General features: G+C 46.7%; 3 protein-coding genes across 3 annotated transcripts; 1 reads left to right on the forward strand and 2 right to left on the reverse strand.

Moving 5' to 3' along the window:
- Window positions 1–4,716: 4,716 nt before the first annotated feature.
- htr1aa (5-hydroxytryptamine (serotonin) receptor 1A a) lies at window positions 4,717–5,997 on the reverse strand. The gene has a single exon (XM_056291165.1). The coding sequence runs from the start codon at window positions 5,995–5,997 to the stop codon at window positions 4,717–4,719; it is 1,281 nt and encodes a 426-aa protein (XP_056147140.1).
- A 24,878-nt stretch (window positions 5,998–30,875) lies between these two features.
- On the forward strand, window positions 30,876–40,358 carry rgs7bpa (regulator of G protein signaling 7 binding protein a). Its single transcript, XM_056289099.1, has 6 exons — window positions 30,876–31,144; window positions 32,024–32,190; window positions 37,889–38,019; window positions 39,121–39,265; window positions 39,823–39,893; window positions 40,144–40,358. Exons 1-6 carry the CDS (start codon window positions 30,995–30,997, stop codon window positions 40,233–40,235), a joined length of 756 nt encoding a protein of 251 aa, XP_056145074.1. The 5' UTR covers window positions 30,876–30,994; the 3' UTR covers window positions 40,236–40,358.
- Window positions 40,359–44,262: 3,904 nt separating this feature from the next.
- Window positions 44,263–56,378, reverse strand: c7a (complement component 7a). The gene is made up of 18 exons (XM_056278399.1): window positions 56,373–56,378; window positions 56,139–56,209; window positions 55,954–56,032; window positions 55,530–55,671; window positions 55,061–55,217; window positions 54,778–54,916; window positions 52,299–52,442; window positions 51,793–52,036; window positions 50,845–50,964; window positions 50,525–50,691; window positions 50,127–50,355; window positions 48,530–48,701; window positions 48,227–48,314; window positions 47,594–47,726; window positions 47,319–47,507; window positions 45,790–45,889; window positions 45,377–45,555; window positions 44,263–44,674 (listed from the first exon to the last, which is right to left on the reverse strand). Exons 1-18 carry the CDS (start codon window positions 56,376–56,378, stop codon window positions 44,490–44,492), a joined length of 2,544 nt encoding a protein of 847 aa, XP_056134374.1. The 3' UTR covers window positions 44,263–44,489.
- Between the last annotated feature and the right edge of the window lie 15,711 nt (window positions 56,379–72,089).

Below are 72,089 nucleotides of genomic sequence, written 5' to 3' on the forward strand. Positions count from 1 at the left end.
ATTCAACGCTATACATACACACTATGACATCTATCCTTTTAAAAAGCAATCATTAAATCAAAGGAGAGATAGCATTCATGATTGTTTAAAGTAGGGATGCACTGATACTGATACTGATATTGACACTGATGTTGATACTGATACTGATATTGATACTGATGTTGATACTGATACTGATATTGATACTGATGTTGATATTGATACTGATACTGATGTTTATACTGATGTTGACATTGATAGTGATACTGATGTTGATACTGATGTTGATATTGATACTGATGTTTATATTGATGTTGATACTGATATTGATACTGATATTGATACTGATACTGATACTGATACCGGCCTTCGATATTGGGCTGATATGGTAAAATGGAGAAGCAGTATCTGAGATTTTACCCTACACTAAAGTCCAGTACCAAAAACCACGAGAAACATGTCATAGATAAAAGTAAAATTGACCGATTTGCTTCATTTTGGCACATGGAAGCCTATATTTCTTTAATGTTGGAAAAAAATGAATCTATCTCAGTTATTTTGCCCATTGACTGTAAACTAATGGTCTACGTCTGCACTGTTCAGCAAAAGTAATGGATCGGGTTGGCACTCGGGTTCGGCCGATACTCCCTAGTCTGAATCCCATACAAGTGGTATTCACTCATGTGCCGTGGAGAGCTGTGTGTATGTGGGTTGTCTTTCCAACACAACACAACACAGCACCATCTGATTTCAACTCTCAACACACATTCAGCCAGACAGCAGGACTAATCGGTGAAATCAGCTGGTGCGGCGCCAGGTTGGAGAGGAAACCCACATACGCAGGACTGTCACATGGTGGAGTAGCACTGCCATGCAGTGGGAGGCTGGAGGGCGGTGGAGCGGATGTGGTATCAGGTGTGTAATCCCTTCTACTAGTGCTCCTCATTTGCGTAATCCATCTGGGAACTTCCCTGCTCTTCTCTTTCCTCCTCTCTTCTCCTCCCCCGTCCTCTTGTCTTCTGGGTGCCTGTCGGTCCCCGGGGTGGAGAGGGATGCCCCTGCGTCATCGTACTGCACCTGCCAACGGTAGTTTTAAGTGTCCCTGAGTGAGTGGGATTAAAACACATCCCGAACCCCCGGTGTTATGGACTAGCTCAAGGCAGGGCAGCTGTTAGTAATCCCTGGGCCGAGGACTGACATGTGATGATTTTAATGGGCCTTACCGACTACATGAACAATCAAGTGATCTAGTGCTGGCCCTCTTTTTCTTTGGTTCCCCCCCGCCCCCCTTCCTCTCCCAAATTGTACCCATCCAATTACCCCCATTCTTCCAAGCCATGCCGGTCGCGTCGCCACCCCCTCTGGCAAGCCGGGGAGGACTGCAGACTACCACATGCCTCCTCCGATACATGTGTAGTCGCCAGCTGCTTCTTTTCACCTGACAGTGAGGAGTTTCACCAGGGGGGCATAGCGCTTGGGAGGATCACGCTATTCCCCCCAGTCCCCCCCCCCAAACAGGCACCCCGACTGACCAGAGGGGGCGCTAGTGCAGCGACCAGGACAAGTACCCACATCCGGCTTCCCACCCGCAGACACGGCCAGTTGTGTCTGTAGGGACGCCCGACCAAGCTGGAGGAAACACGGAGATTTGAACCGGCGAGCCCCGCGTTGGTAGGCAACGGAATGGACCGCTACGCTAACCGGACCCCCCCCCCCCCCCCCAAGCCCTCTGAGCCTGTATTGTACGTGGTGATGAAAGCACCGCCGCCCCACTGGCTACAGAGCAGAGCTGGTTTAGGGAAACCCATGTCGAGCAGAGCCTTGGGGTCAACAGGCCTGCGTTTCCTGAGTAGAGGCCGTCTTCTGAACAGGCACCTTCACCGGTTAGACAGACTCATCTGCACAACGGCTTTGATCGTGTCATGCTGTTGCTGTTTAAATGCGAAGAGTCACAGACCTTCGTTCATGCTTTTCACTTTCACCATCTCAACATCCCAAAATCAAGAAATAGATAAAACGTAGAGGCTACTGAGACCTAAATAAGAGTTTGGAGAGCAGTGTGGGGAAGATGATGCTATTTGGCCGCATGGCTTACGCTAAGTAAGGCGGGTTTGCAAGGCCGGCGAGCCTGTACTTTTGTGGTCTCGGACGTTGTTCTCTTCTGCTGACCGCTGTCTCGTAGGCTGTCTGGGTTAACCAAAAGGGGACGATGATAAGAGCTGCTTTATGAATTCAGATTCAGGATGCTCCTCTAGCCTGGCCAACACCCTATGTACTCTCTCGTTGCATTAAGACACTGTCCTGTATGCATGGTGGACATCAGGAAGATTTGACAGGATTCCCTGTCACCCCCCCCCCCTCTGCAAATATTCACCGTCAGCAGATTTTCCACGCGGCCAAGCGTCCTCACCGACTCGCTACGCTGTTCAACGTGTTGCTTTCCCACTTTGGGTCAACATCCTACATCGGTCTGTCATGTCTTCGGCTTGGTGAAGAAGAGCCAGGACGACGGGCCGAGCGTCCGCCCTGGAGGTCCCCGTGGTGTGCGAAGGTGGTCAAGGTGGGGTTCCTCTGTTCTTCCCTTCATTCATTTCTTTTCACTGTCACGGGGTCTTCTTTTTACTGGATTGGAGGACTTGTTTCTGAGATTTATTTACAGGACAAGGATATAGCTTTAAAGGTCTCTTGACTTACTTCCTCTCAAATATCAGTTATATACCCGCCGGGCTATTTATATGACCAACCTTTTGTCTTGTGTGTATGTATATGGTATAGATGCCATATGTATATAGGTATATGTATATGGTATGTAAACCATGTGTACTATATGTGTGCATCTACTGCATGTGACACTGAATCTCTTGGTTGCTAATAAACTTAACAAACCCCAGCAGTCCGGCTGGTCTGCTCGCTCTCTCTCTCTCTTTCTCTCTGTCTCTTTCATTCTCTCTTTTTTCTGTCTTTCAATATACAAACAGTAGAGGAACAATTTCACATAGACAGACAGATAGACAGACAGACAGACAGAACGATAGACAGACAGACAGACAGACAGACAGACAGACAGACAGACAGACAGACAGACAGACAGACAGATAGACAGATAGATAGATAGATAGATAGATAGATAGATAGATAGATAGATAGATAGATAGATAGATAGATAGATAGATAGATAGATAGATAGATAGATAGATAGATAGATAGATAGATAGATAGATAGATAGATAGATAGATAGATAGATAGATAGATAGATAGATAGATAGACAGACAGAACAATAGACAGACAGACAGACAGACAGATAGATAGATAGATAGATAGATAGATAGATAGATAGATAGATAGATAGATAGATAGATAGATAGATAGATAGATAGATAGATAGATAGATAGATAGATAGATAGATAGATAGATAGATAGATAGATAGATAGATAGATAGATAGATAGATAGATAGATAGATAGATAGATAGATAGATAGATAGATAGATAGATAGATAGATAGATAGATAGATAGATAGATAGATAGATAGATAGATAGATAGATAGACAGACACAACGATAGACAGACAGACAGACAGATATATAGATGGATAGATAGATAGACAGACAGACAGACAGACAGACAGACAGACAGACAGACAGACAGACAGACAGACAGATAGATAGATAGATAGATAGATAGATAGATAGATAGATAGATAGATAGATAGATAGATAGATAGATAGATAGATAGATAGATAGACAGACAGACAGACAGATAGACAGACAGACAGACAGACAGACAGACAGACAGACAGACAGACAGATAGAGATAGATTTTAGAAATTATCACAAATATAATGACAGCATTTTAGAAAGAAAAAAAAACGACAAATGATCCTCTCCTTTTACTCTCAGCCGGGGGTGGGGGTTGGGGGGTGGGGGTGTGATGGATGGACAGTGGTTCATTATCCATTTACCCTTTCACTGTGGAGCCCATACACACCGTGTCACCACATGGCTGTCATTACATCACGCGGCTCTGACGGGCCGCGTGATAAGTGGCTTCATTGCTTTGTTGAACAATACAGTAAATTACTCCGTCGTGATTGCTGATATAAAGATATAGAAGGCGGGCCTGCGGTACAGTACAGCCCCCCCCCCCACAAATCTAGATGGCTTTTTCAAATGATGGCACCCCAACCACACACACGCACACGTGCTTTTTTTTTTTGCTTCTCAGTAAAAAGTGAATGCAGGTAGGATTATTTGATGACAAAGTTTCGTTGCTTTTTTATTGTTTCAGTGCTACAAAGCTCACGGCGCGGGACGGAAACCCCGCGTGTCTCTTGAGTTGGGGGGAGGGGGGGAGGAGGAGGAGGGGGGGGAGTCGTATGAACTCAGCAAACAGTTGACACGTCTTGCATGATAACACAACGGTGGCTGCCGTCGCCTAATCGGCCGTAGCTACAACACAGAACAAACGGGCAGCTCGTACAATGAGAAGAGGGTCTCCTGTCGCGTGTCTCTCGTCGTGCCCGTCGGCACGTCCTTCAGCAGGGACGCGTGTCTGTCACGCGTCCACTGTAAAGAGTCCCTGAATGTGATTCTGTACACAGCATGTTTGGGTCCCGTACAGTCTATAAACGTTTCGCGCTGTCCCTTTAACCCCCCACCCCCCACCCCCCAGACCCCCCCTCGGTCCGAATAAAGTAAACACGACACGCGGATGGGCTCTGACGCGGGGTCCGGTCAAGGTCTGTGGAATTTGCATTTGATGATCTTCTTGAACGCGCTTTGGAAGTCCTTGTTGAAGTACGCGTATATGATGGGGTTCAGCAGGGAGTTGGAGTAGCCCAGCCAGTTTATGACGGCGCCCAGCCAGTCTGGCATGTAGCAGCTCGCCGTGCAGAAAGGCAGCACCAGCGCGACGCTGAAAAACGGCAGCCAGCAGAGGATGAACGTCCCCATGATGATGCCCAGAGTTTTCACCGTTTTGCGCTCCCGCGCCAGCGCGAGCTTCCTCTTCGCCTCGCACTTCCTCTCGCTCGCGCTCTCGCGCCCTTGTGAGGACCGCGGGGTGTTGGGCAGCGGGAGGTGCGTCTTGGAGTTGCACCTCGCAACTTCGACGATCTCCAGCGACTCGCCCCCCTCCCCGTGCTTCACGGCGCCGTTCGCGCAAGAGGAGCCGGACTTGGGGTCCACGCCGCGCCTCCAGCCCCCGTCGCCGGCCTCCCCGTTGGCTTTCTTGTGCAGAACCGCCGGCGACACGCTCGCGCACTTGTCCGACACTTTGGCGGTCTCGGTTTTCTTCACCGTCTTTCGGATACGGAAGCGCGCGGCCTTGAATATCCGCCCGTACAGGACCAACATGAGGATGAGGGGGATGTAGAAAGCCCCGAAGGTGGAGTAGATGGTGTAGCCCGGGTCCTGGCTGATGGTGCAGGCGTCGGGGTCTGCCCGGTCCTCGGCGCTTCTCCAGCCTAACATAGGCGGGATGGAGATGGAGAAGCCGATCAGCCAAGTCACACTTATCAGGAGCGCGGCTCGTCTCGGGGTCCTCTTATTTACATAGTCGATGGGGTCCGTTATGGCCCAGTACCGGTCCAACGCGATGGCGCACAAGTGTAGGATGGATGATGTGCAGCACAACACGTCCAGAGAAATGAAAATATCACAGATCTCCTGCCCCAGGGTCCATTTGTTCAAAACTTGGTAGAGAGCTGCCATGGGCAGCACCAGAACCGACACCATGAGATCTGTCACCGCCAGGGAGCCGATCAGGTAGTTGGCCACGTTCTGGAGGGACCTCTCCAGGGCAATGGCAGCCACGACGCACGCGTTGCCAAAGATGGAGCAAAGAATGAGCGCGCCCAGAAACAGAGAGGTGACCACCTGGTAACTCAGTTCGACGTCCGGCAGAGACGCAGAAGCCGTGCCGTTCTCGCCCTCCTCCAAGTCCACAACCAGATCCGCTCCGTTCGGGAGCCCGGAGGTCGCGTTGCTGTCGTTGGTATTCGTTTTAAAATCCATAACTCGCCCATTCAGAGCGCATGCACTGGCACCGGGCAGTGGGAGCAAGCAGACTAGGGATGGAAACATGGGGTTCGGTCAGTCCTTCACGCCGGTGCTGTTGCGCGCACTTCTGGGGTCCATCGCCGTGACCGAGTTGGTGCCGTCGCTCCTAGGGCGCATGACGCAGACCTGGTTGTGTGCGGGCGCGCGTGCGCGCGCGCGTATAGACCGTGTGCGTCGGAGCCTGTGAGAGTTGACGGCCAGGGTGCTCGCTGGTAGCCGCGAATCATCTGAGCCCTGTGACGCTGTGAAATCATTTATACCGGCAGCGACGGGTACGTCAGACTGCGAGGAGGCTGCCCTGGAGTTTTGCTCCTCCGCTCTCCTTCTCGCTCAGTCCTTCGATGCTGCAGACAGCCGACGCAGGGTACTACAGCTGTGCCCTTTCCTCTCTTTCCATTTCATGTTTGCGCCGTTGTTGTCACTTGTTTTGCGTCGTTCCGTCTGTTCCAGGTGTTTATTTCGTAGCCCTGTGAGAAGACACCGGGGGGGGGGGGGGTAACGCTGTTTGAAACGGCCAGCATGGTGAACACCGAAGGACTCGCGCAAACTTGAAGCGCGCCGCACGACGTCGCGGTGAAAATGACCTGAGTGAGAATTTTACGCGCTTTCTTCTTACTTTTTTTTTTTACATTTTAGTCAGTCACTTGGGCGAAGCTACTTTTATATGAAACAAGACAGAGAAACTTCATTTTCAACAGTAATTGAGCAAAGAGAGGGGGAGGGGGGGACAAGTGCAAACTGTTTAATCGTAGGGTGCAGCATCGCATCTGTCGATGCCGTGACGGGGGGGGAAAGGCAACGTGTTGCTTAGAGCGATTCAGGACCAGGGACAGTTCCGCGCGTCAGCCTAGCGCGGACGCCTGCTGCCATCTGCTGGTGACAACGGGTACTGTGGACAGTCCGTCACGTTCCTTCTTGCGCTCAAAGTGGACAGAGAGCGAGAGAGAGAGGGAGGGGGAGAGAGAGAGAGAACTAAGTGGACGTCCACAAACCATACGTTAGAGGTAAATCATAATGTTGTGGCTGCGCTGACTGCTCCACACTGGGAGCCTTACCTGCAAATCGTTATATTGACTAAACGACGTGTAACGAGTTCGAGGCTCAGAGGGGAAAAGAAGATTAGCAATCTTTCATATTTTCTGAAGGAACTAGATAAGAGCTCCCAAAACACACTCTGGGAAATGATGAAACGAAGACGAAACAAATATATACTACATCTCGTTGGTTAAATGGGGTGTAAAAGCTGCAGGTAAATGACGCCACAGCCCCTCCCTTCTAGCATAACTATAGTGCCTCTTCGCCATATGATCATTGCGATGTGACCAGGCCACTACTGCTGAAAATCATTCCCTATATTCAGTTTTATAGATATGCCACTTTACATAGTATTTTACATTTGCTGATTACATGCACCTTCGATTTTAAAATTCTAGTCTGTGGACGTGTGGGCCTTATGCTAGTCCTGGTTTGATAGGACATCAATTCTTTTATGTCCTATCAAACCTCCTATGTCCTCACTCATGTTTTTTACAGTCTTGGGATATTCAGTATCCCTGCCAAAGGCTTTTACTGTATCATAAAAGGAACCACACACACTTTGAAATCCCATGTAACACCCCCCCACCCCCTCCCATATGAGAGGCACATGCTAATGTAGCCTAATCTACCCCAACCCAACATAACCTGGCCAGAGCTAAGGTGTAACTTTCTTCTGTGGCGCTCAGTGTGCTGTGACAAAATCTACCCTCCTCTTCTTGCGATGCACCGTGAAGGAACCTTTTTCTAAAAATGGGTCGTGTAGATGTGGCATAACATTTCAATCAAAGGTGTTAATGCAATTCCTTGGGGATTTGAGGAGCCTGGGGAGCCGGCAATACACTTTGGGGCCTCTTAACAGTGGTGGCCATGAAATAGCAACCAAATATTTTGGATCACAGAAAAAGATACCAAAATATGGAATTGAGCTGAGATATTCATTACCCTCGAGACCCCTTTTATCTGTTTATTCAACTGATATTTCTCATTTTATCTTTGTTTTAATCTTTATTATGCATTGTTTTTCATTTGCTGTATCGTCTTCACAAATGTTGACTGACTGACTGACTGACTAACTGATTGATTGATTGGTTGATTGGTTGATTGACTGATTGATTGGTTGATTGGTTGGTTGATTGATTGATTATCAAACCTTCGTTTGATTATCTCTAAACTGAAACTTGGGCTTGCTACCTTTAATTTCCAAACCTGGTGCAAGAAACAGAATTGTGTATCCCGGTGTTACTAGTTGACAATACACCAAGATGGCAAGACTCGTAAACACCATTGCAAATGACTCATCAAACAACGAAGTGATTATTAAATAAAAAGCATCAATATTGAATGATGGAATGACCTTTTTGTGCACTGTTATCATGTTAAGAATATATACATATATTTTTTCCCTATTCTAATTTTTCTATATATATTCTAATCTTCACTTTAGAATGAGCAATAGTACTACAAACATTACAACAACGACAATAAATGTTCCTCAGGTAATGCGCACACATGCACATACACACACACACACACACACACACATCGGACCCCTGACCTGCTGATCAACCAGAAAGTAGAAAAAAGCTGACACTATGGTAACTGGGAGGGAGAAGGGTGCCTCTGGTTTTTTCACCATAATTTTGTGCATTCAGTGGCTGCATAGTGGTGTCTATTCTATAGGTCACGAGGGACAATGGCGGACTTTGGACAGTGCGTCTATTGTAGTGGGGCCCACTATAGGGGTGGCTTTAGCTTTGTCAATGGTGTGGAATGCCCCAGGCGGGTTCCAGGGGGCAGGACGGGGCAGGGTGGAGGTGTCGAACTGCCCACTTACATTGATGCCTGACTGGAAAAGTCCCCTCGGCTCTCAGAACAAGCTCTCCCAACTCTTACCGTCCAGAACTACCCCAGTCATAACAGGTTGGGGAGGGCGGGGGGTTATCAGGAGTGGGGAGGGGTGGGAGTGGGAGTGAGGAGTCCAGCGTTGAGGGTTTGAGGGTGAGTTGGAACGAGGCAGCTCAGAGAATGAAAAAAGGGAACGGCAACATTGGCTGAGCTGGAAGGAGGAAAAGCTAGCGATTTGGGGCCTGCTGAGGTGTGCTCTGGTATCGATGGGTGTAACAGCGCGGTCATGACCTCTCATGCTGGAGCCACTGGTGAACGTGGTCCAAAAGCGGCGGGGGTCTGGGGAGACGAGGAGGCCAGAGGGGTGAGCACCTACAGTGGACGGGAATGCGCGGCTGATGCCCTGCGTTTGGAGGCGAGCACCTGGCCGAGGAGCGCGGATCCAGAGAGAGAGGGGAGGTCGGTCCAGGTGGAAACGCTGGTGGTGAGGCCTGCCCCAACGGGGAGGAGGGCACACAGATACACCCACAGCATGGACAGCCGAGAGAGGGACAGGGATAATCTGAGGGAGAGAGACCAGGATGGGGAAGAGGAAAGAGAAAGTGTAGAAAGTGTTAGAGTCGGGGACAACGGCAGAGACAGAGAGAGACAACGCCAGAAAAAGACGGAGAGAAAGGACAGAGACAGACTGAGGGACAGAGAGGGGAGACGAGTGACACAGAGCCTGTTTACCAGCAGCTCTGCTATTCAACCAACGGCTGCTATGGAAGGTGGAGAGGGGTCCAACAGACTGCAGCGAGGGCGACCCTCGCCGAGACATCACGACACTGGATCTTCCCCAACCGCCAACACCAACACCAGTGCCAGCCCCTTTTCCTCTCGACCAACGATCGGCTCCATGTCCCCTGTTGTCCACCGGCCTCTTGTTCGAACCAGATCCACTCCTCTGTCCCCTCAGAGGGCGTTGCATAGGACAGCTGCCGGAGAACCTCGCCACCCTGCGCCTCAAACGTCAAGAGAGCCGGACCCTTTCTGGGTAGAGGTGAGGACGGGGGCAGGGTTTGGACGCCCGTCACAGACCCACCGGGCTCGGACGCGCCTTACCTCTCACGCCGGCTCAGAGCTCGGACAGGAAGAGGGCGAGGAAGAGGGCGGCACGGAAGGCGAAGAGGAAGAGGAGGAGCCGGACGAAGGTGGGGCCTCGGAGGGCAGGGGTGTGATGGAGGTAATGACTCAGACTCTGACCTCTGCGGCGGCACCGTCTTCCGCTTCAGTGGGGCAAAGGAGGATGAGCAAACGGGAGAAGAACCGGATGAAGTGTCTGAGGAGGAGGCAGAGGAGGAGGGAGCGGCTGAGGCAAAACCAGCTGCAGGAGAACAGACAGGTGAATAACGCACGTTAGGATTAGGAGTATAAAAAGTATTTCCACGCCTATATATATATATATATATATATATATATATTTTATATCCTGCCATTTCAAGAAGCCATTACTTTCTGGAGAGAGGTAGATTGCTGCTCTGTCGCCGGTACTCCCCAATGGTGAGACAATGCAAATTCAGTGCGTCTTGCAATTACATGAATATGTTTGTGTGGATTTATTCAAGTTTGTATAATCACATTTTAGAATATTAAGACGTGGCTTTCTCCACGTCTGATCTTACTTTATGTCCACTAGTGTTGTGTCTTATTAATGCAACGTTACACTTATTGCGTCATACTGCAGCAAAAGCATTCAAACAGAGGCCCGATGGAGGAAACGGGCTAAACCGTGTCCCGGCAGCACAGATACTGTTGTCTGATGACTCTCTTTTGGGGAGGGGGATGGACGACTTTGTGCCACCGTGGGGATACCGCGTTCAAGTGTCGAGAAAGGAAAACAGCGGGGTTATTGTGCTTACCCCGGAGGGCCCCAGATGATGCTGAAATCAAGATACCGCCTTACCTCGCAGGCCGCACCACTCACTCAGACTACCCTAGGATAGCCGTGACGTGGCTGAGGGTTGGAGGGTTGGAGTGCTTGAGTGCGGCTGCGTCATTGGGGTTACCCCGGCAGGCACCTTTCTCCCCCAATATTGGGTTTAGCTATAAGCCCACAACACCTTAAGGCAGTGTTTCTCAAGCCAGTCCTCAAGGAACCCCTATCCTGCATATTTTCTTTGCAACCCTGAATAGGTACCTGTTTGTAGTTATTCAACCAATCAGCAATGAATTTTGTCAGACGCTGCACACCTTGCATAATTAAGTGCTGCGAGATGATTGGTCGAGTAAGTACAAGCAGGGCTACCTGTGCAGGGTTACAATGAGAATCTGCAGGATAGGGGTTCCTTGAGGACTGGGTTGAGAAACACTGCCTTAAGGAGTCTCAACGTTGCACTTCGGTGCCCCAGACACCCCCCCACCCAAATCCTCCAGTTAGGTGAATCTTAGGCTGGCTGAGAAAAGAAAAGAGGGAGGAGGAGAGGGGAACTCGGTTAACTCTGAAAAGTGACATTTTGAGAATTTACGGACAAAGCTTTATGATGCTCGAGCGATCCAATTAAGACCGATTTCCATACTTCGATGTGAGCTGGACTCAAAGAAACGTTTGCATGAGCTCTTCTGTGTTTTGGTGTTTCTGTTGCTGGGGATTGTTAATTGTTGTTGTATGATTGCAAAACACACACACACACACTACACTCTTACTTGAGTGTACACAGGCAGATAAAACTGAAGTGTTGCCGTGTTGCTCTCCAGGGTGACAGTATCTATTTTTGTCCAGGTTCTGTGATCGTGTGCATGTTTGTATATATGTTCTCGTCTGCGTGCGTGTCCGTTTTCCCAGACACTTACTCTTGACGGGCTCCTCGGCAGCCGGCTCGTCTCAACAGCCATTGTCTGTGTGGTTTAAAGCGAGGTTACTTCTGAATGAGCGGCATGATGAGGCTTTGGCGGAGGGCCCTTCACAACGGCGTGGACCAGAAAAGACAGGTTTCATTTGGCGGACTGGCATCGTGCTGACTGCCTAATGTGGAACGTGAAATAGAAAAAGTTGCTTTGAAAAAAATATGTATAAGTATACTTTCACATTTTTTTTGCGTTTGCTGCTGATTAGTATATTGTTTTGAGATGAGATAGTCTCCTTTTTACGGTTATTAGTAATATTCTACCGTAATGCAGATGCATAATACATATGCGATCTGCTCCTAATTGTGTCCATAATTGCGTGACGGCTCAACTAAAGGGTCAGACCCGCCAGCCAGCGGCCAGCGTGTCTTCTTATCCATGCACGTTACCTTACCCCCCTTCTTCGGGAAGCGCGTCCCCGCGCTTAAGCATATCGGCTCCTTCACGCCTCAGGGCGCATGCGCTTCCGCTGGCCATCCCACTTCTGACACCAATGTAGCGAATTCGGGGGACAACGCGACCACAGGAAGTGCCGCGGCCGGGAAACGAACCCGTATCGCCCGCACCGCAGGAGACATCGCTAACCGCTAGACTAAAGGGTCAGACCCGCCAGCCAGTGGCCAGCGTGTTTACTTATCCATGCACGTTACAATATTGTATAAGAACGGGATGCACATTCACATGCACTGGTTCCCACTTTCAACAAATATAGTAAGCATGCAAAAAAAAAAGATAGGACGAGGTTTAAGTAGTCCCAGTAGAGCGTAATCGAGCACGTTTTTGTTGCAGGCTGCCATTTATTCCTTGGTAGCCTGGATTATGTGGCGAAAAAGCATATCCAAGATCTTTGTTTATTTCACTCACGTTTTTCCGTTCATTCATCCAGGGAAGTCGACTAAGCACGAATGCCATTTTCAAGCAATTCAGTCCTGCCCTCAACCACTAAAGTCCATTACTGCCGAACACGGAGCAGTGCCACTGCAGCTAAGCACCTTGTTCAGGGGCAGTTCAACAGCAGTTTCTGCAGGAGGGCAGAATTTCTCATTCACTTGTCAAACGTAGTATTATCCCCCCCCCCCCCCGGGTTAACAACAGTCGAGGCTCTCCCAACTTTAAACATAGGACGAATGTGGGGCGTTCACACTTTGCACCACCAAGCTGGAAGCTATTGTAAACTATTAATAAGACACGTTAGTCCCTAGCCAACGTGACTGACCCTTTAGCCGAGCGGTTAGTGATGTCGCCTTGTGGGGCAGTACGCCCCGTATCGAATCCCGCACCGGGCAAGAAAATAACCGGTTACATTGGTGGCAGCGGTGGGATCCGGAAGTGTGCAGATCCTCAGAAGTCTCTTCGGAGCGCGGGAATAACAAAGCGCGAGGGCGCGCTTCCGGGGAGGGTGACGACTGTAAACTACTAATAAGATACGTTAATCTCTAGTTAACGGGTCTGACCCTTTAGCCGAGCGGTTAGTGATGTCGCCTTGTGGGGCAGTACACCCCGTATCGAATCCCGCACCGGGCAAAAAAATAACCGGTTACACTATCCTCTCTCTCTCTGCAATGCACACCTGCCGCCTTCTTGGTTGGTGATGCCTCCTTCACACCGAAAGTCAGAGAAAGCGTTAGTGTCATTCAGCTCCCTGCAGGAAGTGGCGTCTTCCTGTGTGACCGAGAGACAGCGCGGCCCTGGGATGTGCAATTAGTTGCCTCCGTCAGCTCTGTGTGCAGCTGCAGCCTCTTTCTCGCTGCCGGTAGTGGTTTAGTTTGCCCATTAGTGGCAAACGTTATTACCATTGGAGAGGAACAGATTTTAACCCATTATCTTTTCTTTTTTGGTTGGTTGGTTGGTTGGTTGCTGCAGCCTCCGTGCTGCAGTGGTAGCTCCGGAGATTACAGGTGCACCGTGACCCCACCAGAGTATACCGTAACGTGCATGGATAAGAAGACACGCTGGCCGCTGGCTGGCGGGTCTGACCCTTTAGTCGAGCGGTTAGCGATGTCTCCTGCGGTGCGGGCGACACGGGTTCGCTTCCCGGCCGCGGCACTTCCTGCGGCTGCGTTGTCACCCCCGAATTCGCTACAATACTATAACACAACAGTATGAGGATTTTTCAGCTGAAGGAGATACCCCAGGCTCAGTCAGAGATGAATCTGCTGCCCTCTCCTCTGGCCGCTCCCCTCGGCTTACAGCAACGATGTGGGGTTTTTTTTTTGTTGTTTTTCTTCACGTGACAAAGGTAGCGCTGCCATTTTGCACCACTTGTTGCCAAGACAGAGCCCCGGTGTCCATGACTACAGCCGAGCTCAGCGGCCTGTGGTCCGCGATAATGACACACCTTGGGAGGCGATGTTGCTGTGACAGGGAGGTCCCCGGAGCTCCCCCTGGGTTGTAAAGTGGTAATTACGCCGGGAGCAGCCCCGGGCTCCTGCAGATTGGCGATTCGCGTATCAAACCTCAGCGGATGGTTCACAAACAGCTCCGAGGAGGAGGAGGAGCGGGAGAGGGGGAGTCTGGGGCCCCGGGAGCTGCTTTAAGAATAGTTTGTGATGGACGTGATGAAGAGGGAGCCAGTTGTCTGTGTACAGAAGGACTTGGGGTTCGTTGATGAGAGCGTGAGTTCACTAGGCTGGAGGTGGGGATGGGGTGGGGGGAGGGGTTATAGTGCACAGCATGAATGGAAAGGATACTGACTGTGACACACGGGCCCTCTGGAGCATTTAAAGAGAGGGAAACGTGGAGTTTTGTATTAAACAGCTCTGATTCTTGTTTTGCCTCATGAACACAACAGACACACACGGGACGACAGTTTAGAAAGCGATGAAAGTCACCATGTTTGGACAGAGCAGTGATGGCACAGTGATGTTGTGCTTCTCTGTGCAACAGCGTGTTCGTCTCTGAGCCAGCCACCTGTAGGTTTGCACTACATCCATGGGCGGATCTACAGGGTGGCAAGGGGTGGCAGCTGCCACCTCTGGGACACAGTCTTGCCACCCCATTTCTAAATCAGATAATATGTTTTTAAAGTATATTTTATGTACATGCATGGTGAAGGTCAATGAGACCCGCACCAAACTCATCTCAAACAGAAGTCGCCGATTTAGAATCCCCCCTCCCCCTCACAGGCGCGGATCTACAGGGTGGCAAGGGGTGGCAGCTGCCACCTCTGGGACACAGTCTTGCCACCCCTTTGCCACCCCAGGAAAAAATCTCTAGATCCACTACTGACTACATCAGATTGAATTAGATTAGAAAAAGGTGGGAGGAAAAAAAGTTTAGATTAGATTAAACAGGTTTAGATTAGGTTAGATTTTAACGAACCGGGCACCCGGGTGTTGCCTACCAGCACGGGGATCGCCGGTTCGAATCCCCGTGTTACCTGCGGCTTGGTGGGGCGTCCCTACAGACACAATTGACCGTGTCTGCGGGTGGGGGAGCCGGATGTGGGGATGTGTCCTGGTCGCTGCACTAGCGCCTCCTCTGGTCAGTCGGGGCGCCTGTTCGGTGGGGAGGGGGAACTGGAGGGAATAGCGTGATCCTCCCACGCGCTACATCCCCCCTGGTGAAACTCCTCACCGTCAGGTGAAAAGAAGCGGCTGGTGACTCCACATGGGAGGAGGCAAGTGGTAGTCTGCAGCCCTCCCCGGATCGGCAGAGGGGGGTGGAGCAGCGACAGGGTAATTGAGTGGGGTAATTGGCCGGATACAACTGGGGGAAAAAAGGGGACCCCCCCCAAAAAAAAGATTTTAATGAACCCCATGTGAAGTTGGATAACTATAGTAGCGAATAATAATAAAATAGCAGGCATTTGATGTAAAACTGCTGACAATTATAACACCCGCAGGTATCAAGGTGAACATGTTTTTAAAAAAGATCCTCATTATGTGGGGTTTTCAAAGTAACAGTAATCGTGCGACACAAAAGAATGAAAAATAAGAGAATATGCAAAATAAGATGCTATCTAACAAGTCAGCGTGCGGGACAGTATGGATTTCCAGCATTTACAGTTCATAAGATGCGTCAAAGATCAAAATGTGGCATATTCACTATACACAGAGGGCCACCCAAAATGATGCTCTGCCATTTAAAAAGAAAAAAGGATTTTACTGTAGACACAACGAATCTAATGTAAGCAATTTCACTGTGATGAGCTCACACCTCACCCCCTCACATCCTCACATTCTGCAGAATGCCTCTGCTGTGAAGGTGGATGTCACAGACTTTTACACCCATCAAACAGATTTCTTGCAAAATCAAGAGTCCACATTACCAAGCAGGGTCTCAAGAGGATGGAAATGATCACATTCTCACACACAGTATTTGTCGATCAACACAATGACCCCTGCCAAAAATAAGCTTTGTGCAAAGCCTTGTTTGTGAAGGGTTGGGGAGTTGGGTTTTTTTTTTATAGACTCTGGGGAAGTTTTTATTCATTCATTAATTTTCCTGATGCAATGCTAGATTGCACCTTTTAATGTCATTGTCTGAGAAATGCATTCCATGCGTCCATAACAACACTGTAATCTACCTGTCACTGTGCAATGGTGCTGTATAGGCTAAAACGGTGACGGGCAAAATGCAGAGTAACAAGGATACAAAACAAAGCTGATTGTAATCATATTTGCTTTTCATTATTTTGGATTAGTATGCAAATGCTCCTTTGCAATTTGAAACTCATCCAAAGATGAAAAAGAAGCAATGCGCGCACACACAAATACAAAAGTACAAGTTCATCCTTAATATGCTCATGTGTGCACATAAACACATACACATATAGACAGAAAAAACACTCTCACATGCACGTGCATGGGCAAATACAAATCTGAAGCTTAGCAAAGAGAACTAAGACCCTTGACTAAAAGCGTGCTTTATGAGAAGCTCTGGTTGGTGATAAAACAGCGTGTATTTCGTCCTTCAAGAGGCTACATGACTTCTTACGTATTCAGCGGCTGTTAATACTTGACCAGTGACTTGACCTTGCCCCGTCTTTGAAGAAGTTAACCTCTTTCTGTCCCCCCATCCCTTGATTCTCGTCTCCACGCAGAGTTCAACGGGGAACCCATCCAGCAGCAGCGGGGAGGATGATGATGACGGCGATGACGATAACGATGACGACGACGATGATGTAAATGCAGGGGACAAGGAGGGTTACATCTGTGCCGTGTGTTTAGACGTGTACTTCAGCCCTTATATGTGTCACCCTTGCAATCACATCTTCTGTGAACCCTGTCTGAGGACACTGGCCAAGAACAGCCCTACCAACACCCCCTGCCCCCTCTGCAGAACCATCATCACACATGTCTTCTTCCAGAAGGGTAAGCTGATGAGAGGAAATGAAGTACAAGAACACCCATTTAAAGGAACAATGCACATAATATGCAATGCTCCTCGTTTACTGTAGTTTACGAGTTCACTTCAAGTGATTGCTGAAAACCAAAAGATGGGCATACAATGATGAATTTAATTGTGAATCTAAATTGTGTAATTCTAACTTGTGCTACTATTCAATAGATCTCAGACGAAGTTCTCGACTTTTGTAGTGTGAATGCATGTAAAAAATATGTATTTGTAGTGTTGCATTCGCACTACAAAAGGGAATTTTTAGTGCGAATGCATGTTTCATCTGGGCATGAGCCTCCAAGCATTTACGTTGTTACGTTACATGTTTCATCCATTGATCCACAACAAATGATAAGAGTCCATAAAACAAAGACATTGAAACGCCATTGAGTGTTTACAATTCACTGCTCAATACTCATTGGGCCATTTTATAGTCACACTTGTCTTTTTTGCATATGGCTTGCTATTTTTATGCGCAGTAGACTGATTGGAAAATAACATAACATGTTATACAGCAGTCTGAGTCTAATTTGGATAAGTCTATGAATATATAATGAGGTTGCGTGATTCATGTTGGCCTACTTCTTGTTGTGTGGAGGAGAGAAGGGGACATTGCCGTGTTCATAAAAAGGCAAAGTGGCTGTGAGTATGAGGATCTCAGACACATTAAGGACTCTCATTGGTGATTAGGTGGCAGGGATTTTAGATAAGATTCTTGTGTTGATTACCAAAGCCAAGGTCATGAGGAGACAGCAAGAGGAAAAGAAGAGGGTCTGGTGGTGTTATGGATGCTGCCTTCGCTTAATTGCTGTGGATATTTTCACTGAAATCAGGCATAATCTAACCAGATTTCTGAGAGGAGAAGATGGAAATCGGGCAATTAGTTAAGACGACCTCATTTATTTGTCTTTCCGACAGAGCTGAATCAAACAGCGAGGACATTCTTCCCAAAGGAATATCTCTCCCGGAAACAGAATTTCCAGAAAGCAAGTTGTGCAAAGTGGCCTCTGCCGAGCTGCAGGAAACTTTTCCGTATTTTCGGAGGCAAGTTCGTCAATCAATACACTGTGATGGTCTCTGTGGTGTCTACTGTTTGACTTAATACCAAGCAGCTGAGAACATAGTAATTCGTATTTAGGAATCAATACAGTGAAATACTGAAATACTGGGTATTTGCATGTATGGGGAGCAACCTCATATCATTTCAGTATCATTCAGATATTAACATCGCTTTCCCCTGCCCTGCTTTCAGGGTCTTACAACTGATTATATAAAACAACCCCCTCAGTCATATTTTCTAGTTGCTGAGTTTTTACAGAATATGTAACAGTGATGTAATTCAAATAGGGGGCAAATCTTTGCAACCAAATCCTTTTTAGGTTCAGATTTCATGGCAATTACACAAGCAAAACGGCAATTTATGATATAATCGCAGAAATTTGAAGCAACCAATGTGTTAATCTGAAGTTTATCGACAAGCTAATGGCGCGATAACCAGATTCTCCATCTGTCATCCACTCAGGCTTCCAGAGGCAATCCAGCCCCAGTGCCAGACGCCAGTTCCCCCATGGAGGAAGCTATCGTCTGGATGCCATGGACTTTGAGAATGACAATCGCGGTTGGCACTTTGACATGGACATGGTTATCATTTACATCTACTCAGTGAACTGGGTCATCGGCTTCTTCATCTTCTGCTTCCTCTGCTACCTCTTCCTACCCTCTTTTTGACTGTGTTGGCAACAGCGATTCAGCGGTGGGGGACGGAAAGAAAAAGAAAGGGAGGGTTTAAGGGACCGATGAGGGGATGGAAGGGTTCCAGCAAGGGATCGATTCTAAAGCATAGACAAATAGACAACTTAGATGTAAAGGAGAGGAAAATAAAACTGCAGGCTTGCGTGAGGAGATGACGAATGAATGACAAGTAGGTGGAATAGCTAGCTAAGAGGGAAAACAGCAGTATGCCAGCTTGTTGCCTCTCATCTATAAATCATCGAAATGGGGAATTGGTGTAAGGGGACATTTGGGAATGCAGGGTTCTCTGTGTTACGTCTCTGCATGATGCACATGTAACATGGGTTACACAAAACAATGTGTTCTGACTCAGTCAAGATTGAAGTCATCATTAAACATCCATGGTTGCAGGGCGATACTTTTTATAATGTAGTCCCACACCTCAAAAGATGATTGATTTTGAGCTGCTTATAATGCAATCAGCAGCACAATCAGCCGTTTTATTCCTACTCAGTGAGGTAATCAGATAACCTTCTGTGGATTCCCTATTCTCAAAAGTGCGAACAATAAGAACTCCAGAGACAAATTCATCAACCTGAATGCTATTGCTTGAAAAGCATTACGACAGTCATCCAAAATCATCATTTTAAGACCTGTGAAATGATTATGGTTTACGTAATCCATGAACATATATATGATGATCAAACTGCCATTTTACTCTTCAAAGTTGTCTGAGTAAAATTTCAACCAATCAATTTTTGTGTGTATTTTTCCTGACACCTTCAATTGAGAAAGTGCAATTAGCAAACTCCAAAATATCTGCAATGGAATCAGAGTAGTAACACAACATTACATACATGATACACTGAGGAGCCAAAACATCATGACCAACTGCTTAATATGCTGTTGATTCTCCATGTGCCACCAAAACAGCGCCAACCCATCAAGGCATGGACTCCACAAGACCCCTGAAGGTGTCCTGTGGTATCTGGCACCCAAACATTAGCAGCAGATCCTTTGAGTCCTGTAAACTGCGAGGTGAAGCCACCGTGGATCTGACTTGTCAGTCCAGCACATCCCACAGAAGCTCAATCGGATTGAGATCTGGAGAATTTGGAGGCCAAGGCAACACCTTGAACACTTCATTATGTTCCTCAAACCATACCTGAACAAAGTGTGCAGTGTGGGAGGGTGCGTTATCCTACTGAAAGAGGCCACTGCCATCAGAAAATACCATTGCCATGAAGGTGTGTAACTGGTCTGCAATGATGTTTGGGTAGGTGGCACGTGTAAATTGAAATCCACATGAATGGCCAGACCCAAGATTTCCCAGCAGATCATTTTCAGGGCACCACATTCCCTTCACCAGCTTGTCGTCTTCCCACAGTACATCCAGGTACCATCACTTCCCCAGTTTAATGGCGCACGCACACATGGCCATCCACATGATCTAAACGAAAACGGGGCCAGGCGACCTTCTTCCACTGCTCCAAGATCCAGTTCTGACACTCGCGTGCCCATTGTAGGCACTTTCAACAGTGGACAGGAGCCAGCATGGGCACTCTGACTGGTCTGCCTCATACGCAGCAAGCTGCAATGCACTGTGTGTTGTGATACATTCCTCCCGTAACCATCATTAAAATTTTCTGTGACTTGTGCCACAGTAGACCTTCTGTTGGTTCGGACCAGACGGGACAGCCCTCGTTGCCCTTGTGCATCGATGAGCCTTGTATGCCCAACACATTGTCGCTGGTTTGTGGTTTGTCCCTCCTCGGACCACTGCCAGTAGGTACTCACCACTACTGACTGGGAGCGGCCTACAAGCCTTGCCATTTTAGAGATGCTCTGACCCAGTCGTCTGGTCATAACAATTTGGCCCTTGTCAAAGTTGCTCAGGTCATTACTCCTGCCCATTTCTCCTGCACCCAACAAGTTGACTACGAGAACTGATTGTTCACTTACCATCTAATCTACCCAGACCTTGAGATGTGAGTGGTCATAATGTTTTGGCTCATCGGTGTACATTGTTCATACTGTAAATAAAGATCAAATTGACAAACATACTGACTCTCAATATCAAAGGAATAACCTGATTTAATTCTGTTTTGGGTTTGGATTTTCCTTTGTAATGCTTTTGAGACAAACGGACATCAGATGTTTGTTGCTGATCAATTCCACTTTTGGTATGGATTGTGATTGTAAATTGAGTTAATGGTTTTGTGCTGTTTAATTATCCTCCTTGTGGTCCCACATCATACTGTACCCCTTAACATTTGCCATTAAAAATCTTCCTATTGGAAATATTTTAAATTCTACAGTATATCTTGATAGATTGTTGTACAATCATCTAAGTATACCTTATTTTGTTATATTGTTAAGGATAATTTTGTTCAAATAACCCCTGGAGGGAATATAGATCTTATTTTTTAGAGTAATTGTGCAAAACAAATGTGTTTTATAGCAAATAAAGTTTGCACAGCAACACTTGCAGGTGACTTTCAATGAAAATCTAAGTAGTAGGCTTTATATGAACTGCAGTTAAATTTCACTTACAAAAATTCTATCAAAGCTAATCAACAAATAGGCTAGTTTTAGGCTAGTTCCTTTAATAACTAATTTCTCTGAAACCGGGGAGTTTTTTTAACATGACTTAAACCCAAAGCAACTTCCAGATAACGTTCATTATAATGACATTTTAGTCTGCCTGGCACAAGTTTCAATCCAAGTAAGTAAACTTTTCTGAAAAAGTAAACCAATGTGTATGAAAACATATCGGATTTTATTTTCTTCTTTTTTCTATTCTATTTTATATTGATTTACAGAATGAAGTTGCAAAGACCTTATACACTCCCAATACAATCTGAATTGTAGACTTAGATAAATATCTAAGCATTGTGAAGGGTCGGATTATAATCCGACTCTCTACAATGCTTTAGAAAATTCATTTAACTTCTAGCTAACTGTGTAAATGGTAGATGGATAGACAGATAGATACAAACAGGGTTAATAAAAGAAAGAGAAAGAAAGAAAGAAAGAAAGAAAGAAAGAAAGAAAGAAAGAAAGAAAGAAAGAAAGAAAGAAAAAACACCAATGAATGAACAAACCAACAAATGAATGAATGAATGAATGAATGAATGAATGAATGAATGAATGAATGAATGAATGAGTGTCTCACTACTAACTTAAGGGCTGCCCGACCTCAATGAGGCCCATTCTTTGGCCAGACTTGCAAAGTGACTCAAAGTGATTGATGATGATGGTGCAGAGGATCTGGGCACTTTCTATGTCTATTTTCTGACTGCAGCCAGTGAACATGGCATGACCATCTTTCCAATGTGAAAAAATAGAAACATTTGAGTTCTCTGTTCCTATGCATACCTATGATAATATAACAAGTCAGCATGTGCTACAGGAGGCCAATGAGCTTTATTATACCTTTGTTAAGTATTATTTCATTACCACTGAGTATATTTTGTTCCATGTCCAGACTCTTGCCTTGCACCCTTACAGTCTGAACAACAAAATGTTGACCAGGTTTTTCATTTGGATCAAAGCCAAACTGTATTCTGGTAACCTGAAGAAATCCAAAATGCCAAGAACACCCAAGACGCTCACCCAGTCAAATAAAACTCTTCTTTCTCTATTTTCCTTTACAAACTCATGTGTTACCCACTGTATGCTATATTTACAATACCACATGAGTTAATACCTGCTGTCTAGTGCAGGGTAGTTCTTATTGACACTGTTCTCAAGCCCCTCATACAGTTGCTGACCCGTGGCCCCCACCACCAGCACTGGTCCCTAAAAGGAGATATATGCATTCAACCATCCATTGTCAGAGGACCGTTGGGTGAATGCAATCTGATCACAAGGTGCATGTTAGACAGTAGTTATTAGATAACACTCACAGTTCAATGAAGATAGGGAGGCTGTATGCACTAAGAAGAAGAAGAAAAAAGATACATTGCTTTTTAGCTTTGACTGTTCTGATTATAGTAGCAGGTTCAGAAAGCTGAACAAGAAAATAACTATCATGTTCTGGCTGAAAGTATGCAAAAACATTCAGTTTAGGCAAAGATATACTTTTGCCAAATGTGGACATTCAAAGTTAGTGTCTATGTTCATAAGACACAGGTGATGAAAAAAATGAATGTATTTTCTAGACAAACCCTTAGCATTTGGCAATTAAATAAAACACAAGAAGAGGGTGTTTAAACCTGAATTCAACAATACCACCTCAGCATGAGCTGCCTTCAACATGGCGGTGGTAAGATTACTCAGGATGCAGTCTCATCTTCTGACTGTTGCACAGCATCCAACTGAGTCTAATTCAGTGTGACAGGGGACTTGCCTTAACATGTACTGAAAAGGAGAGAGTATGCACTTGCTGATTGATTGATTGATTGATTGATTGATTGATTGATTGATTGATTGATTGATTGATAGAATAGATAGATAGACAGATAGATAGATAGACTTGACTTGTTCAAAGTCAACAAGAGGAACAAGTGGCAGTACATTTGTTCTTCTTATTCTTTTTTTTGCTAAAACCTAGAACTATCCTTGACAATACACACAATGTTTCTTTCGACTAGGAAAGCTGCCATCCCCTCTTCATCCCATAATGATTACTTGATTTCATGATCCACTCTTCACTATCACAATGTGTTATGATCTACTCGTTTCTTCGGGTAAAGGAAGCATCCTTTCTTGCCTTACAAACCCATATAGCGTCATATGTCTGTCCTGATTTGTTAATTCGAAGGCCTGGATAGGGTAACCTACAGATCCACAGAAAAACAGACAGAACTACACGTCTGACAAATATAGCCAAACAGGCATAATGAAAAGATGACATCAGTGCCTAAGTGGGTTGAGGCAAAGGTGTTAAATAAATCAATATCAAAGAAAAACGGTCTTGTCTATCAACATTTTTTTAAATGGATTAATTTTGGAGTAAAATATTTTACCCACTGGCCATATGCGTTGTTTAGAAACCAGGGGAGATAATCTCGTCCAAGAGGTCAACACCAAAATTAAACTCACGATTACCTGAAATTGGGGGATTGCAAAAAGGTATTGGACACGGGCCTGTTGAAATAAAAACTGAACCGTATTGTGTGTTCATCTGCAAGGTCCCGCTCCTCTGCTTATACATGTGTGCGTATGTGAATGCATGTATAGAGTATGTGTGTGCGTGCATTCTGATGTGTCAAAAAATGTGTACAAATGTGCAATTAAATAGTAATGCGGTGTGAAACAGCACTCACCGTACACTTCACATGGACTCCTGTTTTACTGAGAATATTTTCCATGTGCTTTTCCTTTGTGGCTGTACTTGGCAAGGACAGGCTCAGACAGTCACCGCTGAAAACCAACAAAGGATTCAGACACTGTGGTGAATCTAAAAGGAAATGGTAAGAATCTGGGTAACGCTGCAGAATGGTTGAAAGAGACTACAGGCCCACTGTTTACTGGGGGGGGGGGATTAACTGACGGTTTAGAAATGAAGTTACAAAGTGTGGAAAAGGAGTGTTAATCTGGCTTTTGTATTAGCCTAAACAGCAGGCTACTTTTACCTTGTTGGCCCACCAACCGGATCTTCTGCTGTTGCCTCCATTTTGTAAAGTAGTTGTACGACAAAAAAGAGGTACGTTTGTAGAGGAGCTCAAGCAGGAGTCGTGACAACTTTCTCTTTCGGGCTACACAACGTGCACCATTTACTCCTTCCACCATTACGACGACAACAAAAACCCGCGCAGCGGAAGTGTGCCGCTGTAAACCGGAACCGATAAAACAGCAGCTGTAAACAACCGTTCCTACCAGCTCAATAAGGGGAATTATGTGGGTTGCCCTATAACCACTACACGTTTTTTGTTTCCCAGATGGGTTAGCTTCGCTTTTACTCATTTCCCACTTGTTAACCGAACGACTACCCAAGTGTGTGCGTCACATCCGTGCTAAGCGCTCATCTTGACAGCAACGCCAAGCGTTAGCCTAATTTATTCAAGCTAGCCTTCGTCCAAGACTCAAACTGACGCCATTTTGTTCCGTTTATGTCGTACGAGTTTTCTTCCTCGCCCTGAAAACCGTTTCAGAAACGCGAACTCAAACGAGGGTCTCCTTAACCCGCCGCTCTTATTTTACCGATCGTCTTCCCCTGACCTATTTGGTAGCGGTTGTCTTGATTTTAAAGTTCTGTAAACGACTAATGAGACGCGTTAGCCCCTAGCTAACGGGTCTGACACTGTAATGTCCGTAGACGCCTTGTCTTACTGACATAAGAATAATTCAAGAACGAGCCGACTTCGTAGGTTCTTAACTGTGTAGCTTTTACTAGCGTTCATCCGACATACAACCTTCATAACATGCGCGTCTCCCTTCCTGTATACGTCACACGCACTGCACGTACATCCGTGAGTAGGTCAAGTTAAACACGTGACCTTTCATTCATTACATCTCCCCCTCTAAGATTATTTTCTAAACATTTCTCTGAACATTTACTGCCAACAATTTTAACCTGTATATCACCCCCCTTTTCACAAAAAATTAAAAATCTCCCACAGTACACAAGTCCATACGCCTCACAAATCCAGCCGGATTGCTGGCTTGCTCACCCTGCCAGAGCGAGTAACATATGGTGTGGAAGTTGGAATTTCTGCTGCTCGGGACTCATCCGTGTTTCCACTCTCCCCTGGAGTGACATGGTCAGGATCCCTGCTGACAAAGGTGAGTGTTTTGGGTGTGGCCAACAGGTGGCGCCTGTTCCTTCTGTAATGTTCACCTTGAGCTGTCTCCACTATGTAGGATCTGGGAGTGGAGCTCTGACTGTGAACAACTGCTGGCATTGTCCATGTTTTCTGTCCATCAGGTTTGGTGAGTACTGCGTCACCCGAGTTCAGTGGGCGCAGTGTCCGCACGCCGTTCCTGCGGTTGTAGTAGAAAGCCTGCCTCGATTTGGCTGCGGCGTCAGCGGTTTTGATCAGTTCCTCATTAGGCCAGGCCGGTTTCAGGTTATGCTGCAATGTGGGTAAGGTGGTTCTGAGTCTCCTACCCATGAGCAATTCCGCTGGACTGGCTCCAGTGGAAGAAGAGGGTGTAGCTCTGTATGTCAACAGGGCGAGGAGAGGGTCTTCCTGCCTTAATATGCTTTTGGCTATCTGAACAGCCCTCTCTGCCTGTCCATTACTCCGGGGGTAGTGTGGGCTTGAAGTCACATGGATGAAATCATAATCCTCACTGAACCTCCTCATCTCTTCTGAAACTAGCTGTGGCCCATTATCGCTAACTACAATTTCAGGGATACCAAAACGTGCAAATGTAGCCTTCAGCCTAGCTACAACCTGACTGCTAGTAGTTGTTGGTAGATTTAGGATCTCCAAAAACCTGGAATAATAGTCAGACACTATCAAGTAGTTTTGCTTTTTGTACTCACACAGGTCTATGCCAACTTTCTGCCATGGTCTGGATGGGAGCTCACTTGACATCAAAGGCTCTTTTCTCTGTGTGTTCTTGTGTTCTCTGCAGAATTGACATTGCTGTATCTTTGTTGTAATGTGCTCTGTCATTTTGGGCCACCACACTGACTGGCTAGCTCTCTCTCTGCACTTAACTATCCCCTGGTGCCCGTCGTGTATTCTGTCTAAGATCACCTCCCTCATCTCTGTGGGAATGACGATACGACTGCCTCTGATGACTAAACCATCTACCTCAGATAACTCCCCTCTCACCTGATAAAAGTCTCTGACTGTCTCCGGCACTTTATCGACATACTCAGGCCAGCCGTGTCTGATGAAGCCCAACACTGTCTGGAGCTGCAGATCCCCATCCGTGCTCTGTTTTATCTCCTGCATCCTTTGAGGTGTGGCAGGCACCTGGCACACGATGGCATCAATGTGCGCTGCAACATCATCATGAGAAGCACCATCTCCGTAGCACTGCTCTGGGCCTCTGGAGAGTGCATCAGCCACAGCTAAAGTTTTGCCTGGTGCGTATTCAGCCACTGCATTGAAACGCATCAGCCTCATTAACAGTCTCTGGCACCTAATGGGCACATTATCCAAGTCTTTGCTGTTCATGAGAGGCACTAGTGGTTTATGATCGGTGACAAGTCTGAAATTGCCAAGCCCAAACAAGTACTTCTCGAACCTTTCACATGCCCAGACGCTGGCTAAGCACTCTTTCTCGATCTGTGCGTACCTTGTCTCTGCGTCACTCAGCCGTCGGGAGCAGTAGGCCACGGGCTTCCAGTGTTCCCCGTGCTGCTGGAGCAGAACGCCTCCCAGCCCGTAGCTGCTGGCATCTGCTGACACCACCGTAGCCTTAGTGACGTCATAAAAGGTGAGTACCGGGGCGGTGGCGAGTGCTGCTTTAAGGTCTTGGAATGCTGTGTTCTGTGCAGGTCCCCACAGCCACTCTGTCGTTGCTTTAAGCAGTCCATAAAGCGGCTGACCTACAGTGGACAGCTCTGGGACGTATTTTGCCAAATAGTTCACCATCCCGAGGAACCTCTTGAGTTCCGTCACGTTCTGGGGCTGAGGAAAGTTCTCTATTCCGGCCACTTTGTCCGGGTCAGGTCTGATGCCTGCCTCGTTGATGATATGACCAAGGAAGCGGACTTGTTTCTGTTTGAACTTGCATTTCGCTTGGTTCAGTTTGAGACCTGCTGTTTCAATGACCCCCAGCGCTTCTGCTAGGCGCCGGTCATGGATTTCCTCAGTCTCTCCATGTATAAGGATGTCATCCATGTACACCTCTGTGCCCTCTAGCCCGGTCAGAGTTTCTGCCATCTTTCTCTGGAAAATCTCTGGAGCACTCGTTATACCAAATGGAAGGCGGCAGAAAGCATACCTCCCAAATGGGGTGATGAAAGTGGTGAGCCCCCTGCTGTCTTCATGCAAGGGGATCTGGTAAAACCCACTTGCTGCATCCAACGTTGTGAAGAACTTTGACCCTGCGAGCCTTGGCATTATTTCCTCCATAGTGGGCAGCACGTATTTCTCACGTTTCACCGCTCGATTCAGCCTCCTGAGGTCAGCGCAGCAGCGAACCTCTTTCTTGTTCGGTTTCAGCACCGGCACCATAGCGGCGCACCATTCTGTGGACTGAGTCACTTTTCAATAATGCCCTCATTTTCCATGCGCTGCAGTTCTTTCTTAACCAGTGGTACAAGTGGCAGCGGTATCCGTCTGGCTGTATGCACCGCGTATGGCTGGGCACCCTCCACCAGAGCTATTTTCACTGGGTCTGTTTTCAGCAGTCCACTTGAACCGAAAACTCCACTGACCTCATTCATCCGCTTCACTAGACCCATCTCCACTGCCTCTGGACGACTCAGCAGACAGCTGCCTCTCCCCTTGATCACATACACTGGAAAGGAGTATTGTTTCTCCTTGTAGTTGGTTGTGGCTTGAAACTGTCCTATGCAGCTGATGTTTCCACCTGGGCTTATGAAGCATGTGTCAGGAGGTCCCAGTTTTATGTTTGGCTTCAGCTTTTTAAATGTCCCTTGGTTGATAACAGTAGCGTCAGCCCCCGTGTCAATTTTAAAGGTTATTGGTACATCACTTATTGTTAAACTAACTGTCCAATCTTCCTGACTGCTCTCTTTGCCAACTTCTCCCAGAAAGTACAGCTGTTTAACCTCTTCAGTGACTTCTCTCACCGCTTTAGAGTGACATACACGCTCCCAATGTCCCTTTTTATGACACTTGTTGCACTTACTGTTCGTTGCAGGACACTTCCGCTCATCGGTGTGCTGCGTCTTGCCGCACCTCCCGCATTCGTCTACTTTGTTGGTTGCCGGACTGCCGCCACCATGACGCTGTCCGCCCTTTTTGTTTTGGCGTTCGTCCCGCCATCGGACAACATTGACGTTAGCCAGCAGGGCCTCTGGTTGGTTAGCTTGGAGGCTGAGCTGCTTTGTTATTGCCTCCGCCTGGCGCACTTGTTCAATGACTTTCACCAGAGTAAGGTCCGCTGTGAGCTGGAACTGACGGGAGAGCACCTTATCTTTTATGCCCACTACCAGACGATCTCTGATATGTTCATCCCTCTTGTCCCCAAACTCACAGTGTTCAGACAGCTCATACAATGTCCGGATGTACATCTCCGCTGTCTCTCCTGGCTGCTGGCTACGTTGATAGAAGCACGCCCTCTCATGTATGATGTTACGGCGGGGAATAAAGTAGTCATCGAACTTTTTCAGTACGATATCATAGTCCACTTTATCACCCTCCGCCGCGAAGTCAAACGAGCTGAATATCTTTTCAGCCTCGCTGCCCATTGCATAAATCAGCGAACTCACTTGAATCTCCCCGTCGTCTTTATCCAGCTTTGTCGCGAGCCTGAAGCGCGAAAACCGTTGTCTCCACTCCGGCCATTCAACGGGGCAGTCAAACTTGAATTCACTCGGCGGATTAAACTTCGGCATGACCACTCGTGTTCAGATACGCAGACTATTCTGACACCATGTAATGTCCGTAGACGCCTTGTCTTACTGACATAAGAATAATTCAAGAACGAGCTGACTTCGTAGGTTCTTAACTGTGTAGCTTTTACTAGCGTTCATCCGACATACAACCTTCATAACATGCGCGTCTCCCTTCCTGTATACGTCACACGCACTGCACGTACATCCGTGAGTAGGTCAAGTTAAACACGTGACCTTTCATTCATTACAGACACTTTAGCCGAGCGGTTAGCGATGTCGCCTTGTGGTGCAATACACCCCGTATCGAATCCCGCACCGGGCAAGAAAATAACCGGTTGCAGTTCCATCCATTATCCTAACCGCTTGTCCTGCTCTCGGGGTTTAACCCAGAATAACGCTCATCTTGCTGAGAGAGAAAAAGACAAGAAAACTAAATGGGACTTCTTCTTCTTCTTCTTCTTCTTTTAAGTCAACTTGAACCCAGCCCCGGGGGAACGGGGGAGGGGGGGGTCTGGTTTAACGGCATTAGCTAGCGTTCCTGTCGTATGGGTGCGCAGGGTTGCCGGCTAACTGAGACGCGTCAGGCCTGTAAGCAACCGCTCGTCTCGTACCGCCCCGCCAAGGTTAGAGGTAGTACTCGACTGGAGAACACTCGAGGAGGAGACCTTGGGAACCAAATCAGCCGCTAGATAACAGGGGGAGACGCGTCCGTCACGTCGCCCTCTCACGGAGACGAACGAGCCGTTAATGCGGTAAAAAAAGAAAAAAAGAAAGAGAGACTTGTCCACACTCACGGTGACAACGTTATTTTCGGCTGTAAAGGGGAGCGTTTGCGATTTGGCTGCAGAGCACTGCCGAGAGAGCGAGAGAGAGAGAGAGAGAGAGAGAGAGAGAGAGAGAGAGAGAGAGAGAGAGAGAGAGAGAGAGAGAGAGAGAGAGAGAGAGAGAGAGAGAGAGAGAGAGAGAGAGAGAGAGAGAGAGAGAGAGAGCGCGACAAAGAGAGAGAGAGCGAGCGCGAGAGAGAGAGAGAGAGCAAGAGACCGTTATCAGTCATCCTTCTGGGTGCTTAATGGAAACGCGCAATCGTAAGAAATGGTTGCATTCGCTGTGCGTCCGTGAAGGCAGGCGTCTCTTTCAGATAACAGCGTCGGTGCGTCAGAAGAGACCCCTCGGCTTGCTGCCGCTGCCGCCGCCGCTGCTGCTGCTGCTGCACGCTCCGGTTTGGGTGTGAGGGCTTCACAGTGTGCACCGCCTGCACCGCCTGCTGCTGCTGCTGCGGCTGCTGCTGCTGCTGGGCTGAAGGTGACTTGCGCCCCGTCGCAATCGAGGCAATGCGGAGAGGAGTCCGGGGCGCTCATCCGGTTCATCTGCGCGCCGAGGATCGCCTGCAGAAGCATTCAGCTCCTCGACCACAATAAGAAGAGCAATTAGGCTAGAGAGAGAAAGAAGAAGAAGAAGAAGAAGCAATAACTCCAATCGTAGAAACAACCCAGCCCTGTAGTAGCCGAAGTGGGCGTAAAACAGAGGAGAGGAGAGGAGAGGAGGAAAAGGGGACGGGGGGTGATCAGATAGGACAAACGCGGTGGAGTTACAGGGGGGGGGGATTAGAAAGAGAGACACACAAAAAAGAAGAAGAAGACGGATCTCTATTAGAGCTGTTTTGTCAGTGGATGTGTATGCATGAGTTCTGCACCGAATGGGCGCAAAACCCGCCCCAGATCCGCCGGGAACATCTTCCAGATCGGCAAGCCTCCTTACCGAGACCCGGAGAGGAGGGAGAGCACCGAGAGCACCCGCAGAGCCCAGCGCGCCGTGGCCGACTGCAGAATGGTAGGTTTGCGACACGTCGATGCCTCCGGTGAGGACTTCTCCGTTATCCCCCCCACCCCCCACCCACCCCTCTTGTCTTTGTTCGTGGACGTTCGACCGCCTGTCTCGCGCGCGAAGGATTCGCAGACGCGAGCCGTTACGAATAAATTAAGAAAACCCCCCCACAGCTTTAGTCTGGGAACCCGTAGCCGTACGTATTGCTTTCTTTGCAGGGAGGCCGAAGTGATCATAACGTGCGTGCACGCGCCGACTGTGGGGCGGGGGGGGGGGCTGTTGAGCGCCGCTGTCGATGATCCCGCGGTAACGTCAAATAAATCACCCCCCGAACTTACGGAGTCGTCTGCGGAGCTCCGCGCGACCACATAGATCGGCCTCGGGTTCGATAGGCGCCCCCCCCCCAGAAATAACGCGCATACTTGACCCTAACACCAGTGCGACCGGGGGGGTCCGAATAGGGACAGCGGCGTGCCGGGAGTTGCACAAAACGACCCGCTTCTCGGTGGCGAGAAACGAGGTTGGGCGAACAAACCCCAAAGTTACCCTTCAATGGGGCGCCGTCGATAGAAAATCGATTCATTCGGCGCGCGGGAGGCTAATCAAAATGTCAGTTATTGACCTTTTTTTGCGTCACGTTTGATTTCTGATCACGCTCCTCTTGGAGACCAATGCGCTTTTTGGGGGGGTGGGTGGGTGGGGGGCGATTCGGGGGTTGCTGTTTGAGTTTCGTCAAAGCAGAGGATCGCGTACCTACAGCGTTGACAGCTTGGCGCGCAAAGCGTTTGATCAAACAGTTGCCGGACGATCCCTTAACGAGCGTCGCTCCTTATAGTGCCGCCCAGGGCGAGCTGACCTGTGATCGTTTCTCTCGCCGCATCGCAGATCGTCCAAGAGTTCAACACGCTCGTGGCGCTGTACCGCGAGCTGGTCATCTCCATCGGGGAGATCGCAGTGGACTGTCCCTCTTTGCGGGCCGAGATGCTCAAAACCAGGACTAAAGGCTGCGACATGGCGAGAGCGGCCCACCAGAGCCTCTCCCTAATATCCGGGTGAGTAGACCGTCCCGCGGTCCTGAGCTGGAACAACTTTTTTTTTTTTGCACCAACCAATCAATACCTTAATTGGACGCTTATTTCATTGTAAAAAATGGATGCTCAAGTTAGCTCAGTCAGAATCATTGTTGTTGAAAAGCAAGCTGACGCATCAGAACCAGGAAGGTGGGTTTGTTTGGGCAGGTTAAAGGTGACAGAGACTTGCACCTCTGTTGATGGTGTTTCTGTGAACTCCTACCCGGGCAATACCAAGGGATGGCACATGAGGGAGAGCCTCAGTGAGAATAGTGGCGGAGGTTTAAAGTGAAAAGCAAGCTGACGCATCAGAACCAGGAAGATGGGTTTGTTTGGGCAGGTTACAGGTGACAAGAGACTTGCACCTCTGTTGATGGTGTTTCTGTGAACTCCTACCCGGGCAATACCAAGGGATGGCACATGAGGGAGAGCCTCAGTGAGAATAGTGGCAGAGGTTTAAAGTGAAAAGCAAGCTGACGCATCAGAACCAGGAAGATGGGTTTGTTTGGGCAGGTTACAGGTGACAAGAGACTTGCACCTCTGTTGATGGTGTTTCTGTGAACTCCTACCCGGGCAATACCAAGGGATGGCACATGAGGGAGAGCCTCAGTGAGAATAGTGGCAGAGGTTTAAAGTGAAAAGCAAGCTGACGCATCAGAACCAGGAAGGTGGGTTTGTTTGGGCAGGTTAAAGGTGACAGAGACTTGCACCTCTGTTGATGGTGTTTCTGTGAACTCCTACCCGGGCAATACCAAGGGATGGCACATGAGGGAGAGACTCAGTGAGAATAGTGGCGGAGGTTTAAAGTGAAAAGCAAGCTGACGCATCAGAACCAGAAAGGTGGGTTTGTTTGGTCAGGTTACAGGTGACAAGAGATTTGCACCTCTGTTGATGGTGTTTCTGTGAACTCCTACCTGGGCAATACCAAGGGATGGCACATGAGGGAGAGACTCAGTGAGAATAGTGGCGGAGGTTTAAAGTGAAAAGCAAGCTGACGCATCAGAACCAGAAAGGTGGGTTTGTTTGGGCAGGTTACAGGTGACAAGAGACTTGCACCTCTGTTGATGGTGTTTCTGTGAACTCCTACCCGGGCAATACCAAGGGATGGCACATGAGGGAGAGACTCAGTGAGAACAGTGGCAGGGGTTTAAAGGAAATATATTTTTGACAATTTTCTTACCCATTAGGATTATAAAGTTAATTAAAAAAACAAAAAACAAACACGCAACGTCATTAACAACTGCATATGTTTGCAACAGCACATGTTTTTGGATATGCTCACCCACTAACAAGGCTAAATGAGACCACATGTTATGGGAGTGGGCGTTAAGCCGGGTTCATAAGGACCGTGTTCAAGGAATAAGACTAACACAAAAAAATGTTACGTAATTTGCATCAAAAAATTTCAACTGCCCCACCATGGCAGACCTGGAAAAACCAGCATTAAGCTGCGGCCTCCCTGCAAGATAGGCCCATGTGGTCTTCACACAGCTAGTTTTTATACATTCATAAAGTAGGTTTGGGATTGACCGAAGTGTCTTGTTAAGGCTTCTCTCTACTTTAGATTACCTCAAAGAAAATGTCCAGCTTATTGCTCCAGTACTTTGATTGGCACCTGTTATTTGTTGGTCTAAATTGGGAAAGAGCTTTGGCTCGCAACATGTATTTGTGATTAGAAAATAAGTCGTTTGACATTGCAAGCCAGCCACATTGAAGTGGAAGTAACCGGGTCAACATAGCCGCGTCATTGTCTTATTAGTTCAGTATACAACTTTAGGGCCACATTGCTTGCAGGTGAGTTTCATAGAGAATGGGATACATTAAGAGCAGAGTATTTCCTAGGACTAGCATATGATGGTGAGATTAAATATGCGTACTGTTTAGTAGTCGGTGTGGTGCTGTGGGTGTCACGGTTCACAAAAGTTCCTTTTGTTCTCCAAACCTCATGCTCATTAGTTGTTGTTGGGATTTTTAAAATTTCAGTTTAAAACATAGAGAGAATTAATCCCAAATAATCATTTTAAAAGATTATTTTATTGGGGCGTCCGGGTGGCGTGGCGGTCTATTCCGTTGCCTACCAACACGGGTATCGCCGGTTCAAGTCTCCGTGTTACCTCCGGCCTGGTCGGGCGTCCCAACAGACACAACTGGCCATGTCTGCGGGTGGGAAGCCCAATGTGGGTATGTGTCCTGGTCGCTGCACTAGCGCCTCCTCTGTTCAGTCGGGGCGCCTGATTGGAGGGGAGGGGGAACTGGGGGGAATAGCGTGATCCTCCCACGCGCTACGTCCCCCCGGTGAAACTCCTCACTGTCAGGTGAAAAGAGGCGGCTGGTGACCCCACATGTATGGGAGGAGGCATGTGGTAGTCTGCAGCCCTCTCCGGATCAGCAGAGGGGGGTGGAGCAGCAACCGGGACGGCTCGGAAGAGTGGGGTAATTGGGGCCAAGTACAACTGGGAAGAAAAAGGGAGGAACCCCCCCTCCAAAAAAAAGATTATTTTATTGTTTGTTGGATCTGATATCGTTCATTTATTCATTATCCAAACCGCTCAGCCTTACTCAGGGTCGCGGGGATGCTGAAGCCCATCCCAGCAGTCATTGGGCGACGGGTGGGGAGACCCCCTGGACAAGCCGCCAGCCCATATTGCTAACATTATATATTTAATTTTTCAAAAAGAGAAGCCTTTACATGACCAAAAGAAAAAAAGGCAGGTGTGCACGAATGGAGTGCCCATTGACTTGGCCTGCTGCTGTTTCCTGGACACCAACTCAATCTCAGTCCTGGATTAAACTGAATTTCGCATACAAAAGTCAGCTTGGTTCAGGGTAAGGCTTAATGTGTGCTCAGGAAACCGGCACATTGAAGCGCCACATCCAGCCCACCTTAACACCAGTGAAAAAGAGACAAAGTAAAGGTGGAATTTAGAAAGTGTCAGACGAGACGGCAACCCAAGACTTACCCAGAATAGCAGAGAAACTAAGCGGACGGGGCGGGAGAGCAAGATGTGAGCGTTACCCGCAGTGCGTAGTAGAGGGTATGCTAAAGCAACATCTGCATCAGCTTTAATCCGTGAACACGGTCCCCGTTTCAGATAAGGGACTTGCTGATGTCAAGACGTTTACTGCTAACTTTTTGAGTGACTGCGCCCTAGCTAAGTGAAAATAAGCATTGCAGTGTACTATTGCAGCTGCATGCTTACATTGCACTTGCAGTTTGGTTAAGTTGCTTAAATGGGTCGAGGTGGTTAAATGGGCTCTGCTGTTCTCCACAACCTTTTCCTTGATTTAATAATTCATCCCCTTTTCTGTGTGCTTTAAGTGATTTTGGAACATATGCGCCCTTCACTGCATGTTGCTTGCTTGACGAAATCTTTACATCCTGTGAAAGCGGGCCTCCGAGCCACGCGTGCATGCATGCATGACAGACAGAGAGGTCTCAGGCCCGTGCTGTTAGCCTGGCTATACATATGCACAGAACACGTTTCCTGTCTGCACAAGGCATGAATCATAAAGTATGTGTCAAACAAGAGCAAAATAATGTCGGGTTTTCTTTTCCGTCACGTGGGTCTAAACGACACGTCGTTCGAACTTTAGGAGAATTTCTGCACCTCTTTTTTTTTATCCTACTGACTCTTAATGCTCTGCACTATCCTTTTCCTGATATGTGGTCTGTAATTAGACAATTACATGCAATTGTAGCAATACCTCTTCAAGACAACAAGCGCCGCCCATTGTGGTGCCACACTAATTTCCTGTGGCTGGAGATAGGAATGGAGGTAGCGGGGGTAGCCTTTAGCAAGAGCTCAGAGTTCCCGCTGATAACAGGATCAGCATCATTGTCATAACCGTTACCAACATATCCTCCATACCGTCTTCTCTTCACGTCGGTCTCCGCTACTGGAAAGACACAGCGCTCGAATTAAGAGGCAGCGCAGATCATTCCCGTTTAATCAAATAGAGCCGGTGTGTCTGAATGGGTTGAGCGATGCGGGGCCTTTTCCAATGTGCCAGAGGAAAGCTGATAAGCGGGATGGCATTAATGGCAGCTGTGCTTTAGCTACAGCAGCAGGCAGCGCTGTGACAAAACAGTCACGGGAGAGAAACGCTTGTTGTGGAAGGGAGGAGGAAAAAGAAAGAAAGAAAAAACAACGGTGCCGATGATATGCATGAGGCATATTTGCACCGGGTGCAAGTTTCTCACCTTCCGTCTCTGTGACATCACACCCGCTAAATATCACCAGCTTTAGCTTTCCGTAAAACACCAGGATCTACGTGGTGGCCTGGGTTCTGCAGCGCCTGGCGAAAGCTAGCCATCCACGCCGGGGTAGGACATATTCAGATGGTGTGGCAGGCATTTGAACCTCTTGAATGCACTGGATTGTCATCATGTAATTATGATGCGATATGACTTATTTTGCCTCAAATGTGGACACATTACATGAACGAAAAACAAAACACAAATCATGCATAGTTGATTTAACAGCTGCGCATTTTGTCCTTGGCTGCTGGTCATATCGATCGACTGTAACCGATCTGGAGTACCGGCCTTTTGGAGATGCGCTTAATTATTCATTTCTTTATTCAGTACTTTTTCTTGTATCGTTTAGCTATTTTACCATACCGCTTACTTGTTTAGACCTTTGTGTTTCCGGTGCAACATGGTGGCTCCCTGACGATTTGCTTCCATGTGTCCATCCCCACGTCTCCACCACGAGAGGCCAAAGCAGGGTTGAGCTGAGTTACAGGGCTCTCTGTCTTAACTCTCCGCTAATCACCCATGAAGTGGAAACCCAGTGATTACAGAAACATTTATGAGTGATTAACCACGGGTCTTTCCAATGTTTCAGTTTGGAAAGGGCATTTTCATCCTTTTATATGTCAGAGCGGGCGGCACGGTGGCGCAGTGGTTAGCATTAGCGCCTCACAGCAAGAAGGTCCTGGGTTCGAGCCCCGGTCCAACCTTGTGGGTCATTCCGGGTCGTCCTCTGTGTGGAGTTTGCATGTTCTCTCTGTGTCTGCGTGGGGGGTGCTCCGGTTTCTTCCCACAGTCCAAAGACATGTAAGTCAGGTGAATCGGCCGTACTAAATTGTCCCTAGATGTGAATGTGTGTTTGTGTGGGCCCTGTGATGGACTGGCGGCCTGTCCAGGGTGTCTCCCTGCCTGCCGCCCAATGACCACTGGGATAGGCTCCAGCATCCCCGCGATCCAAAGCTGGATAAGCGGCTTGGATAATGGAGGGATGGATATGTGTCAGAGCAGCTGGCATACACCCGGGCTGCGTTGTTCACAGGTAGAGGTGTGGACATCAAGAGAGGGAGCCATTGAGTGACTTTGTTGATTGACTGTTAGGTACATGCATGCTCAAAGGTAACATGTCCTGTTACAAACCAACTAACCAGCTTTAACCCCTGTTTTCCCATTCATACCCAAACTGCTTAAACGATCCTTTTCTACTGTATTTTTGTTTTTAGGCAACGCAATTCGTTGTAATCCAGGAGAATAGTGTCCAAAACATAAATTACACCTGGACAGCATCAATTGATATAGCTAACATATCATATAACATATTATATAACCTTTGTAAGTATTGCCTATTGATTTGGGTATGTTTAACGGCTCACTGGATTCCAGGTTGTCAATAATGTCTCCGCGTCTCCGCTACACACCATGACATTACAGGCCCGAGGATGGGGAGATCCACCCCGAAATCTGCAGGCTCTTCATACAGCTTCAGTGTTGCCTGGAAATGTACATCACCGAGATGCTCAAATCTGTGTGTTTGCTTGGATCCCTGCAGCTCCACAGGAAAGGTAGAGTAAATAAATAATAAATAAGCACCCTCTTAACCGTGTCTTTCAACTTAGCTTTCAGTGTTGTGTTTTTGGGTGTGCGGTGTGTGTGCGTGCATGAATGTAGGGCGTGCACGTGTTCCTGCATGCCAGCATTCCTGTCTTTTTGTTTACTTCAGTGCAAATCATCATCTAAAGTTACCAACGTCTGTAGGGCAGTGCCACTATCAGATTATTCTAAAGCGTGTTAACTCTGCACATCTACTGTAAAACCAGGGTCTTCGTGCACAACGAACTCGGAGTGCTAATCGGAGACGTTTTTACATTTTATTTTTCTATCTCTCCCCCTTTTTTCCCCTCCCCAATTGTACTTGGCCAATTACCCCCCTCTTCCGAGCTGTCCCGGCCGCTGCTCCACCCCCCTCTGCTGATCCAGGGAGGGCTGCAGACTACCACATGCCTCCTCCCATACATGTGGAGTCACCAGCTGCTTCTTTTCACCTGACAGTGAGGAGTTTCTTCCCCAGTTTCCCCCCCCCCCCGAACAGATGACCTCACCGATCTGAGGAGGCGCTAGTGCAGCAAACAGGACACATACCCATATCCGGGCTTCCCACCCACTGGCATGGCCATTTGTGTCTGTAGGGATGCCCAACCAAGCCAGGGGTAACACGGGGATTCGAACTGCCGATCCCCATGTTGGTAGGCAACAAAATAGACCACTACGCCTACCCGGACGCCCGTTTTCACATTTTAAACTGGGTTAATAATCCTCATGTTATCTGAACAAACGGCCACGGATCCGTTTCACTCTTGCGCCTGCTGTGCTACACATGGCAGGGTGGACATGGCAGTCCTCTGGCCTCTCAGCCAGAGGACTCACATTTAAACCCCGTGTTGTCGAGCATGTGGCCTGCTGAAGCGTCGTCTGGCAAGACGCGGGGTCCCCACAAATGGCAGGGGCACTGCTCTGTGGTCGAACCTGTGCTCTTACCTTTCTGTGGAGGGAAATGAGCGAGGAGAGAATAAACCTGTCAAGATCACCGATGTATTTTGTCATTATTATTTCCGACACACGGTCTTAGACATTTAAGCAGAGGGGATTTTGTGTGTGCTCTATAGGTAAAGACTCCTGTGGACCTCCCAGGATTGACAGTAAGGCGGAGGAGAGCTCAGACATCCCTATCCTTGAGGACACCTCTTCTTCCCCAACCGACTGTCCTCAGCTTTGCTGGCTGGTGGCTACTGACATAGAAAACATAGAAAAGTGGGTGAAGAGGTGAACATGGGAAGAGAGCGAGAGAGAGAGAGAGAGAGAGAGAGAGAGAGAGAGAGAGAGAGCGAGAGAGAGAGAGAGGGAGTGTGTATGTTTCCGTGGGTGTATAAATGAGGGCACGCCAGTTTTTGCCTGAAAATGCTTGACACGATTTTGCATCCGACAAAAAAAAGAGGTGCAGCATAAATCTTGTGTAGGAGATGTCACTTTTGGCGTTATAATGTGTCAAGTCAAGTCAATTTTATGTGTATAGCCAAACATCACAAATTTGCCTCAAGGGGCTTTACAGCAACACAAAATCCTGTCCTAGACCCTCACATCGGGTAAGGAACAACTCCCTAAAAAAAAAACCCTTTAACGTGAATAAAATAACATAAAATAACAGGAATATGTGTGAGTGATACGATATTGGTTCATGACAACTGAAGTTAACATGCTGCAACAAAAATGAAACATTAATAGAGAAAAGTTGTCTATGTAGACGGGTTGTGTGTGTAAATGTGTACAATGGGGCAGCTACATAAATGGTGCGATGTGTGTTTTTGCAGAGATATGAGAGAAATGAAGAACCTTCTAAGTAAACTCAGGGAGACCATGCCTTTACCACTGAAGAATCAAGGTAGAGACCCTCTGCACACACACACACACACACTCCCATGCAGCCTACTCCCTCTATGGAACAATGACACCTTAAGAGATTTTTTTTTAAATGTTGTGTTTTGAGACCACGTGGATAAGGAATGAGTGATGCGGTGACTTGGGAAAGAAAAAAATAAAAACCCCATTGCATTTCACATGAAGCGGGCAACCTCGGAGGAGCATTTGAATCGCCAACTTTTGTCTTTCGTCTCTGTGCATCTTTGGCCTAGATGACAGCAGCTTGCTGAACCTGACTCCATACCCACTGGTCCGGCAGAGGAAGAGGCGGTTCTTTGGGCTCTGTTGCCTGGTAACCAGCTAAGGTCCCCGCCTTCCTGGGAGGGAGGCGGCAACAAAGACAACATTACCCACTGTCCTCACCACTTGTGTCTCCCACCTAATCTATTACTGCCATTTTCAAATAAATGATCTCTTTCTCCTTTTATTTCCAAGGCCGTCCATTTTATAATTTTATTTTGTAAACAAAGAAGAATTGTAATTCCTGTGTAATGGAAACAATAGTCATTAACATATATTTTAAGATATTTTGCAACAGATGCTCCCTTTTTTGGTACATGAACTCAGATAACCTTGCTTGTCCAATGTAAACGAAATGAGAGATTGTTTGGAATTATGTCGCTGTCACGTTGTATCCACGAAAACGAACCGCCGAGTGAATGAATGAATCATGATATAAAAAAAAAACACAACAAAGACAATTGTTAGTTTGTGTCAGAAACAATGTGGTAACGTAACCTTACGCACGGATGGTACTTGCAAAGACAAATTCACAACTTTGTCCACACTGAAACGGCAGGATGTGACAGAGTAAGTTTTTGTGTACTACGGTCTCTGTTTTCTGTTTCTTGTCGTTTCTCTTCTTAATGTACTTAACTTATTTTAGTCTTCCATGAACCAAAAACCTGTACCCAACTTTTACTTTCCAGCTTCAAAGAGGAATATATGATACAATACTCAAAAAGAAAAAAAAAGTTCTTTGCACACAATATCTATCAATAAATGGAGACGTTAGACTTGTATATACACATAATCTTTACACGATGAGCTCTGGTTTAATTTCAAAGTGGAGATCAGTAGGCAGAGAACCTGTTGGTTGGCATAAGCAGGGGGCGTCCCCACTTTGTCTGGTGCAATCCGTGCAGACACAGGGCAGGAAGCATGGGTCTTGCTTAGTGATCAATGTTTAGGGTATGGTCAAGGTATTGTAGTCAAAGCTGATAAAAGCTATAAGTCATTTTACATTGTTAATAAAACTTTTGTTACTGAACCCTATTGGGGCCAGTCCCCTTCCAGTAGCAGTTTTTTTTCCCTGCAATTTACCATTCTTCCCACATATCTGTTCACAAAGACTCCCCCCCCTTTTTTCCCTCCCCCAATTGTACTTGGTCAATTGCCCCACTCTTCCGAGCCGTCCCGGTCGCTGCTCCATCCCCTCTGCTGATCCGGGGAGGGCTGCAGACTACCACATGCCTCCTTCGATACATGTGGAGTTGCCAGCCGCTTCTTTTCACCTGACAGCGAGGAGTTTCACCAGGGGGACGTAGCGCGTGGGAGGATCACGCTATTCCCCCCTGTCCCCCGAACAGGCACACGATCGACCAGAGGAGGCGCTAGTGCAGCGACCAGGACACACACCCACATCCGGCTTCCCACCCACAGACACGGCCAATTGTGTCTGTAGGGATGCCCGACCAAGCCGGAGGTAACACGGGGATTCGAACTGGCGATCCCTGTGCTGGTAGGCAACGGAATAGACCGCCACGCCACCCGGACACAAAGATATTTTGCAAAACGGTCAACGCAGGGTTGAGTTAATTCTTCCAATTCTGTCACATGACTACGTTTTACATTGGTTGATTTGTTATTAAGAAATGTACATGGAAAGTAGCCAACTGCTGTAATCCATGAGAAATTTCAGATTCGGCTGTTTCGTGCACCGCTTCACTTTGTTTCCTGCCCAGGGTTTGGGGCTACAATGTATCCAGTGTATCACAGGATTTACAGGACACCGCTTCGCTGGTGTTGATGACAAATATCTTTGTTCTCATTCTAAGCTGTGGATTGTCCCCCTGCTGAACTTGTATTTATAAATCAAACATTTACACACACACACACACACACACACACACACACACACACACACACACACACACACACACACACACACACTGAAAGGACGGAGAGAAAGGGGGCGAGAGAGAAAGATTGTGGAGGTCAGTACAGTCAGGCCCCCTGAGAAGATCCAGCTGGTGACCTGAAACATCTCCAGATCAGTGAAGGATGGCTAAACAAACTCCTTCGTGCTGTGCTCAGAGTTTACAAAGCGCACACTGCTCAATTGTTTGACACTGTTAGTGTGGTCTCCATCACAACAGCCCCGGTCAACAATGTTTAGAAACTGTGCATGTTTAGAAACTCAACTTGCAAGGTGACCTGCATTGTGGTGAACTGTGCCTGACTCACAAGCCTATGTCAGTCCCCACATGATATGAAGCCGCGTGAAACTAGAGCCACTCAATCAGGGGTGGACCATCTTGTCCAGAAAGGGCCGGTGTGGGTGCGGGTTGTTGTTCCAACCAAGCAGTTACACACCTGATCCCACTAATCAACCAGTAGAGTCTTTGCTGATGAACTTGATTAGGAGACACAGGTAAGGTTGCCCACCCCTGCACTAAATGCATTGGTGTATTCACTGAATATTCTGTGAAATCCTCGCTATGTGCCAACAGACTTGTTGCAAATACACAACTTAGTGTCCACCACTGCAACAGACTACAAGAACTGACCGCCTGATATGCAGCATTAAAAGTGTGCCAATTATCCTGAAGGAAAAAAAAAGAGAGAGAGACTGGGAGACCATACAAGGGTCTATTTGAGGGTGGATGTAATGGGATGCCATTCCTCCTGTTAAACAAATGCACACACAAAAAAATCCCCTTTATAAAAGTGTCCTCCATTTCCACCACCTTTGGGTTAATGGTGCTGTGTGATAAATCTTAATTAAGGAATGTTAGTACACATCTAATCTGCTATAAATGTTTTAATTCTATGCATATAGGGGGACATGTTTTTTAAGCTCTCAAATAGGTTTAATTTGCTTGCAGTAGGAAAATCTTGCATAGATGGATAGATAGATAGATAGATAGATAGATAGATAGATAGATAGATAGATAGATAGATAGATAGATAGATAGATAGATAGATAGATAGATAGATAGATAGATAGATAGATAGATAGATAGATAGATAGATAGATAGATAGATAGATAGATATTTCTCCCACAGGAGAAAGCAGTTTTTTTTTTTGCAAAGCTAGTTATTGCCAAATATGTCCATTTGGCCTTCTTGGCAAGAGTATGTTAATTACACACACACACACACACACACACACTCACACACACACACACACACACACACACACACACACACACACACACACACACACACACACACACACACACACACACACACACACACACACACACACACACACAGCTTTAGTGCTCAACAAAGTATTTGGATTAAAAATAAGTGTTGTTTTTCCATCCCATAACACCCATCATGGGGAGCAATTCGCTGTTTGTAATAAATACCCATCCAGCCACCTCTTTACAAAGCTGTCCTGCGGGGGGAACAGGCTGTCTCTGGCGCACTTGGCGAAGACCTCTGATTCATCCCGTCCCCTCTTTTAACCATCTCTGTTATCTAATATTTACTCTCCTTTCCAAACAAAAAGCAGAACGTGTGTGAAAAAGAAATATTTGAGAAGGTTTTGTTCGTATGTGTGTGAGTGTGTGTGTGTGTGTGTGTGTGATAACTTGAGTATGATTGTAGCATTTGCCCCTCACACACCCTCATTTGTTTACCCCATAGTGTAATGGAGGGCTACATATTTGCAAATAATTAAGAGTTTTTGCCCAATGAGGGAACAATAAGTTATTTGTTTCTGCAAATAAATTCAGTCAGACACACACACACATACACACACACACACACACACACACACACACACAGTGAACAGGCAGTGAGCCAGCAGTATGAATAGATTGTCAGCAGGGGTTTAGTTGGCAGGCTGAGCCAAGTCTCCTCTGGTAAGCTAAGGACATGCTCTGAAATGGGCCATCTAAGCTTCGAACAGCGAAAACTTTTTCTTTAAGGATGCACATTTACACACTTATTTTTTTTTCCAATTTTATTTTGGCCTCAAAGTTTATTCATTCATAAGTACACCTTAGAGAAAGGCAAAATGAATAGTGTATCCAGAGGTTTAAAAAAAAAACCAACACCTTCTGAAAAATGAATCTGTTCAGAAGTGTTTGTAACCTGGCTTCAGACCCCCTCATCAGGACAACACAGAGAGAAGGCAGACTTGCCTAAACAGAATTTTGAATTTGTTTCATTTTCAGGTATGCCTGATGTATGCAGTACATAACACTTAATATAATCCATAACCAATTAAGAAATAGGACAAAGATGAGTAACCTGAAGGAGCAACAATAGAGGGTGAACAGATAGAAGAGGTGCAGGGTGTTGTGAGGTTGCCTCACCTCTGTCCTCAGGACTCACAGGGCACGGGGCTAATGACTGTCACTGTGTCTCCTTTGCATTTCCGTAGTCCTGCTTCACACTCACTCATTGTCTGATTGGCTGCAGTCAGATCTTCTCCGACACGGACACACACACTCATCCCTTGGACCAAACATTCTGTGGGCTCCTTGCATCGACACATATTGGTTTGAGCTGTATGGTTGAGATGGAGGCAACAGGAGGGAATAACATCTCATTATGTGTCTTGCAAATACTGCGCATTATTCTTGTGTGGATTTTGTTATTATGTGTGGTTCTGTGTTGTTATGTGTCATGTTGTGTCTTTTTTTTTAAGTCTCATTGCTCTGCAATGCTGTGTTCTGCTCTATACTGCCATGCTTTCCTTTTCTCTACTTCTTTTTTGGATTTCCCCCCCCCCTTTTCTCCCCAGTTGTACTTGGCCAATCACCCCGCTCTCTGAGCCGTCCTGGTCGCTGCTCCACCTTCTCTGCTGATCCAGGGAGGGCTGCAGACTACCATATGCCTCCTCTGATACACGTGGAGTCACCAGCCGCTTTTTTTTGCCCGAGTGAGGAGTTTCACCAGGAGGACGTAGCATGTGGGAGGATCATGCCATTCTCCCCAGTTCCCCCTCCCCCCTGAACAGGCGACCTCACTGACCAGAGGAGGCACTAGTGCAGCGACCAGGACACATACCCACATTTGGCTTCCCACCCACAGACACGGCCAATTGTGTCAGTAGGGACGCCCGACCAAGCCGGAGGTAAGACGGAGATTCTTCGAACCGGCGAGCCCTGTGTTGGTAGACCCTTTTCTCTTCTTCTACTCTTTTCTGTATGGTGATTGTTCTGTTCGAAGAGTCTATACACTTCATTTAATCTCTGGTGTCCATACCGTCACACGTCTCCCACATTGGACAATTGGTACACGAGGTAGATGTGCGTTTTGGCCACTGGCACCTGCTGTCCTCTGTTAGCGTAACCCTTCTCCCTAGACACTGCATGGCAAGCATCCCGCACACACTTATGCTCAAGGTGCCTGTTCTACTGGAGGCACACACCACCAAAGAAGATCTGCCAACAAAAACATCATAATCACCATCATTACAATTACCACAATCATCAGCATCACTATTTACAACAACAACAGCTGTTAATAGTATGAAGTCAGCAATGAGTGTTGTATTGTGCTGTGTTGTATAGTCCTCTATGATCTGATGTTTTGGGGTTTTTTTGTCCATGGTAGCAATAATATATGGGGGTTGTAATCTGTAATCACTTGGGTAAAGATAAGTTAAGTAAACATACGTGCACTCAAAAGGCATTTTGCAAATACATTTGCCACTGGAAAACTTCTCCCAGGGTTTACAATGCACTGCTGAAGTGTTCCGTTGTTGTGGTACAGTGACTATGGAAAAGACAGAAAGGATTTCCATTTTTGCTTATCAATTTCACATATTTGCATGTAATGAAGCTATAAGAAATATAAAGAAATATAAACACGACACACCATATCCTAATCCATAACAGTTTACTATCCACAGATACAAAACGTATGGAAACAGTAGTAGCAGTAGTAGTGGTAATAGTAGTAATACTTGTAGCATTAGTAAGAATACCCCAGAACATCTCAGAAAATTCGAATCAGTTCACCTGGAAACCAAGACAGCAATGTACATAAAACCGCTGTTAGATCAATGGTTTTGGTCGTTACGCAACTGTGCTGATTATTTATTTATTTATTTTACCCCCCTTTCTCCTCAATTGTACCTGGCCAATCACCCCACTCTCTGAGCTGCCCCGGTCGCGGCTCCGCCCCCTCTGCCAATCTGGGGAGGGCTGCAGACTACCACATATCTCCTCCGATACATGTGGAGTTGCCAGCCGCTTCTTCTCACCTGACAGTGAGGAGTTTCACCAGGGGAACATAGCATGTGGGAGGATCATGCTACCCCCCAGTTCCCCCTCCTCCCTGAACAGGCACCCCGACCGACCAGAGGAGGCACTAGTGCAGCAACCAGGACACATACCCACATCCGGCTTCCCACCCGGGATGCCCGACCAGGCCAGCGGTAACACGGGGATTCAAACTAGCGATCCCCGTGTTGGTAGGAGACAGAATAGACAGCTATGCTACCCAAACCCCCCTCTGTACTGTTTATAAGATTGGGGATACCTCACTTAGATGAGTGATGGAAAGTTTTCTCACTAAACTTTGTGTGCAGATGAACTGATTCAACTTTCTGGGATGTCTACACCTGGATTATTGAGCGTGCATTGAGAAATCGGTATGAATGAATAAATGAGAAATAATATGAACATCATGATCCATCCATCCATCCATTATCTGAACCGCTTATCCTGCTCTCAGGGTCGTGGGGATGCTGGAGCCTATTCCAGCAGTCATTGGGTAGCAGGTGGGGAGACACTCTGGACAGGCTGCCAGACCATCACAGGGCCCACACACACACACACACACACACACACACACACACACACACACACACACACACACACATTCATACCTAGGAATAATTTAGTATGGCCGATTCACCTGACCTACATGTCTTTTGACTGTGGGAGGAAACCAGAGCCCCCGGGGGAAACCCATGCAGACACGGGGAGAACACGCAAACTCCACACAGAGGACAACCCGCGATGACCAACCAAGGTTGGACTACCCCGGGGTTCGAACCCAGGACCTTCTTGCTGTGAGGCGACCGTGCTAACCACTATGCCACCCAACATCATGATATCCTGTCAAAATATCATTTGAGTTTCATGTAAATGACCTAACCAGATTTAAGCCATTATAATAGCATCAGAATGACATGTACCTTTGCTACATGTGGTCTCGGCTGGGTTAGGTGAAAGCTGCAGACTAGAGTCACAGATGATCTCGCTTTCTCCTCGTATCTGGCTGCCCAGGGGGCAGGAAAGAGTAATCCTCTCTCCTATGTCATAGGACTCCTTCCATGGAGAGGCGCTGACACCCTTGCTGAGGGAATCGATCTTGCATCTTGTTTCTGGTGAAATAAAGAGTTGAAGCATGTCACACAACCTAAGTATTTGCTGTATGTCAAACCGCCATCAAGTTGAATTCCGGACTTACTCATGCACAATCCAGGACTCCCAGACCACGTTTGATCAACCGCACACTCCAATATCCTGTTGCCAATCAAATGGTAACCTAAAGTACAGGTGTACTCAATCCTGCTACCTACAAGGTATACGTCTTTAAGGTCCTGTGATAGGTAAAAAGGTGATAGGATTTATTTATTAATGCTATCCAATTTGTAAAGCACTGAAGACTGCTTAGTTGAGTAAACAAAATGTAGTTATTCAATAAAAAAATAAAAAAAGCCTAATATTTTGCATCAAATGTTATATATATCAGTGATCAGTTTACAAAATGATTGGTTGAATACTGTCTAAAATTGAAGCAGTAAAAGTTAAAAACCTGAGAAATCCCAAGGTTATACTGTTTAAGAACCATGTCAGAGCAAATGACTGATTAAATAAGATCTCACTGGACAGTGCCCTTATTTGTATTGCCAAGTTCAAGATAAGGTCTAACTGTACCAGAATCTGAATTTACAAAAAAACCAAACAAAACACTGATGGACTGGTGGCCTGTCCAGGGTGTCTCCCCGCCTGCCGCCCAATGACTGCTGGGATAGGCTCCAGCATCCCCACGACCCTGAGAGCAGGATAAGTGGTTCAGATAATGGATGGATGGATGTACCAGAATAAAGCCATTGACAAGAGCAGGTGGCGTTCCACACCTCTCTTTTGCTGAGATGGACAGGTCAAAACACTGGGGCTCCATTGTCCTGAATAAGAATTATAAATACATATATAGTTAAAAAAAAAAAACACAGGTGCAATAAAAAAAAATCTTAAATTGTATTGTATCTGTCACTGCTGAAATCCATATTCTGTGAAATTCCGTCCAATTTATCTATTGGGCTAATTTACACTGAACAGCATAGGAGCACTTTCTAGACAAACTAAGCAAAAAGTAAACCATATATAAGTTGTATCTTACTTTAAGTATTGTAGCTCCTGGTCTTCACATTCAGTTTTCTCTATTGGCTCTCCGTTACAGTGCTGACCGCCATTTTGGGGAGAGGGATTGGAGCAGGATCGGCTTCTCGACCTCTGACCCCCAGAGCATAACGTCCATGCAGACCAACAGGACCAGCCACCATTGATCACTCCTTCATGAGCAGGAAGAGAAAGAGAGAGAGAGAAACAGCGAGATGGGAGACAGAGAGAGCGAGACAGAAAGAGAATGAGAGAGAGAAAGAGAGAAAGACGGAGAGAGAGAGCGCGCGAGAGAGATTTAGAAAGACAGAAGGTATGAAAGTAGTAAAAACATTCACAAAAAAAGAAGTGAGGGATGCAAAAATCAGAAATCAGATTTAACTTTCCATGTGCAAAAAGCTTGAAGGTGGCATAATTGAACATTCAGCAAAAAAAAAAAAAAAATTTAAATGACAGAAGTTTTTTATACCTTTAACCAGAATTGTTCACAATTGTCTCATGAACTGGCCAGGTTTCCAGTCCTAATTAATTAATATTCACGAGCTGACCTTTGAATGACAGGTACCAGAAAGGGTTGGCTGTAATGGTGGGCGGGTCTTCATAATGACGTCTTGATCTGACTCGGCTGTATATAAATGCATGTCTGATGATATCACAAGTATTGAAAAACAAAGATTGGCTGAGAGAAGCTGGACTTAGGGAAGTTCTTTTAAAAAGATAGAAAATAGAAAAACTAAAATCTACCTTTACTTTCTCCGAAGAAAGAGCACAAAACAGTGTTTCAACTTCGATCCGGCTTTATGTTGGTAATTGGAGGTAGGGCTAGTATTGACTGCCCATTTTCAATCATTTAACTTACTTTGCATATTATTTGCATCATATCGACTTGCCCTGATGAAGGCCTTAATTGCTGAAACGCGTAGGCATGCTTTTAACTGTTATTAAGACTGAATAGCCAAGAGACATTAAAGGGGTTTTTTGAATGTATTACCCTCCCCAGATCAGCAGAGTGGGTGGAACAGTGACCAGGACGGCTCGGAAGAGTGGGGTAATTGGGCAGATACAATTGGGGGGAAAAAAATCCAAAAAAAAAAAGAAAAGGAAAAAGAAAAGCAAGGTGACAAATCAGAAAGACTTAAAAACTTTTATCAAAACACTGATCTGTTTGAGTATGTCAAAAGCAATAGAGCACATCTTGCATCTCCTTCGATGGCATTTCTGTGAAAAACTACCTCGAATGAAACCACATGTGGGCAATGCCAAGTGATATGGAGAATAGGAGGGAGAGGCTAAAGAGAGAATAGTGGTGGGAGGTGCAGAGAAGAATACATCTTACCAGTTTTCTTACAAATGGAGACTATAATGGTTGACTTTAAAAAAACACAAAATCTTACAACAGCATATATATTCTAATAGGTGTACTCTCACAATTTTTTTTGGCACACATCTATGCAGAGAGTTCAGCTGAACACGAGGCTAAAAGTCAGTTGTGAGTGAATGAGTGAGTTAGAGGACAGGTCCTTGAGGAGCTTGGCATCAATAAATAAATAAATATCCAAGAATCAGTAAAGGACAAACTGCAGTCATGAAAGACCCACCTGGCTGACCCTCCAACTCTTGTCCCTGCTCACAGGCCAGTCCAGATGTCCCACGCTTACAGATGCAGACGCACTTATCTCCATCCATGACAGCGAGGCCATTGTTTCTGCAGGGCCGGCAGTGGCAGGGGTGGCTCTCAAATAGGTACTGGTCTATGGCCCTGCGCAGGTACACCTTCTTCACTTCCGCACACTGCACCTCTTTCACCAGCTCTGACAAAGGCCGTAACTGCCGACAGTTGAAGAGGGGTGGGCGGGTCATCCATGAACTCCAGAAACATACATTTAAGGGCATAAAGATGCTTTGAAATGTTTGAAAACAGCATGCAGCATGCTCACGTGAATGTGATAGTCAAGTCTTTAAATGTCATGCTAACCTGTCATGAGCATCAGCTTACCGTTTGCTTAAACACATATGGAAATGATCTGACAGACTCGGACCAGCTTGTGTACATTTCCCAATTCGTGGCCGGACTATTGAGGTCCATGTTCTTCAGTGCTGCAGCATGCTGTGGCTGCCCTCCAGTCACATCTGCTTTCCTCAGAACAATATTTCTGCTGACATCTGTTTTTTGTTTTTTTTTGTTTTTTTTTTAGAAAATATCACAAACATAAGGAAACATAAGAGCTGAGAAAATGTCTTAAGATGCTTTGTGAGCTCCTGCTTACATTGAAAAATGAAATATGTGAACCTCAAGTTTAAAGATTTTTACTCCACCTGGGGGTCTATGCAATGTACGGTCACGGCTATCTCTGTCGCAATTTTCTGTGATTATGGGGAAGAACAGAAACCAGCGTTCTGTCCTTTCACATTCGTCATACTTCCAAGTTTCCTGGGCTGAGGGATGCAAAGGAACCAGAGTGGAGAGAGACACGGAAAACCAACAGCAGTTCAAATTATTTGTTTGTATATACTGAATCTAATTTTGAATCCCTTTTTTTCTGTTGCAACTTCACATGTAAAACCCCCCACACAAATGACGTTAAATAGTTCATGATGAAAAAATGAAAACATAGCAATTTCCTATTATGAGAGTGAAAAGTTTGATCTAACTACAACTAGCTGGTTGCTTAATACCAGCATGAGTCCCCCCCCTCCCCCCTTTTTTTTCTCCCCAATTGTACTTGGCCAATTGCCCCACTCTTCCAAGTCGTTCCAGTCACTGTTCCACCCCCTCTGCCGATCAGGGGAGGGTTGCAGACTACCACATACTTCTCCGATACATGTGGAGTCTCCAGCCGCTTCTTTTCACCTGACAGTGAGTGGTTTCACCAGGGGGATGTAGCTCATGGGAGGATCACACTATTCCCCCCACCCCCGAACAGGCGCCTCGACTGACCAGAGGGGGTGCTAGTGAAGCGACCAGGACACATACCCACATCCGGGTTCCCACCCACAGACACAGCCAATTGTGTCTGTAGGGATGCCCGACCAAGCTGGAGGTAACATGGGGATTCAAACCGGCGATCCCTGTGTTGGTAGGCAACGGAATAGACTGCTACGCTACCCAGACGCCAGCATGAGCGTTTTAATGAATTAAAGGCAGTGTAGCTTTTTTATTTCCCCCCACCGAACATTATCTTATTCTCTTAGTAGCTTATTAAGGCCTTGTCTCAGTTGCCAACAACCAAACAGGCAAGATAAACATTTCTAAATCTCGCTCACCCCTCTGTGTGGCAGTTTCTTGGTCAATACTGACAATGACATCGAGGGAGCCCCCGAGGCGTCCCTCAGAGCGGTAATGGGTGCCGAAACGCTTGAGGATCTGCCGATAGGCGGCGTAGTCATAGACGGTTGGGATTTTGACCAGCGCCTTCCAAAACTCCTCAGATATGGGGAGGTGCTGAGGAGCGTTATGCTGAAACTGGGCGACCTCTATCTTGTTCTTTAAGACCAGCAGCATGCGCCTCTGCACATAAAATACAAAGCGAAGCGGTGAATGACACAGAAACGGCGCTCTGCTTGTCTACTAGTTGTTGTTTTTTTTACTTGTACTTTCTGTACACATTGTTGTGCCGCATATTCCTGACAGACCCTCTCTGATGCTCTCTGCCCTTTTGTCACTGGAGCTGTACAATCGTGTATGTTTGTTTCCTACAAAGAGTAGCATCTGTATCTGTTGTGAAGGAGTTATGGGATAAGAACCTTTAGTCTACTAGACCTCTACACACCTGGGTTTTGTCCTCCGTCTCGTGGAAGTCGTAGTTGCGGTATCCTGATGTAGTGCCTCTTACAGTCTCCCTGTTGACTATGTCCTTAGCATACTTCCATTTACTGGAGTACTGCTCATCGCTGTAGTCCTTCTGAACTTGGACCTTAAAGAGTAAAAACAAAGACAAAGCATATATACATATATATTTATGCGTGTATCAAAGTGAAAGAGCTTTTCCTACGCAGGCACCATTTTTTTTCCCTGGTATTTCATGTCATTTTTCATACATTGTCAAATTGTGTTAACAACTGTTGTGAACTGCTAAAAAAAAAAAAAAACAGTCATCACAACTTAGATTATCAATAACATGGGGCTGAGAAAATACATTAGGCAGAGCTAACTGCTAGCCCATGCAGACCGGCAGTTCCAACAGTCATCCTGGCTGGCGTTCGTTCCCTTGGACAGTGATTTTTTTTTTTAGTTTGGATACGTATATGTGTTAGTTTGTAGGTGTGTTCTTGAAGTTCTTGTAGTTTCTGGATATGTGTTTTTGTCTTTGTGTTGCACTGCTGTGGGCCAGGGGAACATGAAATGAAATGACAAATAAAGTGTTTCTGATTCTGACATTAGGCTCAAAAATTAGTGTGTTAACCTGTTAATCGCTATTTAAAAGTGGTTTTTTGTAAGTAATAAATTGATTTTATCTTCTATTCTTGGCCTGTTTATTTAAATGCTTTTTGGGGGTTTACTTGTTTTACCTATTTCTTTGTTTGCCAATAGAAATAAAAAAAAACACTTTTTAACTATGTTTTTAAAAGTCCTTTACAGTTTAAGTGTATCATTATCATTATGATCCTGAATTTGATCCATGTACTTATTTATAACTTAATTCAGTATCAATAAATTTCTACTTTTTTCCAAATGTTTGGATTTTGATAGTCTAACAAGGGATTAGGATATTCATTATGTATTTATAGGCTTTTATTTTTATAGTAGTTGATATTTGTTTTGAAAAAAAATTAATCTTGGTAAAATATGTAACTGCCCTCCACTTGGTAGCCATTAAAAGGACGTGAGCTGTAATTGCCGCGTGTTCAGTTCGATGTCAGGATTTAAATAAACAGAGCTTGGAGCAACAGTTTGCGTTCCGTTCATATTGTCATAACTTTATAAAGGGCTATAGTGGTCAGATATTGGAGCACTTAGAAACAGATGGATGTGTTTTGTTGTTTTAAGGGGTTTGACGGAAAAATTGTGCAATCAAGTTTTCTATTCATGCATACAGATTTGCTCATGCTGTCGACCTGCAGAACCCTGAAATATTATTTGGAGGACTATACCGAGTCAGAAAATTTACATCCTGTAAACATCGTCAAAATATCATCTTTTATATATATATTTGCTATATCATTTAACATTTTCACATCTGATACATAGAGAATGTTTAGTATAATTAGCATATTATACCACACAGCTGTACACCAGTTACTTTATACTATATCATATTACACTTTATATACAGTTTACTATCTCATCTCATCTTAAGCCGCTTCTCCGGGGTTGGGTCGCGGTGGCAGCAAGCTAAGTAGGGCACTGCAGACGTCCTTCTCCCCAACAACACCCTCCAGCTCCTCCTGGGGGATCCCAAGGCATTCCCAGGCCAGATTGGACATGTAGTCCCTCCAACGAGTTCTGGGTCTACCCTGGGGTCTCCTCCCAGTTGGACGTACCAGGAAAACCTCCAAAGGAAGGCGCTCAGGAGGCATCCTGATCAGATGCCCGAACCACCTCAACTGGCTCCTTTCGACATGAAGGAGCAGCGGCTCTACTCCAAGCTCCCTCTGGATGTCTGAGTTCCTCACCCTATCTCTAAGGCTGAGCCAGGACACCCTACGGAGAAGACTCATTTCAGCCGCTTGTATCCACAATCTCACCCTTTCGGTCACTGCCCAAAGCTCATGACCATAGGTGAGGGTTGGAAGGAAGACTGACTGGTAAATTGAGAGCTTTGCCTTCCGGCTCAGCTCCCTCCTCATCACAACGGTCTGATACAACGTCCGCATTACTGCTGATGCTGCACCAATCCGCCTGTCAATCTCCCGCTCCATCCTACCCTCACTTGTGAACAAGACCCTGAGATACTTGAACTCCTTCACTTGAGGCAATAACTCATCCCCAACCCGGGGGGAGCAATCCACCATTTTCTGGTAGAGAACCATGGCCTCAGACTTGGAGGTGCTGACAGTTTACTATCCCACACATATTTATTTTCTTTCTGTATACTTATGAATAAAGACCATATACTTACTTAAACAGTTTGTGCTGCTGTTTGCATCCAATGTCATTTTTATGGTCAGTGTATAGTTACCTCCCTTGTACATGTTTTAAATCTGGCAGGTTCTAGAGCTGCATTTGCACACAATGCACTTAACGAGTATGTTGTGATGTCAAATACTAGTCCTCAGGAGGTCTCAATCCTACAGGCATGGGAAACCAACCAAAAAGTTATACTGTGTGACGCTGAGCGGCAGTCTGTAGAAAGCTCTGTGGTTACCACTGAAGATCATACGACATTGGCCTCCAAAGCTCTTTGTGTTGATCACGCTGCCCTTCGTCATTCTTAGGACAGCATCATACCTGGTGAGGTGAGAAGACACCTTTAGTCGAAAGCTCAGGGGATTGTGTTTAAATAGCAAGGTGCACGGGTGGATTTTTACGTGTTTGTATGTGTGTGGGTGTTTGTGTGCTTGTGTGTGTATACGTGCGAAGTGATCTTCTCACCCCAATCCTAACTGTTCAATATTAGGTGGCAGGCCTGCGTTCTCCCCATTTTCACATACGATGTGTGCTTGAGCCAAGGTACACATATGTTCATCGTCATTATCCTCCTCACAGTCCTGATCTCCATTACACACCAGTGACCTACTGATACACTTTCCTGTTGGCCACCAGACAGACACACAGACAGAGAGACAGACAGACAGGCAGACAGACACACAGACAGACACACAGACAGAGACAGATAGAGAGACAAACAGACACACAGACAGACACACAGACAGAGACAGACAGAGAGACAGACAGACGGACAGAGAGAGAGACAGTCACACAGACGACATAAAGATTAAGAGGTTCTGTGAAGTCTTCAAAATCCTCAAACACATTTACTCACATTACAAAAACAGACAGTGATAAATGAAAATTGAACTGTGTGACACACGGCTCAAAGGTGGGAATCTAATTTAGAGACCTGATCTGCAGCGGAACCTGTCCCCACATCCATCCTCCAGGGGGCAGCCTTTGGTGGTCTCACAGCTGCTGGTCTGGGTGCGCTCTCCGTCACATGGATTCCCTCCAAACTGGGCATAGACCACCATGGCACGGCTCCGCGTCTTTAACATAGGGGGGGGAAAAAAGTCAAACGCATTATGATCTGCGTTGCTGACAAAATTGCCAAAAAAGTTTGTTATTTCTATGCACTCATCTCATATGTACATATTAAATCTTATGGCCTCTTTTATATGAACTGCTTTTCTCTTGAATAGGACTTTGTTATAAAAACATAGACCAATAGTAATGCAAGATTTTTAAGCATCCTGCAACTCATTGAGCAACAATAGATAAGCTACTGCAATATTGGAAGTTTAGTGAATTGTCAGTGATCATAACCTGACCTTTAAATTGGTACAACCATCACACTCAGACCATTCCCCATAAGGCCCCCACTGGCAGTGAATTCTCTGGTTAGAAAGTCTTGAAGAAAGAAATGGAAAATAAAATTAAATAGTTTTGTCTTGGATATTGTCCCATGATGTTACCAGTCTTAAACACTGAAGAAATAAGGTCAAGACAGCCTTACCCTCTGTGACTAAATATTAGGACAAGCAGCCAAGGTAGGTTTGCCAGACAGTCTTGTACAAGACTTGCTCTCTGGGAGAAAAACAGAACAAAGGAGAGGAGAGGAATTTGAAAATAATGTAAAAGTGCCCAAGTCAATTCAAAGGTAGATATCCATCTCTAATTCCGAACTACAAACATTACCATTTAAAACTGCTTTGAAATAAGCACTGTCAGTGAATGTAAATGTGCTTACCTTCATGGTGAGAGCGGAGCACTTAAGGGTCCTTGAGCAAGCTTGGGCTGATCTTTTATTTTCAGCTCATCAGTTTAATGCTAGTGACGGAGTTTGAATCCTTGTTATGTTTTTTCCATGGAACTCCTCAAGAAGGATACTGCGAGTTGTCCTGCATCTGTGTGTGCATATGTGCATAAACAAATGTGTATAAGTGAAGTTTTCCAGTAGCTAAAACTAGAGAATGCAAACGATCAGGAGAGCTATTTTTCGGTGGAAATGCCTGTCAACAGCTGTGGGGGTATTGACACAGAGTTAAAGATATAGAGAATCATTATGCAATCAGAAGTCACAGTCCATCTACCCGGTGGTTTCGAATGTGTAGTTAAAGTCCACTCCCTTGACAAAGATACGTTTGTGCTGCAGATGAAGTTAGTATGTGCAAAGACACAGATTGTATTTAGAATGCTTATCTGCCTGACAGTGGTTAGGGTATTTGTGTATTCTACTGGATTAGATCAGTTAGGTTTCTTGCAGGCAGGCCCGCCCACAGAAATGTGTGTGTGTGTGGGGGGGCATTTACTTGACCCTGAAAAGGTAACGTAAATGCCCCCCCCCCAAAAGCTGCTTTACTCATGTCAACAACACATGCACGTGCTCTCTCTCTCCTACTAAACACACAGAGGTACACTGGCTACATAGGCAGACACACACACACACACACACACACACACACACACACACACACACACACACACACACACACACATGCACACACCATAATAATACAACTTTTTGACACTTAAACACACCAAGGCCATCGAAGATCTGCTACACTTACACCACACGGCTTAGTAGAAAAGGCAATTTATTACTTTATCGGTTCATCTTTGCCTCTTATACGCCCATCTTCCTTGTTTTACTGGATGCAAAGTCCTTTATAATGTATTTAAAGGCCATCTATTTAGCCAGTTCACACTCAGTGGCAAGTATTGCCATTATCGTTACTTTTATTTAGGATGAAAATGATTATTGCTGGCCTCCATGGGCCCGTCCTAGCGGCTGGACCCCAGAAAGCGTTTCCTTTTTTCACCACCTTTTTTTTCCTGCTAAAAATTTAAATGACTTCTTTAGCTCTATTACTCTCAGCTATTAAAACTCACATTACAGATGAAAATATTCACCTCAGCTGTACAACATGCTGCAAATCACCTTGTTACCCATGGTCAGGGTTCGAAATTCTTTGTTTTTAGGGCAAGGCAACTTTGCCTTGGATGACGCCTAATTTTACCAGGGCACCAAGGCAAATAGTCAGGGCACCAAAGGCAACTGAGAAATCCAAGCCCACAACACCACTGCACAAACAAATACAAGCAAATATTACAAGATTGATTTCAGAGGTTTCTTGAAAAGGTTTTATAACTAAAGTTGTAATAAATTCTACATATACAAACATGTGAAAGATTTGTCAGTAAAGGATTATACCAAACCCCCACCACCTCACACACATGAACTTCTGAACGCACGCGTGCGCACACACGTCAATTTTGGATCAAAATTTACATCATATCCCTACCAACGACTCTGCTGCTTACTCCTTTTAAGTGCATCAGTGGCGCCCCCAGACATTTTTCATAGGGGGGGGGGGCAAATGGGGCCACTGAAAATCTTGGGGTGGCACACCAAAACCAAAAGCCATGACTGAATTTCAGGAATTCTATGATGCTGTTGTAGTATACTGTATATGTAGCCGGGTGGTAAATCTGTTAAATATGTTAAATGATTTTCCACTTAAATTTAGTATAGTTTAACTGTTAATATATGTAATTGTTACACTGTCAAGCCATGTAAAATGTCATTTGATGTATTTAAATTGTGAAGCAGATTGTGAGTGTATTTTTATAGTTTTGGTTGTCATTGCATGTTTTGACCAGTAAGTGGCAGTGTTGCGGACTTTTATTGTAACTCCGTGCAAGTTATCCAAGTGCATCTTGGGTATTCTTTCTTTTTTTCTTGTGTGGAGCACCTGAAGATTGCGGTGTGACGGTGCTCTCACTCCGCAGTAAGTAAGGGTAAATATCTTGTGAAATATACCTGTAACATTATTCCAAACAATATTGTATGTCGGTAATTTGACAAGATGGTTTGATTTAGACGCTACTGGAGTTGATGTTCGGTGATTTTGGGCGCGAGCCATCGACCACTGTTCGCCATTGCAGGCATGACAAGGTAATGTTGGCGTGAATAAAGCCACACCATGCCATTGTATTTGGGATGTAAAGGTTTTATATGCATTTTAATTTTGTTTAAAGGTAACTGACAGAGTGAGAAGTTGCGCGATCTTCAGGAAGTTCCACATGTCTTTGTTAAACCCTGTTTAACATATAGTCCACTGCCGTATTTTGCACCGTATGTTGTATGTTGTATTTATTTTCCTTTTAAAATCTTTTCTGTTAAACTTGCCACATCTGTGAACATTTATGAGCTGTTTGCTCGAAAGACACAGGAATTTATGCACTCAGTAAAACGATCTGCATTCGAAGGTTCAAACAATAAAATTAAAGCTACAAGAACCCCGGAAGTAATTGTGTCCTGTGTGGTATCTAATTCCACGGGCTACATATAGGCTAGTTGAAAACTGTCAATATGAGAGTTAAGAAAAATATACATTATTGATTTAAATGAACAGCACCTAATGTAAGATATCAGATAGAAGCATATTCTGCATAATCAAGAAGCATATTCTGCATATGCAACTCGTGGTTGGGGGGGCCAGCGGGGGGGCCAGGGATAGTATCAGGGTGGCCGTGGCCACCCCTGGCCACCCCTTGGGGGCGCCACTGAATGCAGTGTCACAATGTCCTAAACCTACACGCACCTATCAGGAGTTAACTTTGAGCAGCAGATATCTGGAGTAGCCTTTCATTTTGTAATCGTTTGCGTTCTTTTCGAGGCATAGTGCTGGAAAAAAAAAAAATGTAGCAGCTATTAATTAATGCGTGCAGTTATTTGGGCTGTCACTTTTTTTTATTCCAACTTGAAATTATTGAATACGTTTAACGCACACCCATATTCCTATATTAACAGGTAGTGTTCAGATTGACTCATGTAAATGTAAAGGTCATATGATATTGTAACCGGTTATTTTCTTGCCCGCTCAGTTGCATTGTGGGTAATATGTGAATGGACCTCGGGGCAGAAACACTAGTAGAATTCGCCACACTGCCCTCTTCCTTGAAAGACCAACGTCCCATTGGCCTAACCCAAATCCCATGTGGATGGGTCCATCCACCATGAGGGTTTCTTCCACCGAGCACCTCTCCCATCCCGGGCTGCGCCTTGTCGCGGGCTGCTGATAGATGACGGGGGCGGCTCTGCGTTCGCTGGGTCTGAGCCCCCCCACCTTCGACGTCACCGCTGTTTCTATTCGTGGCCAGGGAGGTTGGCTCTGATCCAACACTGTCCTTACCCCCTCCCTGGACCCCGGTAGCCTGGTCTACAGAAGAGGAGTCTGGCACCCCACCTCCTCCCACTGCACTTTCAGTCCCAGCTGAGTCACTTTCCCGGCTTAAGTAAGGTGCGAGGCGATCTTGGTGGGTGACTATCCGAGGGCGGCTGTAGAGCTTCCCTCTATAGGTAACCTCTGAGATCCTCTTCAGGACGAGGCAGGGCCCTTCCCAGTTGCTGTCCAGCTTTGGGGACCGTCCCTTCTTTCGCCGTGGGTTATACACCCATACGTTGTCCCCCTGCTGGTACGCCTTGCGGTGGCAACGTACATCATAGGCTCTCTTCTGCCTTTCCCCTGCAGAGGCCATATTCTCTCGAGCCAGCTGATGAGTAGCCTCCATCCGGTCCTGTAGTGCATCTACATAGTCCTGGCCTGGCGGCCCTCGTACTGGTGGGTTTGGCGGTTTGCCAAAGACCAGATCCACAGGCGTCCGTAGCTCCCTACCAAACATTAGTGCGGCTGGGGTGCACCCCGTGGACTCCTGAATAGCTGACCGGTATGCCATGAGTACCAGGGGCAGATGGCGGTCCCAATCCTTTTGATGCCTTGCCGTGAGCATGGCTAGTTGTGTGACCAAGGTCCGATTTAACCGCTCAACCAGGCCATCACTTTGAGGGTGTAGGGGAGTGGTCCTGGTCTTCCGTACCCCAAGGCGCCGGCACATCTCCCCAAACACCTGGGATTCAAAATTGCGTCCCTGGTCACTGTGCAACTCTTCTGGCACCCCAAACCGGGTGAACATTCCCTCAATGAGGCAGTCTACCACCGTGGCTGTAGATTGGTCAGGGATGGCATAGGCCTCGGGCCACTTGGTAAAATAATCCATCAGTGTGAGAATGTAACGATTACCATCTTCTGTCACGGGGAATGGCCCAACCACATCCACCCCAACTCTTTCCATGGGCACCCCCAACCTGTATTGCTGCAGGGGGGCATGGGATTGCCCCGTTGGCCCCTTCTTTGCATTGCAGGTGTTGCAGTTACGGCAGAACCACTCCACGTCTCGCCGGCACCTCCCCCAGTAGAATCTTTCCTGCAGCCGCCACAGAGTTTTGGTAATGCCGAAGTGTCCCACTCCAGGGGGGCCATGTACTGTGCTTAACACTTGTTGTTGTAGTGCGTGGGGAACAACTAGTTGCCAGGTACTGCCTCCCCTCCTTGGCTCTTCCCACACGCGATAGAGGCAGCCCTCATGAAGCATGAGCGAATTCCACTCTCCCAGCAATGCCTTGGTGGTGGAGGAGTGGGGACCTGCCATCTCTCTACTTGGGACCTCTTTATGTGCTAGCCAACGTATCACAGGGCTCAGGTGGCTATCCCGACGTTGGAGTTCCCCTATCTTGGTTGGTGACATCTCCTCCAGTGGTGCACTTGGGACCACAAGTGTCCGCACTGTAACCCGATTCACCCGTTGCTGTTCTCAAGTCTCCAACCGGCTACAATGGCGGCAGGCCTGATCTGAACAGGGGCGTCTGGAGAGAGCATCAGCATTGTTATGTCGGCTGCCTCTTCAGTGCTCCGTGGTGAAGGTAAATCCCTGCAAGGTCTCTATCCATCTGGCTACCTGCCCTTCTGGTTCTTTGAAGCTAAGCAGCCAGCGGAGTGATGCATGGTCCGTCCTCAGTAGGAAGTCCTTCCCATACAGGTAAGGCTTAAAATGCCTTATGGCCTGTACTACTGCCAGGAGTTCTCTCCGAGTCACACAATAGTTCCTTTCTTCCTTACTCAAGGCTCTACTGTAATAGGCCACCACTCTTTCTCCTTCCCCACTGGGCTGCGACAGGACTGCTCCCACACCTAACATCACTGGCATCAGTGTCAAGTATGAATGGCCGCTGCCTGTCTGGGAGGGCTAGCACTGGTGCTTGGGTCAAAGCTTTCCGGAGTATCTGAAAGGAGCTCTCACATGCTTCAGTCCAGTGAAACCATCGTCCCTTCTCGGTGAGCTGGTGGAGTGGACGGGCTTTGTCTGCAAAGGCGCGCACGAACCGACGGTAATATGATGCCAGTCCCAGAAAACTCCTCACCTCCTTTCCTGAGGTGGGCGTTGACCAATCTTTGACTGCAGTGATCTTGTCATTGTCTGTGGACACACCTCCGGGCCCCACCACATGTCCAAGGAACCTTGTCTCTCGCTGCAGTAGATTGCATTTCCTCGGATTGAGTCGTAGGTTGGCTGCCCTGATGCGTTCGAGCACCAGTCGGAGGTTGGAGAGGGCCTCAGTAAACGTAGTTGCATGCACCAGGAGGTCATCCAGGTACACCACGCAGGCAGAGCGAGGGATGGGGCCAAGGACACGCTCCATGAGGCGTTCAAATGTGGCCGAGCTATTACATAAGCCAAAATGGCATGACTGTGAACTGCCAGAGTCCTCGGCCAATGGTGAACGCAGTCTTTGCCCGGGATTCTTGGGCCATCTCTACCTGCCAGTACCCACTTCTTAAATCCAGGGAGCTGAACCATTGGGAACCCGCCACACAGTCCAGAGCTTCGTCGATGCGGGGGAGTGGGTACGAGTCTTTCTGGGTCAGGTTGTTTAGTCGCTGATAGTCCACACAAAATCGGAAGGAACCATCCTTCTTGGTAACCAGCACGGCAGGGGACGCCCACGGGCTATCGGAGGGTTCAATGATCCCTGCAGCTGCCATCTCCTGGATCTTTGCTTCTGCCTCTTGAAATTTTATCAGAGGGAGACGGCGAGCTCTCTGACGGACTGGGTCCGCATTACCAGTGTCAATGTGGTGCTGTACAAGATTGGTGCGGCCACACTCCAGATCACTCGAAGCGAAGAGGTGTCTGTTCTCTATCAGCAGGCTCCGTACCTGCTCCCCCTCTTCTTGGCTCAAACCCTCCATGCACTTTTGGGCCAGTTCTTCCAGTGCAGAGGCCGTTTCTGGTGATGTACCTTCCCATGGCCCTGAAGCCAAGCACATGATGCGTGGTCCACCTTTATTGTCCCCCGGATTGCTGCGTACGGTAATGGCATTCAGCACTTGGTTGCCAACCTCCAGCTGTGGACCGGCCGCCCGTACCAATGCACCAATGGCTCTCAAGGCATCCAGTCCAAGGATACAGCTCTCTCGTATGTCTGCTAGCCAAAAGTCTTGCTGTACCTCCATTTCTCCGATCTTAAGGGTCAGTTTACTTCTACCCTCCATTCTAGCACATTGACCTGTAACTGTCTCCATCTTTACTTCTGTCGGCGTCCACTGTGCTTCTTCTCCTAGGACCCCTGGTCTCACCAAGCTGATGGTGGATCCGGTGGCGACCAGGGCAATGCAGGTATTGCCATTCAGCTGACAGGAGACATGGAGGCTAAAGCCAGCGCCAATCCGTCCAACGACTCTGGGGTTATTTCTCCGGGGGGAGGTTGTGTGGGCCGGCCAGTCCCCCTCTAGGCCGACCCTTGGTCGTTTCCCGGTTCAGAAGAGGCGGCGACTTGGGTGACAGGCCTCCGTACTCGTTGGTAAAAACGTCTGTTTGTCTTCTGACACTGCCTTCTTTGGTGCCCTGGTTTCCCACAGCCCCAGCACAGAAATGTCTCTGCTTGTCGTGTTGCCTGGACAGATGTGCGTGGCCCCCCTTCACTTTCCTGCAGTGCCTGCACATGATGGTGCAGTGTTGGGGCCGCTCCTTTTTCCACCATAATGGCCTCCACCTCCTCTGCCCTATGCAGTGCCTCTTCAATGGTGAGTGGCTTTGCCAGCCGCACCTGTTGCCTGAGGTGAGGTGGCTGTAAAGCCCGTAGGAAGGAATCCAGGGCCAGGCATTGGATGGCAGATTGGGGTATATCAGGATACCCACGGCTCACCAGGCGTTGAATGTCAGCCACCAGGTTACCCAACTTCTCCTGGCCTTGTCTCTGTCTTGAATGGAGTTGATCCCGGAGGCTAATCAGCGATTGGGTGTTGCCAAACCGGCGACCTAGGGCAGTGGTTAGCGCCCCCAGTGATATCTCTCCAGCCGCCAGGTCTAGGAGTGCCTGCCTTGCTTCTCCCTCCAGGGCTGCGGCTAGGTTGACTACTTGTTGATTTTCTGTCCATCTCATAACCCTAGCAATCAGGTTGAACTGAGCAAGGAATCCTTCCCAGCTGGAGCTCCCGTCGTATCGCCCCAACTTTACCGAGGGAGTGTTTGGGCTTGGCCAGGGGTTGGTACAGTTGGTGAGTCTTGATCTGGAACCATATCTGCAAGGTGTGTTCCACTCTCCAGTAGTGACAAATGGCGCACTTTGTAACTTGGGTTGAAGTTCCCTCTCAGTAGATCGTGTCCAGCTTGCTGCTGCTGCTGTTGTTGTTGTTGTTGTTTCCCCCTGGTGACATACTCCAGTCGTGCCCAACTTGCTCCTGATGGCCGCCGCTGGTGGCTTTCTCTCCACGGGTCATGTCCAACTTGCTTCTGGTGGCTTCCCCATGGTTTGAAGCGCCGGCTGTTTTTCGTCGCACAGTCGGGGCAGGCCTCGGCGGGGGCTCCTCATCGGACTCGCTCTGAAAGAGAAGAATTTTTCCATTTCCTTGGGACTCCGCCCCTCGGACATTACCCAGCGCGTCTACCGCACTCGGGTGGGCACGGGTCTGCCCCTTCCTGAGGCCGCACTGCGCTACCCCCATCCGGCAGAGAGAGCAGACTTCTGATCTCCTTTTCGAGAGCAGCGATTTCCATACGCTCACCGGCCGACTTTCGGTTACGTTCTTCGGCCAACATTTGCGGTCTAAGGAAGTCCATCCCACTTCTGACACCAATGTGACGTGGTTAAATAATGGACTTCTTAGACAGCCTTTCAGTTAACAAGTAAGCTTTTAATGACAGCAAGTCAAACAAGTCAGAACAGACACAAACTTGTATAGGTCTTCGCTCCTCCCTTTTTTCCGGCCACCGAAGCGACCCCATCTACCTGCCTACTCTTTACCCTCATGGTGGGAAGCAGCATGTTATCTAATCTAGCTTCTCTCATAACGTCCCCATTACCTTCCACCACATAACCGCTATCTGTAACAGATATGTCCGTTTTTAACATGTTCCATATCCCACGACATAACCAAAACATCGACCGCTCAGTTGCATTGTGGGTAATATGTGAATGGACCTCGGGGCAGAAACACTAGTAGAATTCGCCACAATATTCACATGTTATGATCGATCGAAATATGGTCACGTTATGCATGTAACTTACCTTCAAACTCACCTGTTGGAGCTGCTTAGCTGGTTAGCTAACGCAACGTTAGACCATGCGTCCCAGCGGCGCACGGGTTGCGAGTGACGTAATGAAACAAGAGTAGCTGGCTGCAGACAAAATGGCGGGTCTGCAGCCGGATGCGTCTCGGATTCTTCGATACATTAAGTTTGATAGACAACATTGAATAAAACCTTCGAAAAGACAACTAACCGTTTAAAGTATCTTATTACCGCCGTCGCAGTATCTTCTACTTCTTCTTTCCGTTTTATGGCAGATTGCAATCTTAAAAACAACACGAAGAAGACCAACGTCCGGGAAAAATAGGAAAAAAAGACCAACGTCCGGTTTTTGTCAACGCTGAGATCACGTGACGGTCCTGTCAACTGCGGAGGTGCCTCTTGCGGAGGTCTGCCATCTTGTCTGCAGCCAGATGCATCTCTTACAACTAGTGCTTTTCACAAGGGCATTAATGCTAAACGGGAGCCGCGGATGCCGTGGTTATATGTGACCAGGGTTAGACAACAGTCATTAATATTTGTATAAGATTGATCGGACTAGGCCGGGATTGAATTTACTTGCAGTTCAGTCAGATATAAAAGTTATTCATTCAATTCAAAAGCTAACCCAGCCACTGAGGATGCACTGGCTTGTGCATCCTTAGTGCCGGTCCCAAGCCCGGACAAATGGGGAGGGTTGCGTCAGGAAGGGCATCCGGCGTAAAATCTTTGCCAAATCAAATATGCGGATCATAAATAAGACTTACATACCGGATCGGTCGAGGCCCGGGTTACCAACGACCGCCACCGGTACTGTTAACCAGCAGGGTGTCAGTGGAAACTATGCTACTGTTTGGCGAAGGAGAAGGAGAGGGGGAAAGCATGTCCAGAGGCAGCTAGAGAGGAGGAAGGGTAGGCATGTGGAGGTGAGAGTTGGAACTTTGAATGTTGGCACTATGACTGGTAAAGGGAGAGAGCTGGCTGACATGATGGAAAGAAGAAAGGTAGGCATACTGTGTGTGCAAGAGACCAGGTGGAAGGGGAGTAAGGCCAGGAGTATCGGAGGTGGGTTCAAACTCTTCTACCATGGTGTGAATGGGAGGAGTAATGGGGTAGGGGTAATTCTGAAGGAAGAGTATGTCAAGAGCGTGCTGGAGGTGAAGAGAGTGTCAGACAGAGTGATGAGTATGAAGCTGGAAATTGAAGGTTTATTGCTGAATGTTATCAGTGCATATGCCCCGCAAGTTGGGTGTGAAATGGATGAAAAAGAAGAATTCTGGAGTGAGTTGGACGACATGGTGGAGAGGGTACCCAAGGAGGAGAGAGTGGTGATTGGAGCCGACTTCAATGGACATGTTGGTGAAGGGAACAGAGGTGATGAGGAGGTGATGGGAAGGTATGGAGTCAAGAAGAGAAATGTGGAAGGACAGATGGTGGTCGATTTTGCGAAAAGGATGGAAATGGCTGTGGTGAATACATATTTCAAGAAGAGGGAGGAACACAGGGTGATGTACAAGAGTGGAGGAAAGTGCACACAGGTAGACTATATCTTATGTAGAAGGCGCCATCTAAAAGGGATTGGAGACTGCAAGGTGGTGACAGGGGAGAACGTAGCTAGGCAGCATCGGATGGTGGTCTGTAGGATGACTTTGGAGACCAAGAAGAGGAAGCAAGTGAAGACACAGCCGAAGATCAAATGGTGGAAGTTGAAGAAGGAAGACTGTTGTGTGGAGTTCAGGCAGGAGTTAAGACAGGCACTGGGTGGTAGTGAAGAGTTGCCAGATGGCTAGACAACCACTGCAGAAATAGTGAGGGAGACAGCTAGGAAGGTACTTGGTGTGTCATCAGGACAGAGGAAGGAAGACAAGGAGACTTGGTGGTGGAATGAGGAAGTACAGCAAATTATACAGAGGAAGAGGTTGGCAAAGAAGAAGTGGGATAGTAAGAGAGATGAAGAAAGTAGACAGGAGTACAAGGAGATGCAGCGTAAAGCAAAGAGAGAGGTGGCAAAGGAAAAGGCGTATGGTGAGTTGTATGACAGATTAGACACTAAGGAAGGAGAAAAGGACTTGTACCGATTGGCTAGACAGAGGGACCAAGCTGCAAAGGATGTGCAGCAAGTTAGGGCGATCAAGGATAGAGATGGAAATGTGCTGACAAGCGAGGAGAGTGTGCTAAGAAGGTGGAAGGAATACTTTGAGGGGCTGATGAATGAAGAAAATGAGAGAGAGAGAAGGTTGGATGATGTAGGGATAGTGAATCAGGAAGTTCAGTGGATTAGCAAGGAGGAAGTGAGGGCAGCTATGAAGAGGATGAAGAGTGGAAAGGCAGTTGGTCCTGATGACATACCTGTGGAGGCATGGAGATGTTTAGGAGAGATGGCAGTGGAGTTTTTAACTAGATTGTTTAACACAATCCTGGAAAGTGAGAGGATGCCTGAGGAGTGGAGAAGCATACTGGTACCGATTTTCAAGAACAAGGGCGATGTGCAGAACTGTAACAACCACAGAGGTATAAAGTTGATCAGCCACAGCATGAAGATTTGGGAAAGAGTAATAGAAGTTAGGTTAAGAGGAGAGGTGATGATCAGCGAGCAGCAGTATGGTTTCATGCCACGAAAGAGCACCACAGATGTGATGTTTGCTTTGAGAATGTTGATTGAGAAGTATAGAGAAGGCCAGAAAGAGTTGCATTGTGTCTTTGTAGATTTAGAGAAAGCTTATGACAGAGTGCCGAGAGAGGAGGTGTGGTATTGTATGAGGAAGTCAGGAGTTGCAGAGAAGTATGTAGGAGTGGTGCAGGATATGTATGAGGGAAGCGTGACAGTGGTGAGGTGTGCGGTTGGAATGACAGATGGGTTCAAGGTGGAGGTGGGATTACATCAAGGATCGGCTCTGAGCCCTTTCTTGTTTGCGATGGTGATGGACAGGTTGACGGACAAGATCAGGCAGGAGTCTCCATGGACGATGATGTTCACGGATGACATTGTGATCTGTAGCGAGAGTAGGGTGCAGGTTGAAGAGAGCCTGGAGAGGTGGAGGTATGCACTGGAGAGAAGAGGAATGAAAGTCAGTAGGAGCAAGACGGAATACTTATGCGTGAATGAGAGGGAGGACAGTGGAATGGTCAGGATGCAAGGAGTGGAGGTGACGAAGGCATTTGAGTTTAAATACTTGGGGTCAACTGTCCAAAGTAACGGGGAGTGCAGTAGAGAGGTGAACAAGAGAGTGAAGGCAGGGTGGAGTGGATGGAGAAGAATGTCAGGAGTGATTTGCGACAGAAGGGTATCAGCAAGAGTTAAAGGGAAAGTTTACAAGATGGTTGTGAGACCAGCTATGTTATATGGTTTGGAGACAGTGGCACTGACGAAAAGACAGGAGGTGGAGCTGGAGGTGGCAGAGTTGAAGATGCTAAGATTTTCACTGGGAGTGATGAAGAAGGACAGGATTAGGAACGAGCATATTAGAGGGACCGCTCAGGTTGGACGGTTTGGAGACAAAGCAAGAGAGACTAGATTGAGATGGTTTGGACATGTGTGGAGGAGAGATGCTGGGTATATTGGGAGAAGGACGCTGAATATGGAGCTGCCAGGGAAGAGGAGAAGAGGAAGGCCAAAGAGGAGGTTTATGGATGTGGTGAGGGACGACATGCAGGTGGCTGGTGTGACAGAGGAAGACGCAGAGGACAGGAGGAGGTGGAGGCGGATGATCCGCTGTGGCGACCCCTAGCGGGAGCAGCCGAAAGTAGTAGTAGATTCAATTCAAAAGCTGAAGATATTTTGCCATGAAAGTTTTCTTACATTTTTGTTGTGTGTGTGTGTGTGTGTGTGTGTGTGTGTGTGTGTGTGTGTGTGTAGTGTATAGTGTATAGAAGACTGAGAAAGGTAATAAAATCTTTGTGTAAAAAGGGTTATTTGAAATCTTGAAATGAAAGGAAATTAAACCTTTATAAAGTATGCCTTTGCAATAAGGCACAGTTTATATAGGGTTTACAAGCGGTAAATTATTTCTTTATTAATGGTTAATAACTAATTAATTAATGTGTTGTAAATTTGTGGGTTGCCAGGTTTACAATTCACCCTTTGCAGACGCGTCACAATTATCACGTGACGAGAGAGACTGCGCCATGACGGACGGCAGGAAGTGATAGACCGGGAAATTCAAAAGCGGACAACAAAAACAAACAAAATATTGCGACGGATGAGTAGCTATTGTAGTTTAAATTTAAGTGATGGCTACCGATAGTCAGAGTAATGTTGTGGAGTTGTCAATGGCAAGGATAAGACATAGCTAGCCAGCTGTGTATGTTTTAGCTGGCTAGCTATGTCCTACCTTTGCTATTATGAGGTACATCCCCCTACTGTGAGCAGGGGCGGATCTACAGGGGGGTAAGGGGTGGCAGCTGCCACCTCTGGGACACAGTCTTGCCACCCCTGTTGCCACCCCATTTATAAATCAGATAATATGTTTTTAAAGTATATTTTATGTACATGCATGGTGGAGGTCAGTGAGACCCGCACCAAACTCATCTCAAACAAAAGTCGCCGATTTAGAACCCCCCTCCCCCTCACAGGCGCGAATCTACAGGGTGGCAAGGGGTGGCAGCTGCCACCTCTGGGACAGTCTTGCCACCCCTTTGCCACCCCAGGAAAAAATCTCTAGATCCACCACTGGCTGTGAGCGTAGCACCGCGATTCTGTAACCCAACCAGCTACAAAGAACTGGTCAGCATCCAGACTTTTGTATGCTTTTAGGTCAGCACCTGTGTATGGGGACACTCCGTTGGTAACATAGTGGTACAGATCGTGTGGATTGAACTCGGGCAGACTGGACGGTTTTGCCAGATCTGTGAACACATCGGTAGGAAGAAGGTACGGGTCGGTAGCTAACCCTGCTATCGCTAGCTAACCCTGCTATTGCTAGCTAACCCTGCTATCGCTAGCTTCCCCACATATCGCTCTTTGTGCCGTCCTACAAGGTGACTCACTTCACAGGACAACTCCACAACATTACTCTGACTATCGGTAGCCATCGCTTAAATTTAAACTATAATAGCTACTCATCCGTCGCAATGTTTTGTTTGTTTTTGTTGTTCGCTTTTGAATTTCCCGGTCTATCACTTCCTGCCGTCCGTCACGGCGTTCACATTCCCCGCGAGTGGGACGTGACGTCACGTGCATAGGGTCTCCATCGACAGTCCTTCGGAAACCACGTGACCGGCAAAGCCCGCTGATTCGCTTTTTTATTGACACAATTGAACTTACAAAATGTTCACAATTTCAACAACGCAATGCATGCTCGAGGTATTGAAAAATCATTATATATGAAAAATAATACAAGGATATAATGCAAGGATAAGGAAATTAAATAAATTCAGACATAACCATATTAAATTAAAATAAATTACAAATCGCATTCATTACATAAGGCTCGAGTTTTCATAGCTTTAGAGTTTGTGTAGCATTTTAGTGTGTCCAGGTAGGATTTTAAGTAAGGCATGAAAACAGTAAGGTTGGGTTTCTGTTTTGCAAATTTGCTGGCGTGTATGTGGAATTTTGCTAATAGAGAAACGAGATTAATGACATACCTTTTATTGACAGGCATCAAAAAGACCATCCATCCATCCATTATCTGAACCGCTTATCCCGCTCTCAGGGTCACGGGTATGCTGGAGCCTATCCCAGCAGTCATTGGGTGGCAGGTGGGGAGACACCCTGGACAGGCTGTCAGGCCATCACAGGGCCGACACACACACACACACACGCACACACATTCATACCTAGGGACAATTTTATTACGGCCAAGTCACCTGACTTACATGTCTTTGGGAGTAAGCCGGAGCTCCCGGAGGAGACCCACACAGACACGGGGAGAACATGCAAACTCAACACAGAGGACGACCCGGGACGACCCACCAAGGTTGGACTACCTTGGGGCTTGAACCCAGGACCTTCTTGCTGTGAGGCAACTGCACTAACCACTGAGCCACCATGCCGCCTCAAAGAGACCAAATAAAATTAATTCAGTTTTGAGCTTGAGTTGAATATCTAATTTTCTGTTTAACAACAGATTAAGGTTATACTAAAAAGTGTGACAAAAGGTACAGTACCAAAACAGCCGAGTTATCTTTTCATCTGTGTGGTGACAGAATGAACGAGGATCAACATTTAGCCTATATTTTACAATAACAGAATTAACCGGATAACACATGTGCAATATTTTCGAAGACACCTCTCACACCTTATTTGTAACAAAATAGTTCTTGGGCAATAACCATGTTTTTCCCCAGTCTAGGCTATAGCACTATATAAATTATTCCAAACAAAAACAGAAGCAGGTTTACTAATTGTGCCCCTCTGGATTATTTCCTTAATACATTTATTAGTTTTTCTACTCAAAAAAGGATCTGAATTCCCCATGTATAATTCTGGTGGAGTAGTTTGAATGATAATACCTCTGGTTGAAGATGACAGAGATTTAATACCTGATGGAATAGCATCAAAGACAATGGCGAATTCTCTAGCAAGTACAGGAATGTTATATTCTGATAAGAATTCATTATAAGTACAGAGATATCATTATCGTCCGTACCCTTCGGGCTGTCTAATGCAGGATTTAAATATGTAGGTGTTCAAATTACACGATCCATTCGCACATTACGGATGAGAAACTTGACTACCCTCACGACCACAGTCAAGACCGACTTACAGAGGTGGAGTCACTTACCACTCTCCCTAGTGGGAAGAGTACAGACAGTAAAAATTAACATATTACCTAGATATCTATACATGTTCCAGTGTCTACCTATTTTCTTGCCCAGATCTTGTTTTTACCACAATTGACAGCATAATTTCTTCATTCATCTGGGCTGGTAAACATCCAAGAGCTGGTAGAACGTTACTGCAGAATAACAGGTCCCTGGGGGGACTTGGATTGCCCAGCATCATAGGCTACTATTGGGCCGCTAATGCCCACAAGATCGTGCTCTGGTTCACCTCACCTCAAAGCAGCTGGTGTAAGATTGAGGCAAAGTCATGCTCCTCTTCCTCACCCCAAGG

This window comes from Lampris incognitus, chromosome 1, assembly GCF_029633865.1.
Source record: "Lampris incognitus isolate fLamInc1 chromosome 1, fLamInc1.hap2, whole genome shotgun sequence".
In the NCBI taxonomy this organism is placed as follows: Eukaryota; Metazoa; Chordata; class Actinopteri; order Lampriformes; family Lampridae; genus Lampris; species Lampris incognitus.

What these genes read in the sequence shown, in the direction of transcription:
- htr1aa (XM_056291165.1), bottom strand. Translation starts at nt 5,997, where the DNA reads ATGGATTTTAAAACGAATACCAACGACAGCAACGCGACCTCCGGGCTC.
- rgs7bpa (XM_056289099.1), top strand. Translation starts at nt 30,995, where the DNA reads ATGAGTTCTGCACCGAATGGGCGCAAAACCCGCCCCAGATCCGCCGGG. An exon ending in CCTGCAGCTCCACAGGAAAG is followed by an intron (nt 38,020 to 39,120) that starts GTAGAGTAAATA and finishes TGTGCTCTATAG; the next exon opens with GTAAAGACTCCTGTGGACCT. An exon ending in GACATAGAAAACATAGAAAA is followed by an intron (nt 39,266 to 39,822) that starts GTGGGTGAAGAG and finishes GTGTTTTTGCAG; the next exon opens with AGATATGAGAGAAATGAAGA.
- c7a (XM_056278399.1), bottom strand. An exon ending in AGAGTTGGAGGGTCAGCCAG is followed by an intron (nt 48,702 to 50,126) that starts GTGGGTCTTTCA and finishes CTGCTCATGAAG; the next exon opens with GAGTGATCAATGGTGGCTGG. An exon ending in AAAATGCCTTTTGAGTGCAC is followed by an intron (nt 45,556 to 45,789) that starts GTATGTTTACTT and finishes TTTTGTTGGCAG; the next exon opens with ATCTTCTTTGGTGGTGTGTG.